This window comes from Amblyomma americanum, chromosome 1 (genome assembly GCF_052857255.1).
Source record: "Amblyomma americanum isolate KBUSLIRL-KWMA chromosome 1, ASM5285725v1, whole genome shotgun sequence".
Classification (NCBI taxonomy): domain Eukaryota; kingdom Metazoa; phylum Arthropoda; class Arachnida; order Ixodida; family Ixodidae; genus Amblyomma; species Amblyomma americanum.
The window spans coordinates 283,428,291-283,500,379 of NC_135497.1; the positions used below are offsets into that span (position 1 = coordinate 283,428,291).

The following is a 72,089-nucleotide window of genomic DNA, read 5'->3' on the forward strand; positions in this document are numbered from 1 at the left end:
GTTCGGCGCGGAAGTTATGCTGGCGTTCGTGGCATCGGGTTTGTCGAGGACGAGGTGCCGATTAACTACGACTGCAACTTGAGTCCCGCGCAATTCGGCAAGGCGCCTGGCAGCACTTCTTTGTGGTTTTCCGCTCCGCGCGTCCGTCTCACCGTATGTAGCAGAGCGATTCGTCTAATGGGCAAGGCGTCGCGCCGAACGGGCTATGGCGTTCCGTGGACTCTCTGGCAGAGCTGCAACACGCTGTCTCGTTCCACTCTATAAGGCGAAGCTTTAGCGTCCTCCAATTTATTGCTTCCAACTTTGCCACTGAAAATGTGTGCACGAGATCTTTATTGTAAGACAGCAAGCTTTGTATCACGATGCAGTCTTTGCTGCGTTTTTTTTGTTAGCTCCCACAACTGTGACATATCCAGCCTCGTACTTTAACGGTGCTTGCAAGTGGATCTCATCCTTCCTAAGTGTCACGAAGCGCTCTTAGTCATTTAGTGTTGATGTAAACCTTTTTTGCTTAGGAAAGGAAAGAAGCCTCTTGCTTCTCTGTGGATGGGCTTACGCGGTAAGACGCACATATGCGCCTTATCGTGGGGGGATTTGGGAGCTTTAGCTTCACAGAGCTTCTTATGAATCTGTAAGCATGAGGAGATATTGTGAACACGAGGCTGCAGAACACAAGCGCACCCACTGGGTAAGTTGGTGTCTTCCTTAAGAGGATGTTGAAGTTCCTGCTTCACAAATTTAACGATTCCTCAGGATGATAGTTGGTCTTGAAGTTCCACTCCATGCTTCAGCAGAACTTCAAGGTGCAGTTAGTTCTTTGCAGCATCACTGATGCAGTCTTCTAGCACGGTTAAAACTTGGTCGATCCGTCTCAAGTCAGAGATTTAAGAAGAAGCACAAGGCTTCCTTGTTTTTCTACACTCATTTCCCCAAAGCACACTCTCAAAGAAAGGTCTGAAGATACTGTCACTGCACAATGCGAGACTAGGGCATCTTGGTTTTTGAAGCGTAGAAAAAGTACGCGTTTTTCAGCAACCGCTATGGTCCAGAGATAACTCACAGTGAGTCCACTAACAGCTTATAATTGGTCTCGGAATGTGCTGATGACATTATTCTCTTCTTCAGATGTGTTAAGACTCAATCGGCAAGCGTATGCCTGCCTGCAGAGCTTCGCCCTCAAGTCGAGTGCGCTTTTCTTCTGGGATCTCACGAACTAACGTTTCTTGACAAGACAGGTAAGCTGGACAATTCGGAAAGACGCTGGGGCCACACCTGGATTCAATTTCTTCAGCGGCGGCTGCGTTTTTATGGAGGAAAAACGCTAAGGCGCCCGTGTGCTGTGCGATGTCAGCGCACGTTAAAGGTCCCCAGGTGGTCGAAATTATTCCGGAGCCCTCCACTACGGAACCTCTTCCTTTCTTCTTTCACTCCCTCCTTTATCCATTCCCTTGCGGCGCGGTTCAGGTGTCCAACGATATATGATACAGATACTGCGCCATTTGCTTTCCCCAAAAAACCAATTATATTATATAGCGTGAGCGGCACCTCGATTACCTGCCTAGTAATGTTGGTGCTCACAAAGCTGCAACGTAAGCACGCACAAAGCTGTGTAAGAGGGAGCAGCGATTGACACCAATATAATAACGCAGCAAGCAGCTAACACGGCCGGGTATATGACAGGGGCTGGTCACTTAAACCAGTTATTTACTACGGGAACTGCAATGACATCGCCGGTCACAAAGCAATTTTTTTTCTATAAGGGACTAATTTAGAATACAGAAAATTTTTGCTCCACACTCAAAACGCGCTGAATGATACCCGATTATTCGTAGCTATGCTGTCTTAACTATACGCTAGATATGGGCATTCGTACGCAACTCACCTAATGGTGACATGAACATTCTGGGTCAAAAAGTTTTCAAATTAAAAAAATTGTAAAATACTCTTATGGAAATATTGGAGGTAATGGTTCATTCTTTTGATACGTAGCAAAAAATCTTTCTTTTCGCATATTTCTACCGATCGCACTGAGCAGTTAAAACTGCCATAGAAAACAAATTGGGAACAATTTTGACGATAGCAAGAACGCTAATACAAAACAAAATACAGGATTGCCGCCGAGTGGTCTGTGGATATATTGCTTGTTATAGCGAAATCTTACATTATATGAATAAATTGCGTTCATTAACTGTTTCCAGCTCAAAACTGCTATTTTTATAATTGCTGGGTATTATAGCAGCACGAGCATCATGCAAGCAGACAAGAATGCCTTCTTACCACAGTGCACTTTGTTAGTGTGAAGTCTTTCCGCGGCATAGCCTTTGTCTACGCTGTATTTTGAGCCGGTTCCTGCGGGAATCTTCACACGCGTCTCTGGGCTCATTGGCGTGGTCAGAGCGACAGTTTGGGGCAGAGCAGCGACCAGGCATTGCAAACTACCTCGCTCGCAAACGTCTGTGCAGCACTGCTCAGAAACAAACAAACACAGCCCAAAATAACGCGCACTGACAATGTGAACCGCGACATGCCTCTGCATTCCGAAGTGGCGTTCCCTTTCGAGTTGTTCGCGTTGACACTAGCCTTCCATTTCGCGTTCATTGCGCTCGCCCCACCCATCTCTCCCTTGTTCTCACTCTCGTGACACGTGACTGTGGAGAGGGGGACATACGCAGGCCTTATAAGGAAGGGATAAGGAGTCAAGAGGGACATTTGACAGCGAGGAGACGCGGGTGTCTGCTTTTTGGGAGACCTGCGCGTTCCGACGTCTGGACTGTTCGCGCGACTTGTGCTTTATTTTGGAAACTCTCTTAATACTCATCTTTGCTGCTTTAGTAATGTAAAAGAAAGTGACTTGTAGCAATGACAGCAGTCCCAAGTGATTGGCAAATACAGTGAAAAGGGAACGGACTTATTCGACGACAAGAAGTGAATATATCGCCGAGGAACGCCCAAGTTGAAACCTCGGTAAGTTGCCCTCGACGATATTCTGCCACAGTGGCCTACATTCTCTTACTCTTTGGTCATCAAGGACACGGTATTAATGCCATGACCGCACAGCGCTGCCTGTCGTGTAAGTTCAACGATCTGGGACTGTTTTCTCGCACGGCGTCCCTTGGTGCCAGTAGCGTCCAGTTCCAAAAGCATCTGGCCATTTCTTTTCAACTTGCTTGGTGGAGCCGTTTCAAAAGATTAAATAGCGATAGCCAATTAACTGCAAAAAAAATACAATTAGAGAAGCTTACGCAATGGAAACAGCCAGCTATTATCTTATTATCGCGAAGAAATCAACGCAGTGATGACGCCCCGCATGACCGAACCACGATTGTGTGTGTGTTACGGGAGGTTTATAGTGAGCGCTTAATTGTGTGTGAAATAGTTAGACACGTGTGTGTGGAAAGGACGCCTGGACATAGCTTTCTTTGGGAGCTCCACCCTTCCAATGGAAGCTGCATCGAAGCACCCTACCAAGGGATGTCGCGCAGCGCGTTTGCGAGACGCTTACCGAAAGCATTCGTCCTTAGTGCCATCTCGCATTATGTTAGGATATAAAAGTTCCAAGGAAAGCATGTCGGTGCTTTTGAAGAGAAAAGTTTCGCTACGCCAGGTAAAGCAGACTTCGGGTAGGCAGCGAAGAAACTTTGAACGACCTTCAGCCCAACCAAGGATAGTTGTGTATGAGCACATGTGGTATGGTTATGGTGTCCAACCCTGCACTTCTTACCTTGGCCCATGACCATTAGTTGACCTTTAACATTGGCTGACCATTGGGTTGACCATTGACCCTAGGAAAAAAACGATGGAGTGATGTGAAGCCGCGTGATGAGTAACAATGTGTGCAGAAACCTTTCGCTGAATTCCAGGGTTAGCCAAGTTAAGCCACTGACAATTTTTTGGTTGGAACACAGACAGCTCTGATAAAAAAGGTGCATTAGTTCAGCTAATGCAGGATAAAAAAAAAACGACAGCTGCCCGAGTCCATTGTGTACATTGGCGTTGGCGTTGACAACGTTCTAGACGCCGATGATTTTGAGGAAAGGAAGTGCTCTTAACTGGCTCCCTGGGTCAGTGGACGCCTTAGCCGCGCTTTGAGGTACGTGGCGGTAATCACAAAGACCGAGAGAGATATGTGGGCTGCATGCATTAGCATTTACAATGTTATGGCAGATACGCGGCACAGCAGCAATAGGCCGCAGTGTTCATCAACCCTCGCGATCAACCATTAACTGCCACCTGCCAGGTTAGCAGGGAGGGCGCGCTGCCTGACATGTGCGCGGAACGCACTCCACGTTGCAGACGCCAAGCCGCGTTTAGTTTCCCGACGCACCACACTTTTCGCTCTCTATCCAGGTTCAGCAGTAGTTACATCACAGCTAAGTTTTCTGTGCAGAGTGCACGTAAGGGCAACTCCTGAAGTTTCGTGTCACCGGATTTTCAGAACGGGGCTTAAGAGCCCTTTCATGGGCTGAACGGTTTCCTCCGCGTCGGCCTCTATCTCGGCGTAGCCGGTAGAGCAAACGAGAAAGGCAGCGGTGGAATAAGGTACGGCGGTAGCAGACACCAAACGAGTAGAAGAGCGGAAGATGGTTTGGTCCTAGGTTTTATGCGGTTTAACGTCCCAAAGCAGATAAGGTTCAGCAGGCAGTTTTTCTCGTGGTATTATTTTTTTGTTAAAGTTTACGGTCGCTTAAAAGTTTAAAAACATTTAAATTCAGGTTTCCCATGTCTGAAACTTCGTAACGAAAGCAGCTTCTGTCTGGGAACCACACGAAAACAAATCTACCAAATTAACAAATCCGCCAACGCAAATACTGCACAAGTTGCTAAACTTGCTGACAAAGCGAAGCTACACATTTGTAAAACCGTGTCAGGATTCCGCGATTCATTCCAGTCTTTAACTTGAAATTCACGGCCTCTAACAAACTAACAATTTTATGCTATTTGCTATCAAAAATTGATGGCCTTGCTCTGTTAGGCCGCGATATACGTAGCGAAAGCGCGCAGACTTCTGCATCGAAAGAGTGCATTAACTGGATGCGCCTTTATTCATGGTTAAAGCTCGAGCCGTCGTCGTGGAGTGGTAGCGTCTCCGCATAAAACTTCAAAGGCCCTGGTTCGATTCCGAGCCTCGGCACAAGTTTTTTTTTTATTCAATGAGTGGGGGGGGGGTTTCAGTGGCTCCCATAGATGCCGCCACCGAATACGTTGGTTAGCGGTTAAGCGCAGGCTCTGTTAAGGCGCGTTTATACGAGGGCGTAACGGGCGCGCGCGCGCTGCACGGCGACGTCACGTCGGCCAATGCGAGAGCCTCTATAATCCAACTGCGCTTGGCCGCCGACGCGTTCGGCGGCTTCCGCGCTTTCTGACCGCACTGCGGAGACTTGGAGCACGAGACTATTTCGCGCCGAGTGCGGCCAGACCGCTTCGGCTCCGCGGCGATGCGCGCGTTGTGACGTGATGTGACTTATCGGAGCGTCGCCAGGGCGAAATCGAAAGTTCGCAGCCAGTAAAGCTTTCGCATTAAAACCTGGAAACCTGCATTGGCAGATTGAACACAAATCTGAGCACACAATGTTTAAGCGCATCATTTCCACGCATTTTCTGTTTTCGAATAGGACAACCAGGATGGGAGAAGGAAAATTGAAAATTGGTTTTTAGGAAAAGGAAATGGCACAGTATCTGTCTCACACCTCGGCGGACACCTGAACCGTGGCGTAAGGGAAGGAATAAAGGAGGGAATTAAAGAACAAAGGAAGCAAGAGGTGCCATAGTGGAGGGCTCCGGAATAATTTCGACCACCTGGGTATCTCTAACGGGCACTGACATCGCACAGCACACGGGAGCCTAAGCGTTTCGCACCCATCGAAACGCAGCCGCCGCGGTTCTATTCGAACCCGGGAAACCAATTTTCAATGTTTTTTCGTCGACTGGCCCAGGGAGCCAGTTATGATCCCCTTCCTTTGCTGAAAATCATAGTCTAGAACGTGGTCAACGCTAACGCCAATGAACACAATAAATGCCGACGGCCTATAGCTTTACTGCTGCGATTCTGCCACAACGTTGTTAATGCCAACGCATGCGGCGCACATTTGACGCTACTACTACGTAGCGCGACTGGGGTGTCTTATGCGTCTTTTCTGTGCTTTCGAAGCTTCCGCTCTTTATCGGTTTAAGCACAGCTGCGGCTCAGAGACGTCCCATGGTCCTCCTCGGTCGAAGCCCATCTGAAAAACAAGCCGAACAAGCTACGGAAGAGAGTAGTAAATCTTTCACTTTAGAAAGTTACCTGCGGTTTAACTACTCCTGAACCTTGTTAGAGAGCGAAAGCTGTGGTGCATCGGGCAAGTAGAAGCGGCTTGACGACTGCGTTGTTGAATGCATTCCACACACTGGATAGGCAGCGCACCCACCCTGCCCCCCTGACGACTGGCACTTGAAAATTGAATTCTTTTTTTTTTGGTGGGGGGGTATAAATGGTGCAGTGGTCTTTCTCAAAACTCGGCGGACACCTGAACCGCGTTGTAAGGAAGGGTATAGAGGAGGGAGTGAAAGAACAAAGGAAGAAAGAGGTGCCGTAGTGGAGGGCTCCGGAATAATTTCGATCACCTGGGGACCTTAATGGGCACTGACATCGCACAGCACACGGGCGCCTTAGCATTTCGCCTGCATCGAAACGCAGACACCGCGGTCGGGTTCGAACCCGGAAAACCAATTTAGATTTTTTTCCTCCATTGAACCAGGGAGCCAGTTATGATCCACTCTATTTCCTGAAAATCATCGGTCTAGAACGTTCTCAACGCCAAAGAACACAATGAACGCCCATGACCTGTAGTTTCCGTGCCCCGTTTCTGCCACAGCGCTTTCGGTGGTGCCAACGCATGCGGCGCTCATTTTACACTACCGCCACGTAGCGCGACAAGTGTCTTATGCGTCTTTCCTATGCTTTCGAAGTTGCCGCTGTTTATCGGTTTCAGCACAGCTCCGGCTCGCCGACGTGGCGTGGTTCTCCTCGGTTCAAGGTCATATAAAACACACGCCGAGCAAGCTACGGAAGAGAAGTAAAGCTTTCAATTTAAACAGCTGGCAAGGCTTGTGGTGAGGCCAGAATTGTGACCAGCGCAACGCCGCCTTCGGCGACATCCATCGCCTGCATAGGATGTGGCGTGGCGGACGCCGCGTCGGCGGTAGGCTTGCCGCGGCGTCTGCCGCTTGGTATTTTCAAAGAATCGCTCCGAGCGGGAAAACGCTCCGATTATCGAAATATGGGCGTTGGTTGAAAGCTGAGAACTTGTCGGGAACGATTTTGAAGATATTTTGGGGCGATGGGCAAAATTTCCAGCCTGTTGGGGCAGATTAGACGGAGCTCTATGAGAGGCGGTCTTGCCGAGGTCATGGAACGCCGGAGAGATTTGTGGGCGCATTAAATTTTGCAAGGGATAGTGACTGCGGATGGCACAGCACAGGGTTAATTTCAGACAGTTGTTCAAGTACTAATAAAAGCGCCTTTCAGCCAATGGCCTTCAGGGTCATAAGGGAGAGGCCTTTGTCCTACATTGGGCATAGACAGGCTGCTGCTGCTGCTTCTAATGGTTTACCCGACCGCGGCGGCTGCGTTTCGATGGAGGCGAAACGCTTAAGCTCCTGTGTGCTGTGCGATGTCAGTGCTCGTTAAAGATCCCCAGGTGGTCCAAATATTCCGGAGCCCTCCACTAGGGTACCTTCTTTCACTCCTTTATCCATTTCCTTACGGCGCGGTTCAGGCGTCCAACGATATATGTGACAGATACTACGCCAATTACTTTCCACAAAAACCAATTTTCATTTTTTTTGCTGATGGTTCCTTTCTTCTTTCTTTGCTTGAACAGAGAGAGAGCGGGGCAGAAACGCGCAGCGCAGTGTCGTCTGATAGGATCAGTCGGTGTCGTGTGGTCACGTGCATCGTTCGTGTGTGCGCCGTATTGGCTGTTCGCTCGTAGCTTCCGGCACGCGAGAGATGCTTGGGAGAGAGCGAAAGCTGGAAAAACCAATATAACAAGGCCACATTGGTTTTTTTTTCTTTCTGCAGTCTGTATTGCAGTACGCGTTGCAGTAGCTGTCTACAAAGAAGAAAGGCCACACCGTCGCAGAAAACGTTGCAGGAACCGTGCGTCAAGGAGCGTCTGTGGAGGACGTGGTTCGTCGCGTTGCTCGCTGGTAAGTGGCGGCTTTTGATTCGTACGCGTTCGGTGCTTTGGTCCTGCTTTTAGGAACGCGCTGCACCATGTACGCACAGAGTGTGGCGCGTTTCTGCCTGGGAAGGCATGCAAGCGCGGGAGGGAGTCGATCCATCCATCCAGCATAGTAAATTCTTTGCCTTCGCGTGAGCAGCGCGTCATAGTCAAAAGACCTTGCTAGGCAGCGTCACGGGAACCTAGCAGACCATTCGTTTTTTTTTTAGAAATGCGTTTTTGAGGCGCACATCGCTCTGTCGGTGTACGCGTCGTGACAGAGCTGTAGAGGTTGCTGAAGGACCTCCCTAATCGGCTGTACCCTACTCAGGTCTAGGGTGCCTCGATGCAAGCGGTGCGCTACACCGAGGCACCTTACTTATCTAAAGCTGCTCAATAAACTAGTTTATAAGCTAGTGTATTGAGGGGCTTTAACTTACTGGGGCCTGTAGGGCAGCGCCCTCTGGGTATCGTGTGATCGTCCGAGTGTACAAGTAAAGGCACTTGTCCGATTTCAGTGCATATTAAAGATCCCCACGTGGTCGAAATTTTTCCGGAGACCTCCACTACGGGACCTCTTTCTTCTTTTCAATTCTTTCACTCCTATTCAGAAATGTGTGCGTACTTTTATTCAGGAATGTGTGCGTACTTTGCCGTGTTTCGTTGCCACGTATACACAGCGGGCAGTGTCACTACCAGCCTCTATGCACTGGTTGCGCTACTCTATTAGTATGCACTCGCGATGCAGCAGCGGTGGCCTATGACGCCTGCGTCGCTTCAACTGAAGTCCTCTCCGTCTTGGCGCCTGCATTTATTTTCATGTTCGTTTTCTCCGTCTTGGCGCCTGCATTTATTTTCATGTTCGTTTTCTATTCGGTCGTGTCAAGCACACCAGGTGAGGCCTGTCACAGCCACCAGGTGAGGCCTGTCACAAGCACAGCCATTTAATGCATGTGACGAACTGTGAGATCATGATGATGATGATGATATTAGCGCAAACTATACTTGCACCGCCGCGCGGTTGCTTTTGACGGTGGATATCCAGAACGACTGACCACGCCGGAAGCGTTTCGTTAGCGTTCCGAAGTGTTTCCTGGCGCCTGACGGCTGTGGTGGCTAGGGCGCTCGGCTACTGAGCCGGAGTTCCGAGTTTCGACTCGGGCGTGGCGGCCGCTTTTCGATGCAGGCGGAACGCAGAAATAAATTAATGTGGATTAGCTCAGCTAATCCAGGATATACAGAACGAAAGATGTCGGCGCTCACTGTGTTCATTGGCGTCGGCGTTGACAATGTTCCAGACGGCGATGTCTTTGAGCAAAGGAAGGGCGCATAAGTGGGTCCCTGGATATCCGGACACCTCATTTGTGCTTTTATACATGTCGAGGCGGTGAGAGAGAGATGTGGCCTGAATGCATTAGCGCTTACAGCGTTGAGGCTGACATGCGGAACTCCATCAATAGCTAGGCCGTAGCGTTGATATGGTGGTCAATCTCTCGCGATCAACAATTAACTGCATGCAACCTCCCAGGGTGGCAGGGAGGGCGCGCTGCCTATCCAGTGTGCGGAATGCAACCAAAGCATGCTTTTGCAGTTGGACACCAACGCCACGTACTACATGAAAGCGAAATTGAGGTCTCCACTGTCCCACGGAGCCGGTTGTGCACCTTTCCTTTCGTGAAAATGAACGGCCTTTGCAAAGTTGTCAACGCCAAAGAACTCTATGAACGCTGTCGGCTCACTTGTTTTGTTCGGTTTTTGAGGAAAGGAAATGGCACAGTAACCGTCTCACATATCTCGGTGGACACCCGAACCACGCCGTAAAGGAAGGGATAAATGAGGGAGTGAAAGAAAGACATACGCCGGCTCTCTCGAAGCGCGGTGTTGACTAGCGTACTGAAGCTTTCCGCTTCAAAAGTTACCTGCGGTTTAGTTACTCCTGAACCCGGTTGGAGAGCGAAAACTGTAGTGCATCGGGCAAGTAGACGCGGCTTGGCGTCTGTGTTGTTGAGTACATTCCACACACTGGATAGGCAGCGCGCCCACCCTTGCCGCCCTGGCAGGTGGCAGTTGAAGTGAGTGAAAAACTTTATTGAGCTCTAGATTCGCTGGTCTTCTACGGTCTTCAGATGGCTTCGTCCATCTCCTTGTAGAACGGTCGGTTGTCTTTAGTCCAAGGCTCCACTGGATGCTGCTGCCATTTGTGCTCGCCGAATCAGACCCTCTTGGTCGACCGGGCGATCCCTGGAGAGCACTCCTTCCCATTGCTCTGCACTCGGATTTGATATAACGGGCACCACGTCTATTTACTGGCACGCCCACGCTATGTGATACAGCGCGGGTGTTACGTGGCACCAGGGGCATTTGTAATTGTATTGTGTGGGATACATTTTGCTGAGTACGTTTAGGTTCGGGTACGAGCCCGTTTGTAGCTACCTCCACGCGACAGACTCCTCTCTGCTAAGGGAGTTGTGCGGTGGTGGATAGCGCTTTCTGCAGCCCTTGTAGTCATTTAGTATCGCCGAATAGTCTTGGGGAACAGGTTCGGCCCCCTCGAGGTCGCCTATGTTAGATGCTCAGTAATAAGTGTACCCTCGAGCTATCCTGTCCGCCTCTTGGTTCCCTGCTACTCCGGTGTCTCCCGGCATCCATACTATCGTATGCCTAATTTGTTCTTCGTTTGGTTGTCGTGTTACGTTGTCTCCGAGGCGGAGTATGCGGAGCGCTCCGTGCCCTATTCTGCCGCGTAGGTAGTTGCGGCACGTCGTTTGTGAGTCTGTAAGGATTGTTAGAGACCGTTTAGACCACTAGCCCTCCGCTGCCGCTAGAGCGACGGCGTCTTCTTCAGCCTCGACTATCGTACAGTCTTGTAGTGATGCGCCGGTGATCTCGCGTAGGTTGGAATCAATCACTGTTGCTACCGCGTTGCTGTTTCTCTGTCCCGCTGCTCTGGCGTATGTGGCTGTGTCCACGTATACCGTCGTTTCTTGGGGTGCTAGTGTCTTTTGTAGGTATTCAGCCCTCGCCTCTCTGCGTGCTTTGTTTAGGTTGGGATCCATGTTCCTGATTATGGGTGCTACTTTTAGTGTGTTGCGATACTCGTCCGGAATTGTTTCGGTCCTCTGTATCTCGTGAAGTTGATCGGCGCAGCCTAGTTTCTTCAGGAGCTCCCTGCCAGATAAGGTCTGCTGTAGTCTGCGCAGTTGGGAGACTAGTTGCGCCTCTCTCAATTACTCGAAAGTGTTGTGTAGTCCTAAGGCTAGGAGCTTTTCGGTTCAGGTTTTGGGGGGTGGTCTATGCTTTGAAAATTGCAGTTGAAAATTCTAAGCAGTTGAATATTGTTTTTTTCTGGGATGAGGGAGGGAGAGGAAATGGCGCAGTATCTGTCTCGCATCTCGGCGGACACCTGAACCGCGTTGTAAGGGAAGGGATAAATGAGGAAATTAAAGAAGAAAGGAAGAAAGAGGTGCCGTAGTGGAGGGCTCCAGAATAATTTGGACCCCCTGGGGATCCTTAAGGTGCACTGACATCACACAGCACACGGGCGCCTTAGCGTTTCGCCTCCATCGAAAGAAACGCTTCCGCCTTGGTCGTGTTTGACCCTGGGTACTTGTGATCAGTAGCCGAGCGCCCTGCCCACAGGACCACTGCGGCTGGTACCAGTTAATGGTTGCTCGCGACAGATTGGCTACTCAATGAACGCTGCAGCCTGTTGCTGAAGTTCTGCGTGTCCACCACAACGTTGACAGCGCTAATGCATGAAGCCCTCATCTCTCTCTCTCATCGCCATGTACCTCAAAGCGCGATTCGTCCACTGACCCAGGGAGCCAATTATGAGTCCTTCCTTTTAAAATCATTGGCGTCTTCCCCTATCCTCTCTTATTTCCGCTTCTGCAGCTCAGAACTTCAGTATCGATGGCAGATGCCGGGGCTAGCAAAAATTTTATCCTTCCTTTTTATTATTATTTCAATAAACCACTACTACTTGGAGTCTAGAACATTGTGAACGGCAATGAGCACAATGAACACCGACGTCTTATAGCTTAATTGTCGCATTTCTGCCACAGCGTTGTCAACGTCAACGCGTGCAGCGCACCTCTGTCACTACCGCTACGTAGTTTTAAGCGCGATGAGGTGTCCACCGTCTGAACGGGGCCAGGTACCCAAAGTCTCCTTCTTCCGCGCAGATCTCGGAGAAGACGGCCCGACTTCATTCTCATGCATGGCCAAGCTCGCACTGACTAGAACAGCGCTGCGTTCCTGTTAGCCAGGCACACGGTGAGTCACGTGGTCAGGCGGTGAACAGCTGCGGAGAGCGCATGCGCCAAGCCAGCAGCGGTGCTAGCGTACGCGGCGGCGTCGTTGCGAAGGCTACGGCGCAGCTGCGGTAAAACGAATGCCAAACTGCAGCCCATGGTGAAACTCGGCTGAACTATCAGCATTGCAAAAGGCAGCATAGCGGTACAAGGAGACACCCTACATCCTGTGCACTATCTCTGAGTCACATTAAGGAACTCGCATGGGACTGCAGAAGAGGTTGGCAATTTCTATCTGTGCAGTTTTCAAGCATTCGTAACAGCGTCAGTAAGCATTTTTCCTGACAATCTGTTAATGAAAGCACACTAAATTGTTATCCAATGGCGCCTCATAGCATCACATAAGGCTTCTATAATTATGAAAATTGTTTTTTTGAGGAAAGGAAACGGCATGGTATCTGTCACATCTCGGTGGACACCTGAACGGCGTCGTAAAAAAGAATAAAGGAGGGACTGAGAGAAGAAAGGAAGAAAGATGTCGTAGTTGGGGCTCCAGAATGAAAATGAAAATAGTTTTTTGGGGAAAGGAAATGGCGCAGTATCTGTCTCAGATATTGGCGGAGACCTGAACCGCGCCGTAAGGGAAGGGATAAAGGAGGGGGTGAAAGAAGAAAGGAAGAAACAGGTGCCGTAGTGGAGGGCTCCGGAATAATTTCGACCACCTGGAGATTTTTAACGTGCACTGATATCGCACAGCACACGGGCGCCTTGACGTTTCGCCTCGAACGAAACCCAGCCGCCGAGGTCGAGTTCGAAACGGGGAACTCGGCACCACCTGGAGATCTCTAGCGTGGACTAAGATCGACTGAGATCGCACAGCACACGGGTACTTTTATGCGTTTTGCCTCCATCGAAACGCAAACGAAATGTTGGTTGTATACTGGACTCTATGAACATTTTCTTGGCAAACAGAGCTTGCATACACGAAGTACCTCCAGTACCCAAGAACATGTCCACCCACTCCCATTATTGCCGAAGGACATCCCAGAGTGAATTACATGAAGAAACGACAGGGAGGAGCGTTAGGGCAGTCGACGTAGACGGAGACCTATTTCCCTCTCCACATGAGAACACAGCGGTAGCTACCGTAGTAAAATTCAACTACCAACAACAACTCGTCACCCTTTTCATACAGAACTGTACCATACTAGAGGCACAAGTGACTGCGATAGCCCTGGCCATACAGCACGGTAATGCTACCGGCCGATCGTACCACATCGTGGCCGACTCACAAGCGGCTTGTCAGTTCCTCTTTGCAGGCAGAATACATTGCTCCCGCTATTCAAGTACAACCCCGAGTCAAATACATCCATCAAATATCAAATAACTTGGACCCCCGCATACTCAGGCTTGGAAGGAAATGAGGTCGTGGATGGCCTAGGTCGAGATTACACAAACTGAGCGGGCCTTAATCCGATCTCTCCCAACCATTCGCGAATCCAACCAATGTTCACAGCCTACAACACTAGACTCCACCATCAACGCCTGATGCGTCCATTTCTACCACCGCCTCAAAAACAACTGACTGCTGGAAGGGGGTCCTTTGAAAGGGAAAAGCCACTTCTCTCTTGAGTTGTATCCGACTGAGCTGTGTGACTAAAAAAGTCATTGAAGGTAAGAACCCGTAGCGGTCCTTCTATTCAAGCAGTAACAGATTGCTCATGCCCGCTTTTACCGGCCTCCGCCCCACCTTCAGCTCATTGTCAGCATATACCTGCCTATGTACGGGCATATAAATGATCAGTGCACGCTCTGTCATGAAATGTGTGAGCAAGCAGCACGCGCCTGTTCGCCTCGCACGCGGGAGGCAGAGATAGAGCAAACTTTATCGCAACAGACTTTTGCCTTTGAATAGCATGACAGGTGACCAGTGGCGTAGGTTAGACGAGACGCATCAGCCTTTGAGGGTGAACTTCTTAATTCCGAAGCACAGCGCTAGCTGCTATCTCCCGCGCAGGGCGGATCAGAAGAAACTGGTGGCCGGGAGGGAAACGAACAGGGTTACCACGTTTTTCTCGCGGGGGGGGGGGGGAGGAAATGAATGATGCATGGGTAAGGGAAGTGAGGGCGAAGAGTTCCCGAGCATCGCTTTGCCGTGTACTAAACGGTCGCCGGACCTGCGCACACTGATGCGACTAGCTTTGAACACCAAGAAAAGATCAAGTATTCGTTTTTATGAAGCATTCGCCAAGCTCACCTGCCCTAAGACTCCACAAAACTGGAGTTTTCCTTGTGTTATAGAACAAGAACGGTACACTTCGGAGTCTGACTTTTACAGTTCCTGCTCCAAACACAGCGGATGCCTGTCGCGAGAAAACTTTTTTGTGAAAACACAAGCCGTCACATTTGCTCTGGCGCAGACCGAAAACGGAAAGCCAGCGGGGGTGGACGCATTGGAAAACAACAATCCCGGACGTGTGAATTCGAAATGCAAGATCCAGAGATGACCGACTCGGATACCGTAACTACGGCTATGCATCACGAATCGGGGGCGGCGGATATGGAACCGCTTTCCGCCGAGGTGAGTACGACAGCGATTCCACCACGCGTCCGGGGACACTGCAATACGTATGGGGAGCGCACCACTCCGCCGAGCCCTCACTGCTTCCCCGATGTTATTAGGCGCGGAGGCGGTCGAGGGTAAAGAACGGCAAACTTTCAGAAGTGGTGGCACTAAATGTATCGCTTCCAGCCAAAAATTACCAGGGCACTTGTCTCTTTACACGGAGGAATGCGAAAGCATGGAACTTAATAGAACGGGGATTTTTTCCACGAGGCCAGTGCCCGATCTATTTATATTTGTTATGTTTGATTTTATTACTTTCTTTTTCATTTTTATTTTTCCTGTATTTGTATTGTTTGTTTATTTTACTTATCACGTCCAAGTGCTATGTCGACGTCCATGGCTATTGTGTTGTCGAAGTTTAATTAATTAGGTAATTGCAATCCATCAACCAAATATTTTCTATACCAAGATCTCATCACGCACTATCTAGCGCAGTCAAAGTTGTGCACATACATCTCCACAGAACGACGTAATCCTGCGGAGAATGTTTTCCTGACACGAAACACGCACGAAAACACGGGCTTTGTAAGGTAGAAGTGTAATTTTCATGTCTAATTAACTAATTAAAGTTCTTCTACCGAATTTTCTGCATAGCCTGACCTCATAACGCACTATATAACACAATTAAGCTTTTGCACATGTATCTTTTTAGAACCACACAATCGTTCGGAGAAGCTATGTCGACGTCTGTGGCGATTGTAACGTCGAAGTGTAATTTTGGCGTTTAACTAATCTTGCTACATCCACCAAACCTTTGCCACAGCGAAATCTCATCACATACTATCTAACACAACTAAACGTTTGCACATTTATCGTCACAGAACGACGTAATTATGCGGAGAATGTTTTGCTCACACGGAACTCGGGACATAGCCATCTAATGCTAACGCCTTAAAACAGCCAGTTTAACATGACACCTCGCTATGCAACTCACAGGTGGCACGTTTTAGAGTGAGAGTATTTCTCCTGGATATTATTCCATTCGAGCATCTGTAGCAGCTGAAGGATTTAGTTTTCATTGGCGGCATACCACGGACCCGACAGACGCGGATTCGATCCTGGCCGCAGCGGTCGCATTTCGATGGAGGCGAAATTCTAGGGGCCTCCTCCTCCTCCTCTAGGGAACGCCTCGCTTGCTTCTAGAGTCCGCCATTTAAACGACTTGGTCATATTTTTGTCATATTTCGCAGAGGTGTTCTAAATGATTGCTGTTTTCGTCGTCTATGATGGCTTGCAAGCATCCTGAGAGCTTCATGTTAGAGCGCCAGATTGTAGTCTTGCACCACGCGCGTCCTTCCTTCTTGTTCCATCCTCCACACTCCTCTCTTTTTTTAATGCAGTAGCATTAAAGTTATCATCACGCCATAACCCCGCTGACGACTAGCGTGACGAAGTTTTCTTATTGTTCGCTACGGTGATAACGGCACCTGATGTCGTGCGTCCACAAAGGACCATTCAAAGAGTGCCACCCACTGGAAGAAGATTCAAACCACTAAATGTTAAGTAGACTGTGGAGGATTGTGCGACAGCATTAGTGGGCTTGATTCTTGTGAAGAGCAGTTGGCCGTCCTGGTCGTGAAAAACTGGCATAAGTCTAGAGTAAGGTGATATTGAAAGAATGCGAAAGCATCCTTTGACCTTATGACATTTACCATAAAGACCCTTCACATAAAGGCCTTCAACCTAAAGTCTTTTACCCAGAAGGCCTTTACCCAGAATGCCTTCACCTTAAGTCTTTGACCTAAAGGACTTTACCAGATGCCTATGACGTCACTATCACTGTGAACATGTTTCAGTGCATATACTCATCGACTAATTGCTTTTTTCTTGTTTCGTACGACTTGATGTCGAAGGAACTCCAAAGCTATAGCCTTGCATACAGGGAGAAAAAATTAGGATACCTGTGCAGTACACCTTAAAGCGCCCCTGCCTCCAGGAGTTCACGTTTACTCCAGACGGGCCAAGCAAAATGACATGACGACAAGGCTACGTGTGGCCATACGCTCACGTGATCTCATGTGAGTCGTCCTGGTGGGCCTGGTTGCACCTTAAGAGATGCACAGGCCGGGGAGTGAGCCCTCTAGGCGACGTCATTATGTCACGTGATGTGTGGTAAGATAATTACATTGCCGAAATTAACGTGACATGCTCACGCTATCTACAGCGTCCGTCCACGTCTCTTGCAGCCTTGGCCCACATATGCAGCGTGCTTTCTGGCAGTAGAAGAGCGTTTTTTTCGGTTGCGACATATTACAATTTCCAGGCCATTCCGCTCTGAGACCTACCTCCGTGCAGTTGCGACAGCAGTAAGTTATTCTCGAGCCGATCTCCGTTTTTTTTTCAGTTTTAAAAGGAGTCTATTACAGAGAAGTACTCGTGCTGAGGAGAGTTCGCGAATACTTCGCTCATTTTCGGCTGCTCGGTGAGGCTTCATTAGTAGGCTTAATTTATAGCTCCGTTAGTAGAGTTTCTCTTTGCGGCTGATGTTTTGCCGAGGCTAGCGCATTGTGACCTGTCTTCGTCGTCCCTGGCACAGATCGAACAGGAGACCGAGGCGCTCTCCGTTGCCTACGTGTCCAGCATCATGCCGGACATGAGCACTGTAGTCCAAGCAGCGAACGACGTTCCGTCTTCTACTGGCCGCCAACACCGCTGCGACAAACCAAGCACGAAGAGACGCTGTGGTGAGTGAGAGCAGTGCGCCACTTGCGCTGTCCGGTGCACTCCTGTCGGCCGTTTAAAATCCCATTTAGGCAGTGTTACCGACCATACACATATCCGCATCAAGTCTCCAAGGTGAGCAATATGTAGTCTCTGGACCAATGTAGGTAAGGGACGTCGGCAGAACGGATTCGTTACCATGAAAACAGGATGGTAAAACCCCTCACCTTAGGTCCTCTTATGAAAACGATGTGTGTCTCGAACAGTGCCCGTAGCGGTCCCTTTATGTAGACGCGGAAAGCTTCCAAGCTCTGCCGGTAGTAACGGCTAACGGCTGCTAAAATTAGAGAAATTTAGAATAGCGCAGACGTATTAGCGGGGGCGTACATCGGAATATCAAATGTCTACTGTGCACTTGCACCCGCAGATGCTCTCCCCACCTAACCACATAGCTACCACTTCACGTGCATAGCATGCAGCTTGTAATCCGGTTTACCGAATTGCCTTTAACTTGGTAAGGACTGTACTCCCCCGGTAACACATGTACACGCAATCCTAAAACTATAGTGACGATTCTCACTCTGATGCTCGTCAAAATGCGCGCATGGGTGTGTGTGTTTGCATTTGAGCAGTTCGTGCTCGACCCCTCGCGAAATTGGTTGCTGTGCAGAGCAAACTTGGCCCACAGATACGGGATGCCGCAATGTCTTTGTCCTTCAATTAGAATCAGCGAAAAGAGCGAATGCTTACGGTTGTGAGGTTGTATATGTACTGACGCAGAGTCCTGTATGAGTGCGGACATGTATGCTTAGCTCATGCACACGCCAGAGTGGCCGCCATGCAAGTGCACAGTGTCATGGCGCTGATAAATGAATGCCCAGTTGACAAAAAACTTACCGAATCGTGCCCAAAATACGACAGTATGTTCTGTAGGTTTGTAGCAATAACAGATGATTTTTCTGTAGTATTGTACCATTATCCTGTAGCACTCCGGTAGTTATATCTGATACTATTCTGAAGTTCTTTCAAACAATGAACACGGTAAAAACACAGTACAGTGTACTGATGGGCGACTTCTATGCGAAAGTGGGCAAGAAGCAGGCTGGCGACGAGCCGGTAGGCGACTATGGGATAGGTTGTAGCAATGGCTGGGGACAGCTATTAGTAGAGTTCGCAGATAAAAATAATTTACGCATCATGAATACCTCTTTGCGCGAACGAGAGAACAGGAAGTGGATCTGGAAGAGCCCTAATGATGAGGCTAAAAACGAAATTGACTTCATACTATGCGCTCAACCTGATATCGTGCAGGATGTGGAAATCCTAGGAAAGGTGCGTTGTAGTGACCACAGAATGGTAAGGTCTCGAATTAGCTTAGACTTGAAGAAGGAACGAAATAAGCTAGTAAAGAGGAAGTCCATTAACGAGCTAGCGGCAAGAGCGAAAATAGAGGAATTCAGGATATCGCTGCAGAACAGATATTCAGCTTTAACTGAGGAAGACGATCTGAATGTTGATACAGTGAACGATAATCTCACAGATATCATTACGGAGTGCGCAGTAGAAGTAGGCGGTAGGACGGCTCGACGGGATACCGGCAAGCTATCTCAGGAGACGAAAGATCTGATTAAGAAACGTCAAAGCATGAGGGCGTCTAGCCCTACAGACCGAATAGAACTAGCAGAGCTATCGAAGTGAATAAATAAGTGTAAGGTAGCCGACATAAGGAAGTTTAATATGAAGAAAATCGAGCATGCTCTAAGGAACGGAGGTAGCCTAAAAGCGGTGAAGGGGAAACTAGGCACAGGTAAATAGGGATGTATGCGTTAAAAGATAAGGAGATCAATGTAATTAGCAATATGGATAATATAGTTAAAGCAACCGAGGAGTTCTGCACAAATCTATACAGTAGCCAATGCATTCAGGACGTTAATGATGGAGACAGTAGCGCACAGCAATGCGTCATCCCGCCAGTAAGGAAAGAAGAAATAAAGAAAGCCTTAGGAGCAATGCAAAGGGGAAAAGCAGCTGGTGAGAATCAGGCATCAACAGATCTGTTGAAAGACAGCGGGGAGACTTTTCAAGAAAAACTATCCATCCTGTATGCGCAATGCCTTATGACCTCGACCGTGCCAGAATTTTGGAAGAATGCAAATATAACCTTAATTCCTAAGAAAGGAGACGCCAAAGACTTGAAAAATTACAGACCGATCAGCTTACTGTCCGTTGCCTACAAGGTATTTAATAAGGTAACTGCTAATAGAGTAAGGGCAACCTTAGACTTTAATCAACAAAATGATCAGGCAGGCTTTCGTAAAGGATATTCCACAATGGATCACATGCACACTATCAATCAGATTATAGATAAATGCGCAGACTATAACCAACCCCTATATAGCCTTCATTGATTATGAGAAAGCATTTGACTCGGTGGAAACCTCGGCAGTCATACTGGCATTGCGGAATCAGGGTGTAGGTGAGCCTTATGTCAAAATACTGGAAGATATATATAGGAACTGTACAGTTACCGTAGTCCTCCATAAAGTCAGCAATGAAATTTCAATATGGAAAGGCGTCAGGCAAAGAGACTCGATCTCGCCGATGCTATTCACAGCCTGTTTACAGGAGGTATTCCAAGGCTTGAATTGGGAACAGCTCAGGATAAGAGTTAATGGAGAATACCTCAATATTCTGCGATTTGCTAATGAAATTGTCTTGCTGAGTCACTCAGGAGATGAACTGCAAATCATGTTCAATGAGTTAGACAGGGAGAGTAGAGTGCTCGGTCTAAAAATTACCACGCAGGAAACCAAAGTAACGTTCAACAGTCTAGCAAGAGAACAGCAGTTCACATTTGGCAGCGAAGGGCTGGAAGTGGTACAGGCTTCTACTTAGGGCAGGTAGTGACCACTGATCTGGATCATCTGATCTGCAGGGAAATAACTAGAAGGATAAGAATGGGGTGGAGTGCATATGGCAGATTCTCTCAGATCATGAATGGCAGGTTACCAATATCCCCCAAGAGGAAAGCGTACAACAGCTGTACCTTACCGGTACTCACCTAACGTAGAGGCTAACGGAAAAGATTCAGATTAAGTTACGGACAACATAGCGAGCCATGGAAAGGAAAATAGGTGTAACGTTAAGAGACCGGAAGTGGGCAGAGTTGATGAGGGAACAAACGCGTGTTAATGACATCCTAGTCGTAATCAAGAGGAAGAAATGGGCTAGGGTAGGGCATGTACTGCGAAGGCAAGATAACCGCTGGTCCTTAAGAGTAACGGAGTGGATTCCAAGAGAAGGCAAGCGTAGCAGGCGGTGGCAGAAGGCTGGGTGGGCGGATGGGATTAGGAATTTTGCAGGCATATGGTGGGCGCAGCTGGCAAAGGACAGGGTTAATTGGAGAGACATGGGGGAGGCCTTTGACCTGCAGTGGGTGTAGTCAGGCTGATGATGATGATGATGGTTATGATGATGATGATGATGATGAAGTTCTTTCCGGTACGACAAAGGACAGCACAATACTACTGAAAATTTCATTGTCACTAAAAAACATTTCTGTTGCTAAAGTTCACGGCCAAAATACTGCAGAAATCTGCTTTGATGGCAGACATTTTTCGGCTGTGTTTTTATACTGGTTGCGTCTTTTATCCGACCCACTTAACAAGCGCAGCGCAAAGCGTGCGCAGGTACAGTCTCCGCGACTTCACGCGGCATTGGAGTGAGGGTGCCGTCGTTCTTGCGTATTATTTACTTAATAATAATTAACAAATTGCCCTACTACCCTGTACTTTTCGTTGTTAGCACTGTGGTGGTTTTGGCCGGCCACTTTTAATGCACTAACGAATTTAGCCCTGCAGTCTGGGTATCGGGTTGTGTCTTCTAATAAGTGATAAGATTGTGGTCGTCTTTCTCGCTCTAACAGGAACCACTCTCCCTATATTCTGAGCATCTGACGCATGAGTCATTTGCCAAGTCGTCCCCTATGCTGACAAGGCGAATTTAAGGCCACTGGACAACCCTCCACGTGCACCTCCATATCCTGTACTAAATCCGATACATGTCCGCGGGAAACGTTACGACCACCGAGAGGTTTTGATAGAAGCAGCACATCATGTTTTCCTGCTTTTTAAAACATCGGGATCTCATCCACGCGTGACTGCGGATGGGCAGGAAAAATAGTTATAAATCATTATAAGTAATAAATCATTTATAAATCGTGTGAGGTCGAGCCGCTAGCAATATGTTTCCCACGTTGTGAGTACTTGAGCTGAGATAAAAAGGGTAATAAACGCTTTTCGATCACCGTTAAGAAGTTTAGCATCGTAACTTTTGCCACGAAGCAGCACAGATTAAAAAAAAGGTTTGCGTTGCCAAAACCAACACTGCTATTAATACAGGAGGGGGCGGAGGGGGGTGGGAGAAACACATACAGAACGCAAAGGCATGTGCTATAGTGCTACGCCACAGCGCTGGCTTTTGTCTTTATATCTGGACTGGAAAGATCAACAACAAAAAAATGACATCCAACACGAAGCCTCTAGATTAGCAAGTGATTGGAGGCGGATTTTAAAAACTATTTCATATTCACAGCCTTTTCCATCAAACTGAACTCTGAATTACTCCCTTTGTCACATTGGGCTTGGTCAATACTTGGCAGGAAGACAGGAGAGCGCGTATTGCTGGATGTCGCCTTGAGTTCTTTGAGCGCGGTTCTGTCATTGCCGGTGCTAAAAAAGTGATACTCGGGGGAAATGGCGCAGCTCAAAGGAATGGTAAAGGAGAAAACGGGCGCAATTTAGAAGAACTGTGCAGGAGACAAATGGCGTAGCTAAAAATAATGGTACTGCTGGGTGGCGCCACCATCATTCGTTGCGGTTGGCCGTCCGTCGCAGGAGCTGCCTTACAGTCGACCGTCAGGCGGCGGAAGCTACCGAGTATTGAGGACACATGCACGGTGGACATGGCGCCACCTGGTCATCTGGGAGAACTTCTGCCCATGGGCACCTGCCTTCGGAGGCCGTCAGGCTTCTTGGTGCAGCATATCGCTAACGCTATCCACAAGAGTCCGAGGCGAATGTTGCGCGTGTCACACATCTACGAGGCACTGAGGTGAGCCCCTCTTCGCACGCATGATCTAGAACGTATCTTGCCTGATCGCGAAGACCTTAGGTTGCACCACCCTCTCCTAAGTTTTTCAATGCTATTAACTAGCCAAAAATGACGAATCAAGACCTTTCCTGTCCCCCACTTCCGCACTTTCCCTTGCTAAATTTTGGTCTCTCCCGGCTCAGTATGGTCACGTGGGGTCCTGACGGACTGCGCCGCGTCACGGAGACTGTAGGAGGCAGCAGTGCGGGAGGACCCCACATGACGTGCACTTCAGGTTACATCGCATTTTGTCTCGCGTGTCAGCGGCTCTCTTCAAGATGTGCCCAGCTTTAAACGTCCTAAACTACCTGCGCTTCTCAAAACGAGTGATATGAGCAACACATCATGCAGCTCGATAACTGAAGTTACTCTGCATTGTCGCTCGTCATTTCAGTGTTATCTCTTACCTTTCTCCCGAATGCGCAGGAACAAGTTCCCTTTCTTCCGCTTCGTGGATGTGGACGCCCAGGCCACTTGGAAGGTGAGCGCGACTGGGAAAGAGATAAAGAAGAAGAGTGAATGAGATGGGCGTCTTCTTGACAAGACTACTTTTTGAGAATGTATTTAAAACCACCGACATACTGGTCTGCGTAGGACTTGAAGGGGAAAAAAGTACAGAAAAATATTGCACAAAAGATAGTTACAGGAAAGTATTCTGCTAACGGGAACTGCTATTCTAGCAGCCTCTATATTCTATCAGAAATACCTTCTTGTTATTCGTCTTGTTATCTTTCTATCCTTTTGAACTCATTGAGGTCACATAATCTCTTAATTACGTGGTGGTCTACATAGCTATGAGCTAAAGATGGTCATGTACCCAATGTGCGCTTACAAAGAAACCCAAGCAATTTATCATTATCTAGCTGAGGTTACCACTTTTGTTGTTCAACTGGTGATCTGCAGTGCTGACGAAAAACTGCTGCCGGGGAAGCCGGGCCTGCAAACCCTAGGATGCATTACTGCATACACAAAGCATTTTCTACTCTTGTCCTGGATGCGGGATGTAAGCATTGACTACAGTTCAGTTAACAGTCCACCTTTCTTAGTTTAAAACGACAGCAGCGAGAGGCTCGTTCCCTAGGTTTAGCGCCGTCGTAGTAGTAGTACTAGTACTGTCAGTAGTAGTTGCAGCCGACGCAACAGGAGGGTGGCAACTGACTCCACTGGGCGGTCCTAACCCATTGACGTGACGTGTGACAGCGTAGTTCCTCTCCCTCGTAACTCCTCTAACTGCTGTGACGACCTCCCGAAATGCATCATAAATTTCGTCTCGCATAACTATACATTGGTCCGACACCTCGAACATATCTGGCCATTTCTCAGATCGCGACGCTTCCTTTGTGACTATCAAGGACTGAGAGAGAAGCGCCACGAGAGCGAGTATGCCTGAAAAATGAAAAGAGAGGTCTATAACTCTACAGATATGCTTGGTCTTCTCAATTTCGTTTCTTCAGTACATTACGAAAACAGAATATCTCAACATATCACCCCGAATCTCGCATTATACAGTGGTAACACTCTTGACAGTTTTCGTGTATTATCATTAGAACTGCCATCAAATATTTACCGCCGTTGCAAGTTTAAAGCTTCGAGTCGGCAGAGGAGAGGGGGAAAGCGTTGAGTATATTTGGTTTTTGAGGAAATGGAAGGCACAGTAACTGTCTCACTCCTCGGTGGACAACTCAACTCCGCCATGAGGGAAGGCATGAAGGTGCTAGCGAATGAAGAAAGAGATAGATACAGGTGCCCTGGTGGAGGGCCTCGGAATAATTTCGACCATCTGAAGACCTTTAACGCGCACTTACATCGCACAGTACACGGATGCCTTTTGCAATCCCCCTCTAACGAAACGCGACCGCCGCAGCCAGGTTCGAAACCGGGTACCCCGGCTCAGCGGCGCAGCGTGCAAATCACAGCGCCCGATCACGGCGTCCAATCAGAGCCGGTCGGGAAACGATGAGCTCGCGGGTGAGGGGTATTGGGGGATCTTTTGGCTCGCCTTCGACGCCACGTCATTGGAACATGGTCCGTACAGTGCCAGCTCTTTACAATGACCGTTCGATGAAACGCTTTCGCGTATTCCACCAACGCCGTCGCTCGTTCGGAGCCGCGTTGTTAGCGATTTAAAGCGGGTACACCAGGGCGACTCCCGCAGACCCGATCACAACAGCCTTGAGTGAATTCAGCTAACACAAATCGGAGTATCCGGGTTCCAACCCAACCGCGGCGCCCGGGTTTCGGTGGAGGCGAAACGCAAAAGGCGCCCGTGTGCTGTGCGATGTCAGCGCATGTTAAAGATCCTCAGGTGGCCGAAATTATTCCGAACTCGTCCACAACGGCACCTCTTTCTTCCTTTCTTCTCTCACTCCTTCCTTCATTCCTTCCCTTACGGCGCGGTTACGGTGTCCAATGATATATGAGACAAATATTGTGCCGTTTTCTTTCACCAAAAACCAATTTTCATTTGCCGGCGATGTGGGACACCTATGAATGTATAGAAAGGCTTTCTGCATATATGGGAATTAATCCACTTTGCCATCGCATCATGTCCTTGCTGCCCAGAGAGAAGTCTAGGAGGCAGGTGGGACGCCTATGAATGTATAGAATGACTTTGTGCACATATGGGAATTAATCCAATTTGCTATCGCGTCATACCCTTAAGGCAGAGCTTAAGTGTGCCCTCCCGTTTTTTTTTTGCACTTTTGTAAATCTGTCGCGAGCAGCCAAGATTTTTTCTTTTAAATGTCCTTCACATTGCGGTGAACTATCGCAGAGTTCGGTGCGCCATGCCCTCTACCAGAACTGGTTTATCAAGGTGCCCTGCAGCAGAGCCAATAACAGCTTCTGGTCTCTCAACTACAGTGAAAGGTACGCATACATGTCTCTGTCACGCGCTGTGTGTGAAGGAACTCCCTCACAAGTTTATTTCCTTCTAACTGAAATCATGAAGCGGAAATGGGCATGCGCAGGACGCCCACTGCTGAGGACAGATAAGCAAGGGTTGCTTGGGGGAGTGCAGTGGCTTCTAATTAAAGGCAAACAAAGAAGTGCACAGCCTACGGTCCGGTGTACGGATGAAGTTAGGAATTCCGCGCTGAGAGGCTAACAGCCGCTCGCGCTGGATATCGTTAAATGGAGATATTGAGAGAGTAAACGAAGACAAATTTCTTGTATTAGTAACAAGTACTTGACCGACAATTTCAATACTACCTTATTCGAAATTTTAGCGCAGCTTTATTTTGCGACATATTCGGGCAAAATACTTGGATGGCAGTTACTATGACTAGCATGCCGTTGCTCGCACAAGGCCTCTTATCTACCGCATTGAACGAAACATCCTCAGTGGTAAATAGCGGCACGGTGCAGCCCTTGCCTTACGGCGTCCTCTCCCGCGTCTGCTGCTCCCTGCTAGGACGCGCTGCAACCTCATACCCGCCCAGACGAAGACTGGTGCTCTTGTCGAAACGTTGGCAAGCACCCTGAGGCTTTCGCCTCTCTTGTACACTTTGTGATTAATTCTGGACAAAGGCATTTGTGAACGGGACTCTATGAGCGCACTTTTTAATACATTGTATTGCCGCGAATATTTGCAGTGTTTGTTCGTTTTCAAATCTTCCGCCACATCACTTCATCGCTTTGTTTGCGACGCAAGACTCGACTAGATTTATCTCGATTGATCGCAGCCAGGCAGAGCTGATTCTACGTTGTTCCGGAATATTCTAGTAACTTTGCGCTCTTTATCTCGAAAGTTCGCTATCAGCTTTAAATTGAGCACGGCCGACAGCGGCCGGCATTCTGTTCGACGACCGCCGAGCACGCTTGTCGCTTCGCCGCCGCCGAGTGATTCAGTCCATTTTGGGTGCAAGTCAGCCCAATAAAGTTCATTTAGAAGACCCTTTCGTCCGTCTTCATCACTGCTTCGACTGCCGTCACCACTACGTGACATCTGGTGGAGGTGCTGGGTAGCCTTCCATGTTCCGGACGCCGCCTTCAAGTCGTGAAGCCAGCCCTGAGCACTTCGCATCCGAGGACGAGCCAGCCGACGTCTCCAGGGAGAGGACCCTGAGTTCGGGAAACTGCCGGATCACACCAGACAGCGAAAAGACGCGACTACGAGCACCGCAACCTCGCCGAAGATGTCGACACCGATCATACTGCAGCAGCCGCGGGTGCCGCCAACTTTCAATGGATCCCTAGGCGAAGACCCTGAAGAATGGTTGGATCAATTTTAGCGCGTGGCGTCATTCAACAAGTGGGATGATGCGGCAAAAATTGTACGCCTGTTCTTCTCACTGGATGGCTCCGCACGCACGTGGTACGAAAACTACGAGTCATCCCTTACGACATGGGAGCTATTCAAGAGAGAACTATTGAAGGTATTCACAAGTGTCTTGAGGAAAGAAAGAGCCGAACGACTCCTCGAGTCCAGGATCCAGCTTCCGAATGAGCCCGTCCGCGTTTACGTCGAGGAGATGAAGCGCCTATTTCGCCGCGCCGACCCCGGGATGGCCGAGGAAAAGAAAGTTGTTTTTAATGCGCGGCGTAAAGAACAACTCTTTGGCAGCCTCGTCCACCAGCCGCCAAAAACGGTCGAGGAATTCATGCAAGAAGCCTGGACGATTGAGAAGACCCTCGACGTCCGAGCTCGGCAGTACAACCGCCCTTCCTCTCCCTATGCAATCTTTTCAAACTCGCCGGCCACCACCGCCGACAGCTTGCGGGAAGTTACCCGCGAAATCGTCCGAGAGGAGCTACGCCGATTACTGCCATCCTCCCCACAGCCAAAAGCAGCAACTCTGATGGACGTGGTATGGGAAGAAGTGCAACAGGCACTTGGCACCGCGACGGACACAGAACCCCAGGCCATGACCTACGCCACTGCAGTAAGGACTGCCCAGCCCCAACGACAACCCCCACGTCCTCCCCGAGATGAGCCACTTGTCCCACAACGCCGCCTCCTAGTCCCCGCCCGCCCAGCCTATGACCGACGCTCAAGCCCCAGGAAATGCGACGCCTGGAGGACTTCCGACAACCGGCCATTGTGCTTCCATTGCGGTGAGGCCGGCCATATTCTTCGTCACTGCCCGTACCGACGTATCGGTCTTCGAGGATTTGCCATTAACGCCCCACGACCACGCTTCGGGCAACGTCCGCAGGAAATAGACGAGTACCTGCGTCGAGAAGAGTACACGGCGAACCGCTTTTCGCGCTCACCATCGCCGTCAACCTCGCGCTTTGCGCCGCCACGCCGCAGCTACGCAGCCGCGGTACGAGGAAGGTCTCCCAGCCCCCGTAGGGGAAACTAAAGGCAGCAACCTCTGGAGGTGAGGTTGCTCAAGAGTGAAACGCCGAAGATCCTCCACCGACCACGCCCCATGAAGACGCTGCACCCGCGACGCCGCATGAAGAACCGGCACTCGCTGCACCGACGCCGCACACAATGAGAACCCCGACCCCGACGCAGGCTGTCTTGAAAACGAAGCCGCCACCCAGAAGAGCTTCGACCACACGCTCCACCCGCGACTCGCATACGCAACGAAGCCGTGACCCGACGCCGAGAGCGACGTGCAATGCAAGAGCCAGGACCTCTGACTGAGAAGTGACTATCGACGGCCGGAAAGTTACCGCTCTAGTCGACACAGGAGCCGATTACTCGGTGATGAATGGAACATTCGCTGCGCAGCTGAGAAAAGTCACAACGGCTTGGGACGGCCCAAAAATTCGAACCGCAGGGGGCCACCTCATTACGCCATTAGGACGATGCACAGCGCGAGTGACTGTCAAAGGACATACCTATCCTGCGACCTTTGTTGTTATACCGCAATGCTCCCGCGAAGTGATCTTGGGTATAGATTTCCTTAATGAGCATCAGGCGATCATCGACCTGCGATCCAAGCTGATCACGCTTTCGACGGACGAAGCCATCGCTTCGATGAAAACTCGGGAAAATCACGTTGCCCTGAGTGTCCTGGAGGAAGAAGTGAGCGTCCCACCCCGATCAAGCGTTATCGTGACCGTAGGCGCCACGAAAGCCATTAACGCTGAAGCCATCATCGAGGGCAACATGCAGTTGCTCCTAGACCGAGGAATCAGCATCGCAAGAGGCATCGCACATTTGCGCAATGGCCAGGCCGAAGTACTGCTGACTAACTTCAGGGAAGAATACGGGCACATTAACAGAGGAACGACGATTGCTTTCTTCGACGAAATATCCGGCGTACGAGACTCCTTCGCCCTCTCCGACCCCTCCGCAGAAGATTCGCCTGAGAACTCGCCCACTTTCGACATCAACCCGGCCCTGCACTGGAACAAACAAGACCAGATCCGCAATCTGCTTCAAAGCTACAGTGTGTGTTTTTCGACATCGCCGAAGGTGCGACAGACGCCAATTGCCAAGCATCGCATTATAACGGATCAACACGTCCGACCTCTCCGTCAAAGCCCCTACCGTGTGTCACCGCGAGAACGACAAGTCATCCGGGACCAAGTCGAAGAAATGCTTCGCGACGACGTCATCCAGCCTTCAAACAGCCCATGGGCGGCACCGGTTGTTCTAGTTAGAAAGAAAGACGGCGCACTTCGATTCTGCGTGGATTACCGCCGCTTGAACAACATAACAAAGAAGGACGTCTACCCCCTACCCCGCATCGACGACACACTGGACCGCCTCTGCAACGCCAAATATTTCTCATTGATGGACCTCAAGAGCGGCTACTGGCAAATTGAGGTCGACGAAAGAGATCGCGAGAAGACAGCATTCATCTCTCCGGATGGGCTGTTTGAGTTCAAGGTGATGCCATTTGGTCTCTGTTCTGCACCAGCGACGTTTCAGCGAGTAATGGATACAGTGCTGGCAGGCCTGAAGTGGCAGATTTGTCTGGTATATTTAGATGACGTCGTTGTCTTCGCCTCGAACTTTGAAGAGCACCTCAAAAGACTTCTAACAGTACTAGACGCAATCAAGTCGTCTGGCCTAACCTTGAAAGCAGAGAAATGCCACTTTGCGTACGAAGAGCTGCTGTTTCTAGGCCACATCATGAGCAAGGAAGGAGTACGCCCAGACCCGCAGAAAACAGCTGCTATTCAACAGTTTCCACCGCCGGCCGATAAGAAAGCAATGCGCAGATTTCTCGGACTGTGCGCATACTACCGACGATTTGTGAAAAACGTTTCGCGCATCGCCGAGCCCCTGACCCAACTGCCGAAGGCAGACGTGCCGTTTAAATGGGAAGCGTCGCAAGCAGAAGCCTTCAAGGAACTTCAGCGTCGATTACAGTCCCCACCGATCCTTGCGCATTTTGATGAAAACGCCGATACTGAAGTTCATACCGACGCAAGTAGCGTGGGACTAGGCGCCGTCCTCGTTCAAAAAGCGACAGCCTGGAGAAAGTCATCGCATACGCTAGGCGTTCCCTTTCCATGGCCGAGGCTAATTATTCGACAACTGAGAAGGAGTGCCTTGCTATCATCTGGGCTACGTCAAGATTCCGCCCCTACCTCTACGGATGGCCGTTCAAGGTGGTCAGCGACCACCACGCGCTCTGCTGGCTTGCCAATTTGAAGGACCCCTCTGGCCGACTCGCTCGATGGAGTCTACGTCTCTAGGAGTTTGACGTCACCATCGTTTACAATTCCGAACGCAAGCACTCTGACGCCGATTGCCTCTCACGAGCCCCTGTAGATGCACCGCCGCCGGACGACGATGAGGACGCCTTCCTGGGACCCATCAGCCCCAGCTCTTTTGCTCAGCAGCAACGCTCGGACCCCGACCTAAAAGGCCTCATCGAGTACCTGGGAGGCAAGGTTTCTTCACCCCCCGCTTCATTCAAGCGAGGACTGTCTTCCTTCTGTGTGCAGAATGAGGCCCTTGTGAAGAACTTTACAGCGAGCAAAACAGCCTACCTCCTTGTTGTACCTACTTGTCTACACGAAGAAGTTCTACAGGCTTCACACGACGAGCTGACAGCTGGACGTCTCGGGTTTACTCTCACCCTCCTCCGCATTCAAGACAAGTATTACTGGCCCCGACTGCCTGCCGAAGTCGCACACTATGTGAAAACCTGCCGAGATTGTCAGCGACGAAAGACTCCTCCCACACGACCAGCAGGGTTTCTGAGCCCCATTGAACCTTGCTCAAGGCCCTTTCAGCAGATTGGCATGGACTTGCTTGGGCCTTTTCCAGCGTTATCATCATAGCGACTGACTACCTGACCCGCTACGCTGAGGCGAAAGCCCTACCTAACGGAACAGCAACAGAAGTCGCCAAATTTTTCGTGGAGTGCATTCTTCTTCGACACGGCGCCCCCGATGTGCTCATCACGGACAGAGGAACAGCATTTACGGCGGAACTAACGCAAGCCATCCTGCGCTACAGCCAAACCAGCCACCGGAGGACAACTGCATACCATCCGCAGACCAACGGACTGACCGAGCGCCTGAACAAAACCATCGCCGATATGCTCGCTATGTATGTCGATGCCGAACACAAAACCTGGGATGTCATCCTGCCTTACTTCGTCTTCGCCTACAACACCGCAGTGCAGGAGACCACCCAGATGACGCCTTTTAGGCTCGTCCATGGCAGGGAGGCCACGACCACGCTAGACGCCATGTTGCCCAACGTTACAGAAGAAGAGAACGTCGACGTTGCCGCCTACCTTCAACGCGCAGAAGCAGCTCGAAGGCTTGCCCGATTACGGATCAAATATCAGCAGCGGTCCGACGCCAGACGCTACAACCTACGAAGACGCAACGCGGAATGCAAGCCAGGAGACCAAGTCTGGGTGTGGACGCCCATTCGCCGCCGTGGATTGAGTGAAAAGCTTTTGCGCCGCTATTTCGGCCCGTACAAGGTTCTTTGTCGGCTGGGTGAACTGGATTATGAAATCATCCCTGACGCAATGACTGCATCCCAGCGACGCCGCGTACGACCTGAAGTTGTCCATGTAGTCCGTCTGAAGCCGTATTATGCGCGCTAAAGGCAGCTGCATTTCCATGCTCTATTTTCGCAAGATCCGTTTTTTTCCTCACTAGTCGCATTATTTGTTTTAATGCATCGGGTCGATGCTTCTTTGAGAGGGGAGTAATGCCGCGAATATTTGCAGTGTTTATTCGTTTTTCAAATCTCCCGCCACATCACTTTATCGCTTTGTTTGCGACGCAAGACGCAACTAGATTTATCTCGATTGATCGCAGCCAGGCAGAGCTGATTCTACGTTGTTCAGGAATGTTCTAGTAACTTTGCGCTCTTAATTTCGAAAGTTCGCTATCAGCTTTGAATTGAGCACGGCCGACAGCGGCCGGCATTCTGCTCGACGACCGCCGAGCACGCTTGTCGGTTCGCCGCCGCCGAGTGATTCAGTCCATTTTGGGTGCAAGTCTGCCCCATGAACAATTCTTTTAGAAGACCCTTTCGTCCGTCTTCATCGCTGCTTCGACTGCCGTCACCACTACGTGACAGTATGATTGCACTATAACAATCAATATAACTGGAGATCTCCTGTCATCAGGCTTGATTTGCAGGCACAGGAACTCAAAAGAGTTCCTCGTTGGTTCTTTACATCAATTTTAACTGCTTACTGTAATCAATGGAAACTCTGTAAAAAGAAGATTTTGCTACATATCTGGAGAATTGGCCAGTTACCTTCAATATGTCTATAGCAGTGCCTTACAGCTCTCCTATAGTAAAAAAAAAATTCCAAGAATGTTGGACATGAATTCTGTCATTGCTTCAAGTAAGAACGCTGAAGGCACACAGAACGAGTCTTTGTCTGGAGCGGGCCACAAGGCGAGTGGCCTGCACATTCAGAGTAACGCGCGCCCGTTTCCACGGGAAACAGCGTGTCTGCCATTAAAGGCCCCCATCGACAACCCCATAGACGTTCTGTATTTGCTGGTTGACGGTTCGACAGAAGATTCAAGGTTGACCCAAGTTGAAAGTAGCAGTTTAGTGGTAGATCGTACATTGATTTGAGTTTAATCAGCCACGCTCGTGAGCGAAAATCAAGAAGCCCGCAGTCCTAATTGCGCCAGGAACCGCCTCACTTGGGCAAGGCAGTGCAACGTTTTCAATGGACCCTCCAATTTATGCCGGCGGTAACAGAACGGTTCCTGACATATCTGCTTGATACCGCATCCCCCACAGTTGCTTTTGCTGCTGCGTTAGTGTGTTTCCCATGGTTTCATTTGTGATATGCTTCTTGTCTGTTGTTCTGTGTGTTCCCCGTTGGAACTCCGCGTTTTCTTGTTAATGTTAAATAAACTTCTTGTAACCAGTTGCTGTTGAGCAGGCTGTTTCAGCCAGGTGGTAAGTATGACGGCTATCTGTAAACTCAATTAGGAAGCCACTGCGCAAAATTAGCGCGACCTCTTTCAGCCTCCGCCGTATCCTTCATCTTCACTTTCCATCTTAAGCTTCTACCTTTCTCTCTTCCGCTGCTACCTTTCCGCATTCTTCGCTGAGCTCATCGCTTTACTGTAGCTGCCGGTTACGCCGACGACATCGACGACGAGGCGCAAGCCAGAAGCGGGCCCCTAAAAGCTACTCTCTAAAAATATATGTTTCAGGAACCTCATGCACACTTCATCGCCACACAAACCCCCGTGGTCGTAGCATACTCTTTATAGGCTGTCTTCTCTCCATCTGTGCAAATAAATATGCATGACTGCCTAGCCAGGCTAAGGGGGCAGCTTTTGTTCCTAGCCCATTCGTTTCTAGCACATAGGAAGCCGGAAATCCTTGAGAGGAGAGGAAAATATTCAATATGCCCTTGGATAATCCTTGTCTGCCTTTGCAAGATTCTTAAAAGTACCTCGCTGTTTATGGCGCTTTCATTCCACCCCGATGAGTGTGGCTCCCTTCAGGAGGCAAAGCCAGCCTTTGGTCGTTCCATGATCAGTGACGTGTGTAATTGAGTCATATTTTGACGAAGGTAACGAGGCAACGGGGTTTGTTTGCAAGCCATGTTGCGGAGTACTTATGTCATCCCTTTAGCCATAAATCTATGTAATGTAAGGAGAACCCTTTTCCTGACCTCCTTAGAACGTTTCGTCTTTAAGGGCACCGTAAGAGCTCGGCGGTATGCCCGAGAAGCAAACCCCGTTTGCATGTTACTTTTGCCAAATACAGTATAATGGCGGGATGCTCTAGTTCGCTCACGGTAACCGCGGCCAGGAGACTGTGCTTGACTGTGATACAAGCACACAACAAACAAGAACAATTACACGTTCTTTCCAAGCCTGTTATTCGAGTTACATGAACGACCGCTTCAGCTCATGCATGCCCGAAACCAAAATCCGCCGTGGTACGTGGTGTCCCTCAAGGGTGGCTACCAGTGAGGCTAGACGTTTCATTGCTATGGTTAGCAGGTGTGATTGAGGCATTTGTGGTGTCCACTAACGGACATTGTCGCCGTAGAGAAGCTTCGAGGGGGAGCGCGATGACGCCTGCAGGCGGCGACCACGTAGGTATAGGCTTGTACACAATCTTGGTTAACGTACGTCAAGCGGACAAACGGATGTCATTGTAGCCACCGAGGTACCCGGCGAAACACAACTTGTCTCCAATGTAAACGTCCGCGCTTTCGTTTCTATCCAGAATGACATCCGCAAATGAGAGCATTTCCTGAATGGTAGCAGACCGCAGCGCGTTTACGGGTTCCGTCCAAGAAAGCCTCAGAGACCGCTTAGCGCTGCAGCGACATTTCCCTGGCCTTTTAACGTCGCTCGTTTCAAGTGCTCCCCTCGGTCTTCGCAAGTGCATTTCTGCGCGCTATATAGCTTCAGCAGGAGAGTCTGTCGGATGCGAGAAGGGCACCTTAGATTAACGGCGCCTCGAATCTTTGTTGAGACGCGGTGGCTAAAATACGACAGGACCTGTCATCTCGTCCCCGGGTTTCTTTGGGTCCGAACTCCTCATAACCTTTTTTTTTCTCGTGCTGGTTCCCTAAATACAGACCTCGCGATTGGATCATGCCCGAGAAAGAAGAGCAGGGCCAACCACTTGAGACAACAGAGGCATTGACTTTGGCTAGCGACCTGGGGCTGGTGCCGTCCACAGCGAGGACACCGCCGAACGTGGAGTCACCAAGGGACATCAGAATGTCGTCGGTGCCCACGGCGGGGGCGTCGCAGCTGCCAGTGGTCTCATCGCTGAGCCAGGAAGAATCGACTACTTCAAACTCGCCTCAGACGGTAGGTACTGCTGCCGCGGTCGACGCAGGCAAAGCCGAAGTCGTCTCCCTCGAGTTTTAATCCACTCTCACCGACGCCACAGCACAGGGACACCGGTGTCTCGAGCTCGGCTCCAGCTCGTACAGAGCCGACACCGGTGGGCATGTGCACTGGCCTCAAAGACACTGCGACGGTCAAATATCCAGGTCCGTTACCGGTGCAGGTACGTACTATCGGCACCCTGAAAACCGCTTCACTCTTCCACTGTGCGCAAGCCAGAATCACGCGACTCGTTTGCAGAAGCAGACGCACGCGGCCGCCTCGTGGCTTCAGTTCGTTCATTTGCATATCATTCGGTACCACATGGTCGAACGTGATGCCTGGCTCTCCTTGAAAAACGTGTGCACGTTTCCTCATTCAGCATGCCCATCATAATTCGGTTGTGGTCATAAATTGCTGGTTTCGCACTTGAAGCGCTGCAAGAGGGTGGTTTAAGCTCGAAAAACGTGCTTTTATTCTCGGAGTGCCTAAGGCAGCCTTGGTCATAGGGCTGAATTTGGTATATAATATTCACTCATAATGGTGGTTCTCGGCTGAACAGCCAGGAAAACTCTCGTGTTTCATCCAAGTGAGAACCTGTCCTTCATTAAAATAGGCTTCAGAGTTACCTCCTGGATTTCCATCGACAAGGCACTGCGCACGGCGTCTGTTCACATCTTTCCGGGATGGTTGACCCCCGTTTGAAAGGGGGTCAACCATGCGTGCATCCATTTCGGCCACCTTTTTTAACTTCCCCACCGAGTGCCATCGTCTGTTCACTGCGTGCAGGAACCAGCGCCAAGGCCCAGCAGCGCCCCACCGCGGCTCGGCACGGCCACGTCTCAACAGACGGCGCTTCCGTTGGGTGTCGGTCGTTCAAGAGAACAGCACCAGCTGCAGGCAGGCGCGCAGCCACAGCCGCAGCTGCAACCGCAGTGGCAGTTCGTGGCATGGCCGCATCGCAACGCGGGAAGTTTCTACGTACTGCACGTACCATCGTTGCAGGACTGTGCTCAGCAAGATACGCAGCCATCACACGGACGCCGATGTAAGCACCCGTACAATGCCCCCTTTCTGTGTGGACGTATCTGTGGCAAAACTATGCCACGAATTTTAATTATTCGGCTTGAAGGCTGTGGAAAGCATGTGATGAGGTGTCATATCGTCGTGCCCTATAATGTGGCGCACCAAAATTGTTACAATATATGACCTATGGGTATACAATAAAAAGAACACTAAGGAGTACATATGTGAGATGAACGCCAGCGCGCGCGAAGTGAAAAGGATGAGAAACTCAGTGTGTGCGTGCTTCCGAGCATGCCAGTCACCTTAGTGTCACATCGTTATTGAGGCAGTCCAGTCTTACGTAGATGTCAGGAAAGAAAATGTATTCAAAGGAGCCCTTTATGTTGACACTGTTACTGTCCAAAAACAAAGCTTACCTCATGGCGCAAGCTGTTGAGAGGGAATACGCAGTATGTTGCTCTGTACGTCATTAATGCTAAAGCATATTTTGGCTGTATCGGCGAGGTCATGTCATCAAAACGCTTCCGCATACGTTGTGGCGGTCTCAGAATAGGTAGGATCAAATGAATGGTTGTAATCGAAAGAGCACGATGTGAGGATGATGAGAAAAAAAATATGTCGATAGGATTAATAGTTGGAGCCGCAAATGTCGAAAAACCGTCGAATTACCGCGGACGTAGATATAGTGAGTGGACGGGAAAACTACAGTGGATGGCAAAATGATGGGAAAATAGGCGAAGGAGTTGAATTAAAGTTACAAACGAACTGAAATGTGTTCCATGAGTGATAATTAAGCAAAAACGTTTGAGTGATATAGAGTAATTAGTTAAGTGTTAGGAGCAAATTGCGTTAGGCTGGACGGTGATATAGTAGGCGGACGGGAAAGCAGATCTGGCACCAAATTTGAAAACGAATGTGTGATTGGAGTAAAAAAAGATGTAAATACAGTAAATGTGATTAATTAACAAGAGTAAAAAGGAAGAAAATTGGTAATATAATTGCATGCAATAATCGTAGCCAATGAGGACGTTTAATTGATAGCGATAAACTGAAAATAATCTCTTAACTAATAAGTTCCTTAATGCTAATATGGATGTGTCGACTCGGGATTTGTACCTTGCTCTAAACTTGCTGCGAGAAACAGCTGTATCGTTCGTGTTTCGCAACATGTCCTTGAATCTGCGTAATCGTCCGACTGTTGTTGTAGATGATTAAATTTAGAGTGCCGAGGAGGCGTCAATGCTTTCGCGTTCTCCCGCTGCGGGTCGCCGCACTATCTCGAAAGTCTAGTAGAAAACTAGTATGCAATTTTTACTACGCTAGTAAAATATAAAGCATCTTGAGCCCCTAAACTTGGCTTGTTATCGCAACCTTTTTCGCATTGAAAAAATTTTGTGGTTGTTTTTGCTTTTGATTTGTATACATTGCATTGACCCCACAATGTCTCTATCTTGACTATGCCTCGCTCTTCCGCACCGCAGGGCCAGGTGACAACTAAAGCCTCAGCAGGGACCTACACGCCAGAGTCATGAATGTACTTTCCGAAGACAACTTTTATTCGTGTCGTCCCTACGGCACTCAACCTCCGCCAAGACCGCAAACCATAATTCACTCGGCACGGCATATGCCAGAATTGCGATGGACACCGACGGACGCCAGCTTCGTACAGCTGTTGCCTCAAAGAGGACCGCCGCTGAGTCGGCAGGAACCTCTGTCACAACGGGAGAGACCGGCTCACAACAGGCCCTTACAAAAAATTTAGTAACATTCTTTAGAAAGTCTTTAGACAAATGTTAAAACGGCCTATCGACTTTGAATAGAAAGTCTTTTAAATGTGTTTATAATTTGTATTAATCCCCTATTAACCTTCTTGCGACGATTGGCCACCGCTATCCAAATGAGTCAAGTACATAGAAAGTCTTTATACTTCCTATCATCCCCTTATCGAGAGTTTCTACATACTTTCTATCGACCACTTACCGACAAAGTCTACCAGCACCCTATCAACGGTCTTCCGACAATTGGCCACCGTTATTCAAAAGACTCAAGTACGAAGAAAGTATAATTGCCACCCATCAACTTATCAATGTCTGGAAATGTGTGTGTTACTTACACTGTATGCCATTTTGATAAACATTGTTTTATCACTTCAAAATCATTTTGTGAACTCCGTATCCTAGACTGTTAAGAAATAACAGAAGCAAAACACAAATTATTACATTATTTCTTGCACACAAGCACTAACATACATAAGCACTGCAAGATATGCATCATACATCAAAATATTTTACGGAGAACAATAGGGGAACTGAATACTCCCTTTGACACAGCAGTTCTAGTCCCCTCAGTTCCCTCTTGCTAACAATGATTGATACACAGAAACTGTCTAGCGATCTTATATCCTTTATGCAAAGCCCGCATCCACCACTAATAAATGTTATTGTCTATAGGCCTTAGAGGTATAAATGGCTTCATCTTAAGAATATGAAATCTCACCATATATATATATATATATATATATATATATATATATATATATATATATATATATATATATATATATATATATATAAAGGCAGCCAACAGCCACCGAAACCAAGGTGCATAGGGGAATGTTTTATAAGTTTTAATTTCTAATGCCAATCAATTGTTTCTTTTTTAAAGAAAATTATTTATAAACCAGCAGAAAAAACAACCATGCCGCCGGTGGGATCCGAACCCACGACCTCCGAATATCGCGTCCGGTGCGCTTACCAACTGAGCTACGGCGACGGCTGTCCAATCTGCTGCTTTCGTGGGTATTTATGTTTTGCGTGTAAGCGAACCTTGAGAGTGTTCACCAGAACATAAATACCCACTAAAGCAGCAGATTGGACAGCCGTCGCCGTAGCTCAGTTGGTAAGAGCACCGGACGCGATATTCGGAGGTCGTGGGTTCGGATCCCACCGGCGGCATGGTTGTTGTTTCTGCTCGTTTATAAGTAATTTTCTTTAAAAAGAAACAATTGATTGGCATTAGAAATTAAAAAATATATATAAAACATTCCCCTATGCACCTTGGTTTCGGTGACTGTTGGCTTAATAATAATAATCAATCAATCAATCAATCAATCTTTATTTTCGGTGCCCAGGAACAACCCAAAGGTCTTGGTGCTGGTACACCATTCACACGCACAAAATGTAAATTTATTTCACTACAAAGGAAGACACTCAGGGGAGGTAATGCAGCAGTCAAGGCGATAGAAAAAAAAATAATAATAATAATAATAATAATAATAATAATTGGTTTTTGGGGAAAGGAAATGGCGCAGTATCTGTCTCATATATCGTTGGACACCTGAACCGCGCCGTACTGGAAGGGATAAAGCAGGGAGTGAAAGAAGAAAGGAAGAAAGAGGTGCCGTAGTGGAGGGCTCCGGAATAATTTCGACCACCTGGGGATCTTTAACGTGCACTGACATCGCACACTGTTGGCTTCCTTAATATGTTTGTCAAACGAGCCCCTCATTTCATTTGCCATATATATATATATATATATATATATATATATATATATATATATATATATATATATATATATATATATATATATATATATCGAAGGTGATTTCTTGGCAACTGATTGATCAATGGAAGAAAATGTCAGCAAGCATAACAGGATTTAAATCACGACATTTTCGTAGAATCAGCCTTTTTCGAGTGTATACAGCATTTCAAACAAAAGCTGTGTGCTACGAATGCTGTAATACACTTGAAAAAGGCAGGTCCTCCAGTTGAGATGTCATGGATTAAATCCTGTTATTTTTCTTAAATACGAGATGTTTCAGGGAAGACTAAGCAATTCTCAAAACAATAGGTTTTTTGAGGTAAAAATATGGCTTTTTCAACACAGTATTACCAGTGTTGGGGGGAACCAGAAAACTGGCGCAGCGTCTTTAGTAGTTAGCTGGTTAACTAATTTTTAAGAGTGATTCCACGAGAGATCAAACTTCGAATTTTTGTATATTCTTGATTGTGTTATGCACTGTACACACATTATTCAGCAGGCCAAGAGTGAATTTAGTTTCACGAAAAATGCAAATATATCAGGAGAAAAAACTATAAATGACGTCATGGCTGAGGCAGCGTTTTTACAGAGCTCAATTTCGCGAATTTGCTTGATGTAGGAATAAAAAATATGAAAGCCAGGATGGATATATTTTGCTTGCTAAAAGTACGGTAAGGAAGAGTATGTCAGGCTTATTTCTACCATTGTGAAGAAGTTGTCGCTTACTAGAAAAAATTTTGAAAAGACAAGTCTCAAATGAGCCAATTTTCAAGATTTTTTTTCCTCTGCAAATATAAAGCACATCTTCAAATTTGCATATAAGCATCAGGTGCAAAACAGTGCACTGACTTTCATTTTTGTATAATACAGAGAAGTGGAAGAAGTATCAATTGCCCTAATTCCGGCATTTTTGAATAAAATAGTGGTTTCAAAACCATCTCCAATTTTTCTTATAACAGCTGAAACCAATCTCTCGAAGGAGGCGAAAAATAATATTAAAGAACATATTCCATTAATTTGTTTCTAACACTGACATCCAAGCTAAAACTTGTAGCTTTTTGAGCAGCAGCAGGAGCGCCTAACTCCAAGTTGTTACCTGCACTCGACGATAGCGTTGCTACCAAATCCTGGTTACGTCACAGATCAGTGTTTGTCTACAAAATGTAATTAGGTATGCTCTATCTAGATGGAAAATGTTTCGGCCTTGGGATTTGGGGAAATTTACAGCAGCGGGGGGTGCGTTTGCTGCTTCCCCACCCTCAATTAGGCACTCCTGCGGATGCTCAAAATGCTACAAGTTTGAGCTTGGATATCATTGTTAGAAACAAAATAATGCAAGAAGTTCTTTCGTATTCTTTTTCGCCTCCTCCTAGAGACTTCTTTCAGGAGTTTTCAAAAAAATTGAAGATGGTTTTTTTTCTTTGATTTGTAAAACCACTACTAGAGTCAAAAATGTCAGTTAAGGCAATACTTCATGCACTTCGCGGTACTATATAAAAATGAAAGTCGATACGCTTTCTTAGCCCCACGATGTTTATCCAATTTGCAAATTTGAAGATGCGCTTTATATCTGCAGAGAAAAAATTCTTGAAAAGAGCCACGCTTAAGACATGTTTTCAATTTTTTTCCAGTAAGCGACAACTTCCTCAAAATGGCGGAAATAAGCCCAACATATTTCTTCTCATCTGTACATTTAGCATGAAAAATACATCATGGCTTTCTTATCTAGATGCTTACGTCATTGCAACTTTGCAAAATTGAGCTGTGCTTGAAAACGCTGCCTTCGCCACGTCCTTTATTTTATTTTACACATTTTCTCCTGAAATATTAGCATTTTCAAAAAGCGTAATTCACTGTGGGGCTATGTAAAAATGTGTGCATAAAATATAAAATACTCAAAAAAATTAAAATAATGAAATATTTAGAGTTTGATCTCTCATAGAATCACCCAAAAACAAACTTTTTAACTGTTAAAGTTAGATGTGTATCTGCAATAAAGAAATTTGCAGCCAATCATTAGTAATAGCCATATCAGTTTTTAGAATTTTGAAAACGCAATTACCTTTGTGCTGTGGCTCGACATATTTTGGCTTTTTTGTCTGTATAATGCAATGGAGCAGTTGCTTTGCCTGCATGCTTTCAAAACCGCATGTATTTTTGCATGATGCAGTCAAAATTTGATGAGCCACAGTGGTGAGGGTAATCGCGTTTTGTAAATTCTAAACACTGATATGGCTACTACTAACGACAGGCTACAAATTCTAATTGCAACCAGTTACTTACCTGGGATAGTTAAAAGTTCATTATCAGAAATTTGTTAACCAGCTTATTAAATACAATTCACTAGTTTTCCACCGTCTGCCAACACTGGTAATACTAAGCTGCAAAAGCCATATTTGAACCCAAAAAGCATATTTTTAAAAATTGCTTCGTTCTCTCTGAAACACGTTGTGTGTATACTATTACTGCTCACTTTCCTGTACAACAGAGAGGTGGAATAATTTCTTCTGGAGCATGAAGGTTCCATTAGCCACATAACAAACCTTTGGAAAAACTCTGTGCATGCACACACATATATACACTGCGAAGCACTGTTGCTTAAACAGTAAGAAATCAAGGTTGTTTTCCTTCTAGCTTCCTGACGTGCCAGTCAATTCAGAACAGTCGAGGCAGCCAAATAAACTCGTGAAAAAATGAAAGATGTGAAGCACCCTGTAGCGAGCTTGAAGTGCAGCAACTTAGGCCTGCAGACATGCGATTAGCTCCATGTAACTAGATGTGGAGTTTTTACCTTTGACAAGCATCAAACCTACATGCTTTTTCAACAATTGACAGCACTACAATATGCACATTTAGACTCATATTTCTAAGGATGTGATTGTTTACCTCTCTAAATAGCTAAAAAATCTCGCACAATGAAACAGTACTTACACTGTCTTAAGACTTACATTCAAGGCTGCAAACATTAACGAATAAAAGACCTGCTAAATATTATGCTAGATGTCCACAACGATGTAGATATCAAGCTTTGAGGCGATTTTAAAAACCATACATTAGCACAAGGATACTGAAGTGACCTGGTTAGTCAGCTATTTGGTGCGCCATCCTGTCACTTGTCCGCAATATCAGCCCTCCCCCTTGTCGTTACTGGTCTGCATTACCAGAAGGAAGAGGTAGAGTCCTAGCAATGAGATGTGCGCATCAACAGCGCCAATAGGTAGCTTCCTCCATGGCGGAATGCAGCGGCAAAAGAACTGCATAAGAAACAGATTCGAGGTATACAGTTATATTGAATTCTTTCATAATCAAACCTTGGAAAGGCAACAATCAGCTAAATGTGCACTCAAACGTAGCACTCAGAGCGGGTTTGATAAAGTTGCTGAGTAAGAGCACAAGCAGCAGACACAACAATAGAAATAAATGCAATGCTTCCTTGAACAAGAAAAAGCCATAACATGCTGTTGTGCTCAACTCTACCCCCCCATTTGAAGACTGATATACACAGGAACCGACATTAGCATGTTGTGCCTAATTTGGCTACTATAAAGAGATATTTATTCATTCCAGTCATTTGAAGATAACGCACACCATCAAATGTGAAAATTATTTCATGTTTCTTGGCTGGTATATACCAAACTTCAGGCCGCTTTTGCTCTCAAAAGCGGTACCTGAAAAACACTGCAATATAACTTGCATACCTTTGTGTCTCTTTGAGTAGCTAGGAGAAAGTAACTCAACTTTACATGCTGTTCAGTTTATTTACCTGTCTGTAGATAATGCATCACCATTTGGTGCTATAGCAGGTGTGGGGGGTAAAATGGATGAACAAAATAGAACAAATAGTACGCAGATAAGCAAGGTTGTCGGAGTGCCAGAGTGGCCCTTTAAAACAAAACATAAAGGCACACACTGTGTGAAGCACAATGCTTGTAAGTAACGCCACACAGACCTACGAGTGCGAAAAGCCTCAGCAAAGTGCCCCTAAGGGAGCAGCTGGACTGACATTTCTTTACCTGTCCCGCAGCACATCACTCCAGTGCTGGGCATGCTCAATACAAGGGAAACAAGTAAACAAAAATTGTGTTCCAAAGAAGATAAAAATGAGCACCCAGGTAATTAGGCAATTACATGCCACTAATTGCAGCAATGCCTCTTGAAATGAATGAAATAATTTGCACAGCTTATAGCAAAACTTGATGGCTCAGGAGGGGGACAACGACAAATGCGTCGGTTCAAGTAAAACAAGGGGCATGGTTAAGGTCATGGAAATAGTTGTTGATGTAAGTTCAGCTAGTCTAGTACAACCAGTAATTGAATGTTGGTATGAATAAAGACAAGAATGAACAAATATTCAAGATTACAAATGCATTTGAACTGTACAGTGCAGTCAGTTGTGACAAATGGAGTGTGAAAGAACAATAACCTTAGCAACACTCATGACATATTGAACAAATGCCTTTCTTCTGTACAGCTTCAATATAAGCTTCACAGGGTTTCACGTAATGCAAGGATAATCTCGTATCGTACGAATTATTCATGCTAGCCACACCTGTGCTTCTAAGGCACAGTGTTCCACTTGAACGCTAATATTCAGTAATGTATTGCCCCTTTTGCTATGTCTTCCAGTTATCACACTACTACTTCGCTTCAAACTTGCCGTGCCTTGAAACAGGTAGGTACTGGTGAAGTAAAGCTACGATGAAATTGAATTGCTGCTTTTAGGCTACTGTAGAAAGGTCATGAAGCACATATATTTTATTTTATTTGTTCTATACAATGGTCAAGATTCCCAAGCAGAAGAATGAGCACAAAAACTGTAAACAAAGCATTACACACTACAACACAATGCGTTTGATTAGCGAAATCCTCTCATGGTGGCCGCAATACCGTTTTCCTTTCTTCTTAATGCTCTTTCAAAAGGTAAAAAGAAACAAATGAAAGACAGAGAGATATCCCGGACCAAAAGACTTTCATCAGGCTACAAGCAAAGACAAGAAAAAAACAACTGTCTGTGATACCCATACATACCTATTCTTTTACAGGTGACATGCTTGATATCCGGTAGAAATGGCTGATAGGCAGCACCAGCAGGTCGATGATGCCATTAACCTCAGGTTGAGGTAGTGTTGGCTCAATGATGGATGAAAGGAGGTGCAATAGCAGCGTGATGATACCAGTGGGATAGCTGTACAGTCCTTCACTGCGGACGCATTTGAAGAAAGGTTGAATTAGAGAGATGCTTTTGTAAATGTAATCAAAGAAGCAACATCCCATTACAGCATCTAGCGGTTCAGTCCAATGTGTTAAGGAGTGGAGGCTAATGATTAATTACATATGCATCCATTAACCTGCATAAAAATGGTTTACAAAGGCAGTCATATTTTCCTTAGAGCTATTATTCGCGAATCACGTTATACTGTTATCGCTTCAGGCTGAAAATGGGGAATGACATTCAGTATATTGAAAGCAATTCAAATAAAACGACAACATACCTTCCAGTGTGCCATTACCTTATGTGCACTGCAATGAAATGGTTCTGCTATTTTTAAACGTAGTTTTGTTGACCAAAGGTATTAAGAAACGCAGCACTTCATACGACTGCGACAAGTGTTCCTTCATACTAACAAAACTTTTTCAGCAGTCACTTGACCAGGGTTCGCTACCTGCCGCATGGAAGGTGGGGAAGGTGATTCCACTCCACAAATCAGGTAACAACCATTCTCCACTAAACTACCGGCCAATTTCTCTCACCAGCATTCCTTGTAAACTTCTCGAACACATCTTGTTTTCTCACCTGGCTAACTTTCTAGAATCGAACTCTTTCTTCTCGCGATTTCAACACGGATTCCGAAAATCATATTCATGCGAAACCCAACTTGTATCCTTTACTAATAAGTTGCATGTTATCCTTGATCGTAACTCACTAACTGACTGCGTGTTCACAGATTTCGCGAAAGCGTTTGATAAAGTGTGTCATAACGTACTACTATACAAATTGCAGCAACTTAACCTGGACCCAAAGATTCTAACCTGGCTTGAAGCTTTTCTTACGAACCGTCAACAGTTTGTTTCTGTTAATGATCTCACCTTAGATCCGAGTGTGGTTCACTCCGGTGTTCCGCAAGGTTCTGTGCTCGGTCCGCTTCTTTTCCTTATTTACATTAACGACCTACCCTCCTGCATTTCATCTCACATTCACCTATTCGCCGATGACTGCGTAATATTCAGGGAATTAACATGCGATAGCGACATACTAATGCTACAATCCGACCTCAACTCTATCTCAACCTGGTGTAAATCTTGGCTAATGAACCTTAATGTTCACAAGTGCAAATTCATGCGTGTGTCTCGAGTGACTAATAACTTGCCCTCTTATCACCTTAACGGTTTGTCTCTAGACTCCGTACACTCTTATAAATACCTCGGTGTTCACATAACTAATGACCTTACCTGGACTGTTCATGTCACACAAGTCGTTAACAACGCCAACAAAACACTTGGATACCTTCGTCGTAACTTTGCTAAAGCACCATCACCGCTGAAGCTTTTACTGTACAAAACACTAGTTTAACCTAAACTCAAACACTAGTTTAACCTAAACTCGAATACACTGCATCGCTATGGGATCCTTATCACCAGAACTTAACGCACTCACTTGAGATGGTCCAAAATACAGCTGCTCGATTCATTCTCTCTAAATACAACAGAACTGCAAGCATAACCAGCATGAAATCTAGTCTCGGTCTGCCATCCCTTGCGTCCCGTCGTCCAGCACTTCGTCTTCGCCTTTTTTCATAAACTTTTTCACCATTCTTATCTACGCGAAGAACTTATTCACCCCCACAGTACGTGTCATCACGCATGGATCACGCCCACAAGGTTGGAATACCATTCTGCAGAACGAAAACCAACTTTCATTCCTTTTTACCCCGGACATCCGACGAGTGGAATCACCTTCCCGCGCCACTGGCACTAATCGATGACCACCGTTTATTTCAAGATGCCTTAGGTAACACTGTATAACTAGCAACCTTCTGTGATATTGTGCTCATATTTCTATGTTTTACTACATTGTATAACCACTTCCCTCTATAATGCCGTATGGCCCTGAAGGCATTTCAAATAAAAAAAAAGTTCTGCCAACCATTGGACTTTGCCGCCGCCGCGCGACCTCCTCTCCTCCTTCTCGCCGCTTCCCTGAGGGTCGGCTCTTCGCCCGATTTCCTGCCCGACGATTGGTCTCCCTGCCGTTGCCCTTGGAAACGCTGGGCTCCGGCGTTTTGCTTGTTTTTCTTTTTCCGTCGCGCCATTTTTCTCCTAGGCTCGGCGTGCGAATATTACGCTCTGTGCTTTTGTTGCAACGTGGAAGCGCTATACCGTGCTGTTGCGCGTACAGCTGCAGCAAGCGGCCTGTCAGATGGTTATGCGGTATTCATGACACCATATATATATCCACGTTACGGGATTAACCACGACGTCATAAAAAATTGTTGACGCCGTTGGTTGGAAGGCATCCTTCGAGGGTTGTTTGCTGCCCCGTTTTTAGGTTATTTTGCATGCGAGGCCAGAACGGAACGAATCTCCAAAGCATCCGCGCATTGCATCTTCTCTGCAAATAGCGACTGGGCTCAAAACGTGCTAGTTGTTGAACCTGCAGCGCCGTCTTTATAACAACAAATCTGCAATTTTTAACACAGTAGCTTTCAGCGTAAGATCCCATTGTCCGTCAGCGTTCGGTTGCATGAAACTGCTGTATACATGTACAAAGTGACGTTGATTTGAGCTATATCATACACCACTGTTGTATTTCCTTGAGCATGTTTTTTCTCAACTGTCATCAATACTGCATAGTACATTTCTGCGCTAGCGTAGATGCTTAATATCATGTGATTGTCCCGTATGTTACGTTTATCTTGTCAATCAACGTTCTTGTGCGTGCGCGATAATAAATCATCCTGCTGACCATGCTCTCATTTTCTTTAATGATACATTTTTTGTGATGCCTAATCAACATACCAGCTTCATATCCTCTGCTACTTAGTGAAACGAAATTTCGGTGTCAAGTATAAAATTACATTATCGAGAGGCGTGTATCTTTCCTAGAGATATAGAATGCCTTCTCTCATAGTTATACCGAGTATATTCTTAAGCTTCCTTGACACCAGTGCCTAATATTGTTCCATGAAATGCGGTCGATGACTGGTTGTCCGCGCTCCTTGATCGCATTGAAAGTGCGCAACTGTTTTATTCAGTGAACAGACTAGAATGCAGACTAGAACATCTTCTCTGCATCTTCTCTGCAAGTAGCGACTGGGCTCAAAACGTGCTAGTTCTTGAACCTGCAGCGCCGTCTTTATAACAACAAATCTGCAATTTTTAACACAGTAGCTTTCAGCGTAAGATCCCATTGTCCGTCAGCGTTCGGTTGCATGAAACTGCTGTATACATGTACAAAGTGACGTTGATTTGAGCTATATCATACACCACTGTTGTATTTCCTTGAGCATGTTTTTTCTCAACTGTCATCAATACTGCATAGTACATTTCTGCGCTAGCGTAGATGCTTAATATCATGTGATTGTCCCGTATGTTACGTTTATCTTGTCAATCAACGTTCTTGTGCGTGCGCGATAATAAATCATCCTGCTGACCATGCTCTCATTTTCTTTAATGATACATTTTTTGTGATGCCTAATCAACATACCAGCTTCATATCCTCTGCTACTTAGTGAAACGAAATTTCGGTGTCAAGTATAAAATTACATTATCGAGAGGCGTGTATCTTTCCTAGAGATATAGAATGCCTTCTCTCATAGTTATACCGAGTATATTCTTAAGCTTCCTTGACACCAGTGCCTAATATTGTTCCATGAAATGCGGTCGATGACTGGTTGTCCGCGCTCCTTGATCGCATTGAAAGTGCGCAACTGTTTTATTCAGTGAACAGACTAGAATGCAGACTAGAACAGACCAGAAAGCCACTTTCACACTGATGAGACAAACCTATGGACGGAATATGCACTCATGACTAATGTATTCTAAGCAGGTGCATGCTAAATAAGACCTACTGAACGCTAGTATGCCCAAGCAAAGAAAAACATTTCGAAGCAGTTCGTGTTAAGCCTAGTTAGAGTGTTATCTCTGTTGTTGTGAGGTTTTTCTTTTAGTTTGGCTAGCATAATGCGTTTACACTTGCATATAGTTTTCCATCTATGGAGCAAAGTTTGGATTTAACTGCAGTTAAATAATTAGCCCTGATTAATTCGTGTCGTTAACTAGCACAGCTCATTTGCACTGTACCTAAGCTCTCGAAAGTATATGACTCGATGCTGCAATGCAAATGGTGGTTTTGATTGCACTTAGCTCATTAATGCTAATTAATAGAGATCGCTAACTAATTCAGAGCATTTGCATTCATCCTAAGGTTTTCAACGGTATAGGACTTAATCGTCTACCTCAAAGTTTGGTTTCATACAAAATTAATTATTAACGCAAATTAATGCGGATCGCTAACTAGCACCGCGTCATTACATTGGCCTAAGCTTTCCAACGGTATATGACGATGCTGCAGCACGAATTTGGGTTTTAACTGCAATTTACTAAATATCAATTAATTTGGCCCAGTAACTGGTGAAAATAAGTGTATAAGTAACCAACGATCCAAACTCACGGTTTATCACGTGATATATACTATTCTTAGACAGATAGCTTGACAGTAGCGTAATAGACTAAGTCCCGCTTCGACCTTCTCTGATCTTGAAGTTCAAAGCACTTCCCTGGGTCGTTTTCCGAAGTTTTACCGCGGTGACAGAGTTCACACCCTAAAAAAAACACAAAGTCAGACGCAGTACTAGATCAGGTGCACAAAGTCAAACACCTTGTCATGTGACTTAAAAAGCGTCTGCAGTACCGAACTCGCCTGAAAGCTTTGTTTACATCGGTATTCCCCATTCAAAGAGTTCTAAGAAGAAACCAATCTCTTCATGAAAGTACTTTGGGCATTCTCAATGCTTTTCTCGCAATTTTTCAAATATTTTGCGCACTCCTGGAGAGCAGACCTGGCCCACAAACACGCGCTTCACTCACTGCTGCGGCCGGCCGGCGGGCGCGAAGGAGAAAATGCGTGTCGTGCGAAGAGCTTGCAGCGGCCGCGCGAGGAGAATCGAGGAGGAAAGCGCGGCGCGGAGGAGTGTGTCACTACTTCAAATTATCAAGGGGTTTTAGTTGCGCCAACGTTTGGCTTGCGGCGTGTGCGTCGGTGGCTGTTTTTTTTCCTGTTGCCACGGCTTTTTTTGCGTGTTTGTGTCGTTTTAGTTTTCATTTAATTTGGTTTCGTGTTTGTGAATGTGCGACTGCTTCGTGAATTTCGTTAAAAGTCAGCCGTTTGCCGTAACGGAGTGAGAAGCGAGTGATTTGGACGCTGCAAGAATTCGTCGATTTCCACGTCCTGCTGCTGCCGTCCAGCCGTTTTTTGCCACCAAGAGCTGCACTCATCGACCTGTTTTCCCTTTTAACTTCAACTGCGTTGAAATTCAGCCACTATGCCTACCTGCTGCTTCGTGCCTGGTTGTACGAGCGGCTACCGAAGCAACACAGAAAAGAGGAACTTTTTTGCTCCACCATCGGACCCGCTGCTTCGTGAGAGCTGGGGCAGAGCGATCCCCCGCGCTGACAAGCTACTCAGCAAAACATGCAAAGCGTGCGACGTTCATTTCCAGCCGTCAGACATCGTCAAAACATTCGAGCACAACATCAACGGTGAGGTTGTGCTCGAATGGTGCCATTCCCACGCTGTTTCCCAATTTGCCCAGTTACCTGTATTCTGCAGCCAAAAGGCGGCGAACACTGAAGAAGAGAGGCGAAACTGCTTGATAGGAGTGCACAGCTGGCTTGTCAGGTCACTCACAAAGAATCACAAGAGCTGCCGGGTGATTTCGATAGCACTGACATTGCAAACATCATCGAGAATGGTGCGTCGCTGCAACTGCCTCGAAACTGGCAATTTTCAGTTGTGGTGGAGGAACCTGGTGATCGTCAGCAAGCAGTTTTCTACGAAGCAGGAATGAAAACAGGTGTGTTCTCCATCGTCAAAAGCGTTGTGGTAAGGTAGAACCTTACATACATTATTTCAGGGAATGGAAAACTACTACAAAGATCGCTTGTCGATGTGCAGATGCGCTCGCTTATAGACAGACGTGGAAGCGATAGTGCAAATTGTGAAAATTGTGAGGAATTTACTGCTGAAGTGATCCATTCTTATTTAGTCACTCGTATGCACTTCTTTGCAAGAGCAAAGTGCCAAGAGAATGACTCTGCAGTGAAGGCACAAAGAGAGAGGAAAAAGGCAAAGCTTTTCTAAGAATCCTCAAAGCCTGTTCTTTTCAGCAAATGTGTTAATTAAGCGTTTTTGTTTTTGAATATCATTCACCCAGTTCTTGTTGTCGTGTTTCTTGGTACATTGCGTACATTATGTACATTGGTGTTGTAAAGTGTGGATAAGGCTGCACAGTAAAGACTACAGAACGAAGGTGGGCTGCGGAGGTCGTCAGCTGCAAAACATTCCATTTCGCCGACTTGCACCTCTCCTTGAGCGCCTTGAAGTTGCGCGGGCTTGCGGTCAGTGCAAAGGGAAGGCGAATGGTGCACGGTATCAGTATGAAATTTTCGTTGCGCATTTCTTCATGTAAGCGGGAATGGATGCATCAAGCGCTGCATTTGGAAGTAACATAGTTTGAGGCGCACTACTAGCCACAAGAGCGTGACTTTAATGACTGTAGGAAAGAAAACGGGCGCAGTCAAGTACGCCATCCTACGCAGGCGCGACGCGCTTAATGAGCGGCACGGCTTTTAGCGACGATAAAACGCTAACCTACCGCGGCTTTGAAGTCGCATGACAGTTGTTCTGCAATAGGCGACTATTCGTATCGTCCCATGTTCGTACATAACCGCTCCTTCAATATGAACCGCGCTGGCAAACGCACCGAGCGCACTCCACTACGACGAAGGCTGGAACGCGTGAATGTGGACGACAGAAAAGCTCGAACTTTTCGCCGCATGATAAAATTTCCGCAAATCGAAATGGTTAGCGAACAAAAGTAAGTTGTACAAGCGATCTAGCAGCGCCCTGCACGGGCAAAACATTGGGTACTAGCAGACGACGCTTGCTTCCATAGCGCAACCTTCGACCGCAGCGCCGCGGTGGCAGGAACCGCGGCGGACCGGCTCCTGCCAATGGGCGCGGCGGAGAGTTTCGAAACTCAAGTATATCTATAAACGTTGACGAAGACTGCGTTACAGCGTACTCAAAGAAGTAGTGCAGCACACGGCCGATAGTGCGCATGGGGCGCTCAACCCCGCAACCGGGGAATCAAAAGGCGACACTAAAGTCGCGTAACGTTAAACGCTTTAAAAGAAAACTGGTAACGTTATTTTTGCCACATGCGTGATGCAATAAACGACGCAAAATTTTGTTTGAATTACGAAAGCAGTTGATGGTTAGGGATGTAGTAAAAAAAATGCGACTACTCGCAACCAGCTGTTCCTGGCGGCGCTGCGAACGAAAGCTTTCGAAAGCGATGCGCGAGGTAGCTGCAGGCGACGCAGCTGGGCTCAGGCGGAGAACCGCTGTCGCTGCACGGCGGCACTATCTATCTGATTCTAAGGCTTCAGCTATTTCGCCGTAACTTCGTCGGAGAATCAGGAATGATGATGTTGGCCAGCTACACTGGTTTCGGTTTTTAATTTTCGCATATTGTGTGGCTTGCTGTACTCTGCACAGCTTGAAAATGAACATTCGTTTTGAGGAAAGCAAATGGCTCAGTGACAGTCTCGCTTATCTCGCTGGTCACCCGAACCGCGCCATAAGGAAGGGATAAAGAAGGGCGTGAAAAAAGAAAGGAAGAAAGAAATGCCGTAGCTCAGGGCTCTGCAATAGCACACGGGAGCCTTTTTCGTTTCGCCTCCATCGAAACGCGACCGCCACGGTCATGCCTCATGCCATTTAGTGTACGTGTGTGTACCCTGAGAACGCGAGCGTCCGCGCGCTGCCCTAGAGCGACATGCAAAACAGTGCAAGCCCGCGCTGCCGCATCGCCTCTGTTTGGAGCGCGCGTGCATCGTCATTGAGCGCCTTGCACGCTTTTTGCTCGAGCGAGGCCCCCTGGCAGTCTCGCTACCGTAGTCTTTAGTGCGCTACCTTAATTACTTCCTCCGCCTTTCGTGGTCTCCGGCTCTGCATCACGTCCGCCCCACAATATGCAGTATTTTTGCTATTCGAAGGAGTGCGTATAATCATGAATCAAGGGAAAGGAAGGCAGTATTTAAGTAACGCTGCTTACCACGTTGGAAGTGCGAGCAGGGAAACAAAGTAAACCAAAACGCGCACACGCACGCGCTTACACACACACACACATACACACACACACACACACACACACACACACACACACACACGCACGCACGCACGCACACACGCGCACGCACGCACGCGCACATACACACACACACACACACACACACACACACACACACACACACACACACACACATATATATATATATATATATATATATATATATATATATATATATATATATATATATAAGTTAAAGGAAATGAGGGGCCCGTTTGACAAATTTATGAAGGGAGCCAACAGTCACCGAAACCAAGGTGCATAGGGGAACGTTAATTTTTTTTTTAATGTGTTATGTTTATCAGTAAGATAATAATTCTTAGATTAATAAATTGCTTAAAGAAAATTACTTATAAAGCAGCAGAAAAAACAACCATGCCGCCGGTGGGATCCGAACCCACGACCTCCGAATATCGCGTCCGGTGCTCTTACCAACTGAGCTACGGCGACGGCTGTCCAATCTGCTGCTCTCGTGGGTATTTATGTTTAGTGGGTGTAAGCGAGCCTTGAGAGTGTTCACCAGCGCCACCCTCGACCATAGCGGCGGACGTAGCACGTCCTGTAATACCGCGAGCGTGACGTAGAACGTCATCTAACGGCGAGGGCGGAAACTGTGCGAGAGCCCTCTTATGCTACCTTTGGCATTAAGACTGCCAGAACCGAGACCCTCGTTAAGCTATCAGCAGACAAGTTAAAGGAAATGAGGGGCCCGTTTGACAAATTTATGAAGGGAGCCAACAGTCACCGAAACCAAGGTGCATAGGGGAACGTTAATTTTTTTTTAATGTGTTATGTTTATCAGTAAGATAATAATTCTTAGATTAATAAATTGCTTAAAGAAAATTACTTATAAAGCAGCAGAAAAAACAACCATGCCGCCGGTGGGATCCGAACCCACGACCTCCGAATATCGCGTCCGGTGCTCTTACCAACTGAGCTACGGCGACGGCTGTCCAATCTGCTGCTCTCGTGGGTATTTATGTTTAGTGGGTGTAAGCGAGCCTTGAGAGTGTTCACCAGCGCCACCCTCGACCATAGCGGCGGACGTAGCACGTCCTGTAATACCGCGAGCGTGACGTAGAACGTCATCTAACGGCGAGGGCGGAAACTGTGCGAGAGCCCTCTTATGCTACCTTTGGCATTAAGACTGCCAGAACCGAGACCCTCGTTAAGCTATCAGCAGACAAGTTAAAGGAAATGAGGGGCCCGTTTGACAAATTTATGAAGGGAGCCAACAGTCACCGAAACCAAGGTGAATAGGGGAACGTTAATTTTTTTTTTTAATGTGTTATGTTTATCAGTAAGATAATAATTCTTAGATTAATAAATTGCTTAAAGAAAATTACTTATAAAGCAGCAGAAAAAACAACCATGCCGCCGGTGGGCTCCCTTCATAAATATATATATATATATATATATATATATATATATATATATATATATATATATATATATATATTCTTAGTGTGAAGCCTTGGAGTGACTCGAGTAAGCTCAATCAGCTTAGTTCGTAGGAGCGTCGAGCCATGTATAGCCAATGGGAAGAGGACGTCACGCCCGCTGCTGCCGAGCAGAGAGTGTGTGAAGGTGAAGAGCGATCGAGAACCGCGTTTGTGTGCATATGCAGATGCCAGTAAGGAGAGGCGAAGAATGAACACATGTTTCGCACGTCTGCTTGGTTTAAACTTTAAAACTCCACAGTTATTTCTCGGGCTCCTTAGAGTCATTGCAGTACGGGAAAATAGAAAATACAATTCTCACCGCATTTTCCCTGCCACATATCTTCGTACCGTGTCTGCGTTGAAGGAGATGCTACTGGAACTGCAGAAGACGCACTGCGACGGTGCTTTAGCTGTGCTCAAAGCGGTTCCTGCTCACATTCTAGATTATGGAACCGAAGCTCTTACAGCTTTTTCGATAATAGGAGCTCCTCTGTCGCTTTGAAACGCAAAAAGCGTCCGTGTGCTGTTTTATTTCAGTGCACATTAAAGACCCCCAGGCGGTCGAAATTACTCCGGAAACCTCCACTACGGCACCTCTTTCTTCCTTTCCTCTTTCACTTCCTCCTTTACCCCTCCCAGTAGGGCGGGTTCGGGTGTACACCGAGATATATGTGCCAGTTACTGCGTCATCCCCTTTCCTGAAAAGCAATTTTTTTCTAGTATACTTCTATTGACAGCAGTGCATAGAAAGCAGTAAGAAAATTGTATCAACTTCATATCAACAAATATTAATAGAATACGCTCGGCTAAGAAACTGTGACTGCTAATATTTCTTTCGTGTCCAAGGTTGCTTTAGTTGCTTTGTCCTGTTAAGCTGCAGTACATAATTTAGGTATTTCTTCGCATGATAAAAACTCTCTCGGTTTCTAGTCTATTTCTACTGACAACAGTACATAGAAAGCAGTAAGAAAAGTGTACCAACTTCCTATCAACAAAGGCTAATAGAATATGCTAAGCTAACAGAATGTGATTGCTAATCTTAATTTCGTGTTAAGGTTGCTTTAATAGCTTTGAAGTGATCGGCTATAGTACATGATTATTTTAGGTTTTTATTCGCATGACTAAACCTGTTTTTTCGGTTTCTAGTATATTTTTTCTCACAACCGGGCATTGAAAGCAATAAGAAAAAATTATTAAAATAGAATATCTTCAGTTTTGAAAACACATTTCTGTATCCTGACTTGATTCCGAATGAATTTGCTGCGACAAACGCTGGACGCTCTTCGATATAGGAAAATTGTTGACTAGCTGCAACAGATTTCACTGGCACGGCCGCTCGATGGAGGCGCGCTGGGTGCGCCTCCATCGAGAGGCCGTGTCACTGGGCACTCAAGTGAGATGTCACGGTTATGCGAACAAGAGTTTTAATCACATTGAGCCCCATGCAGTTTGTCCCTCATTTCTCTCGATGTGTCGAACTGCACCTGTATTTTATAGTAACTTTCTATTGACAGCAGTATATACAGGGAAGTAACGTTCTACTACCTTTTATTAACAAAGGTGCATAGAATGTAAAAATTATTTTCTAGTAGCTTTCTACTGACAGGAGTACATACAAAGAAGTAACTTTCTACCAACTTTCTATCAACAATTGTTGACAGAATGTAAATGTAACTACAAGGTTACCAATGCACATAGACAGTTCATACAAATTCTACAGAAAGTTCATAGCTATTTTTGTAAGGGGGAACTGTCGTCACAACAGGATCGACAGTCACTACTGCAGGAGGAACTGCTGCACGAACAGCCACTGCTGCGCTTGTCGGCCCCAACAGCAGGGAGTGCCACGGGTAGTGTTGAAAGTGATTCGCCTGAATGGCAGGCCGTATGTAGTGCGGAATGCGAGGCGCTCCGCGGACGACCCTCGCGCGGTCATCATCGAGTGCTATGCAGCGCTGGAGCGGCCGACTAATACTGTAGTTACACGGCCTACTTAACCGCGATTAAGTTTGATTCAGTTAATATTAACCACAGTTGTGCGCTGTTAGACGGAGAGCCTAACCGCAGTTATGCCACTAACCATGGTTATCGGTAAGTGAGGTTGGCTACCTCAATCAAGCGGCTAACTGACAAAATGGCTGCCACCATGTCGGCTGAGCTCGCGATGCCCGCTGCCACATCAAGTGAACAGAAGCTTGTGAAATGGTCTGTTGCCACAAAATAAGCACTGATACGCATCTGGGAGGACAATCTCTCGGCTCTGTGGTCAAATACGCGCAATGCGAAAATATACAGTGCCATGGCGGACTCCCTGAACGCAGGCCTGCCAGCAGGCAAAGGGCCGTAATCAGCAAAACAGATTAGGCAGAAGCTGGAAAATCTCAATAAGCACTACCGGTAAGTACGAAAGCCATTTCATATAATGGTGTAGTTTAAAGTTATTTTAGTGTTTTTTAATGCTGGTATCCGGTGCGCTGCACGTGCGCACTAACATTCGCCGTGCTGCACGGTGCTTCGTCCGGCATGACAGCTACTTTGCTGCAGAATACATTAGTCTTTTTTTCTGGCTGACCTGTGATATGCTCGAATCGTTACTGCGCTGTACTCGGCTCGTTTGAACTGACCACTTGCATGTCTACTAATGGTAACCGCGTCAAGCGCAGTGTTTTTCGGCAGCGTCTCCTGAATTGACTCCTATATCGTCCAAAGTGATGTGCGCCAGCAGCACGCAGGTCTGTTTCGTTCTTAATGCTCTTTGGAGCACATAGCATCGCATGCATTCACCTGGCAGTGCGAACGTCGCTGACGTAGTTTGCACGCGCCGATAACCGATGACGATAACCGGGGTTAATGGTGAGTGTTCGCGCAACAATTGAAGGTCCTGCCTCGAGCTAGCTTAGCTTGCTACGTTTTTCGCAGCCTGTCGGCGTTCGCGCGGTATTAGTAAATACTCGGAGGCTGTATAGAACTGGCATTCACTTTATCTTTTCCGTCCAAAATTAACGGTAGAAACGGCAAGGTAATCTCGATGTGAAATCAGGTACCTGCGCTAGCACGGTTGACACTTGAGATGTACTACTTTATCTGCTGAATGTGCTCACCAGCATGCTTGTCCTCCGATTCTGCACCGTTTCAGTCTAAACAAAAACAGGCGGGATATGTACTTCTTCCATGTGGGTAGCCGGTTCTCTCTTGTTTTAATTTGTCTTTAAACGAAACTCTACCTGCCTATAAATTTTCTGATGCAAAGTTTCATGGAATAAAACTACCTTTGTTTCTAGGAAGCTGAGGAGATCTGGCTCAAGCACTGGATCAAAAGGCATTGAATGGCCATTTTACTGGCTGAATCACTCTCTTCTTGGAGCGCTGCCAGTGAATGACAGTAGCCTGGTGCAGGAAAGTGTGGAGGTAATCTAGTTTCACTGGTTCAGAAAAACTAAATATTACAGTGCCTGCAAGCATGTATATTTTCTTCACAAGTATTGTAATCCACCATGACTAGCAACGCTGCAAGAAGGAAATGGTTTTTTTGCCTCGGCAAGATGACGTGTTATAGCCATCACAGCTAGGTAGTTCGAAAACACTACACAACACAAAGCAAGTGACTAAAACTTCGAAAAGACATGTCTCATTCACTTTGTTTTATTACAGACAATAGAATAAACTCATCTTAATATATATGCACTTTGCTCCAAAGCAGGCAGTGAGAAGAGAACATGAAAGAATTTGAACATGTTCAAGAGCCAACAAGCAAAGAAAACCTGTGTAAAACGACAAGGTGAACAAGATGAGGTGATGCATAGGTTTGTGAAGTGTTTCCAATAAGGTGCACATGATTTGATCGTGTTTGTCATCACACATAACACAATTACAACACACTTCACTATGCGCTGTGAGAAATATTTGCTGTCAGACTGTACTGATACTCTCCAAGACGAACAAATTGCGGTACAAGAAATGTCTTGCATAATGGGACTGCACAACACTATCTGCACCCCGGTTAATCCAAAATCTTCCCTTGTGTCCATTGTTTGCAGCAGCTGGCCGCAGTTGAAGGAATAGGGTGAGAGTATTTGTAATTTTCTAAAACATGTGGCAACCGTATTATATTACTGCATAGGTTTTAAGTATAATGTCAAATATTTCACAAAAGGAAGAATCCACACTGCATTTCCCATCATAAAATGGCTTCTGAGTTGGAAGTCGTCTTTTCTACCTTTTTTATCCTCGTCATTTCTCTGAGCTTTCTTGATAAGTTATCAAAAATCTGTATTTTGGGCCTTGCCTAGCAGCTAGGTTTCATATCCTGCAGCTATGTGGCATACATCTTTATAGTTTTTAACTTTTGCTTGGTATTCGCTGGTGCCAGAGGGTCCTGAAGATGGAGCTGGAAAGGTTCTCGCAACCTTTACACTTGATGCTGACCATGATACAGCTGGAGACACCATGGCCCAGAGAATCATGGCCCAGCCCAGAGAAAGCAGCGACAGCACCACAAGGCGCCGAAAAAGACCTCCGAGCTCGCCTTTGCAGGAGCTACTGACAATGCAGCAGCAAGCCGACGACCGGACAGCCGAGACCGCCAGATAAAGTACCGAGCTGAGAAAGCAGCTCTTGGAACTGCAGAAGGAAAGCAACGACATTCAAAGAGGAATGCTTGATGTCATAAAATCGTACTTCACACCAAATAAAAATCAGGAATGAAATAATCTGTCCCCTCTGAAATAAGTGATGTTTTACCAACTGCGACAGACAGTGCAGCATGGTCAAATGCTTAAGCCGAATCTTTTTTAACTACCGTCTAATTTGTCCACATCAATAATGATCAAATCAAATCAAATCAAAGTTTATTTCCCATCTAGCACTACAGATGGAGGAATCGTAGAAAAAAGCTGCCCTTGGGCAGCTTGACGAGTCTACAGGGAAGGCAACACAAGAGTTTATACAATTTTTAAAAAAAGACAAGCACACCAAGGAAGCACCGGAGAATACACGAAACAGCAATATGTATACATAATGAAACTTAAACAATGTTATTCAAAAACAAATTATGTAGTTCACGACGTGAAAAAGAAAACAAATCGAGGTTAATGTGGATATACCTATTTAGAAGAGATGGAAGTGTGTACTGAAGGCATTCCCTACCAAGGTTTAGCCGAGGTGTTGGCACTGTCCATTCTTCGCCACGTCTTGTTGGATAGACTGGTTCTTTTTTCCTTAGTTCTGCTAAATTTTTAAGATTTGTTACATTCTTCTTGATTTCTGTTTTAAAAGTAACACTGAGGCGATATTTATAAAGATTATGTGCTTTAATAACTCTGGAATGACAAAGGAAATCTGCACTTGGATGTCGGAACGGTAAATTATATGCATTTCGGAGATATCTTTTTTGCATTAAATGAATACGTTCAAGGTTAGTGAATGTTGTAGTGCCCCACACCAACTGGCAATAGTTTAAATGCGAGTTGAATATTGAATTGTATACCAGCATCTTAGTTTTGTGGGAAGTATGTATTTTAGACGGCCTATAACACCAGTGATTTGAGCTATTTTTTTCAAGATATAATTGACATGATAATCCCATGACACACTGGCAGAAAATATGACCCCAAGGCATTTAAACTGCTCAACAATTTCTACAGCCCGCGAGTTTAATATAATATTATCGTGCGGTGGGATAACTTTATTTTTCGGCCTAAATATGACCGCTTTGGTCTTGCTCTCGTTTATTTGCATCAGGTTAACTGCAGACCAGACCTTAAGGGCATTCATTGTGGCATTACATTGTTTGATAAGTTAGTTAGTTATATTGATTTTAATGGCGCAAAAGCAACTATGGCTATGATGCGCCAAACACAAGGTTAGGTTCTTGTTAAATGTTACACTTTTTATACCTAGAGTTTGTTTAAAACATTGGCTTCATTAAGAAACTTAAAAATACTTGAAAGATCAACCAGTGCTTGATCACCTAAAAGTAACTTGGGGTGCAATGGGATGTATTCATTGTAGAGTGTTGTAAAATATTTTTTTCTTAGTTGTTCCAGTTTTCTGCATGAAATTAAAATGTGGTTGACAGTGAGTACATCGCCGCACATTTCGCAGAGAGGTTTGTCTTGTTTTGTCAGTAAAAAGTTGTGTGTAAGGTGTGTGTGCCCAATGCGTAGCCGACATAAAATAACTTCAGTAAAACGTTCTTGATGTCTACATGATTTCCATTCTCCTAAAACGGGTTTTATAGAATGCAGTTTGTTGTTTGCCTGTTCATCCCATGCAGCCTGCCACTTAATTCTGAGTTTACTGTGCACTAATTTCAAAAAATCCCTGTGTGGTATGTTATCTTGTTTTATTTGATCAATTCGAGCTTGTGCTGCGCATGCATCTGCTCTCTCATTACCTACAATTCCAACATGGCTGGGCACCCAGCAGAATATAATGTTATGATTTTGTTTTTTTTATTTTAATTATGTTATGTATGATGTTTCCTATAATGTACTATAATTGGGTTCAGCGGCGTTTCTACAGTGCAGCGCTTTGAGCATACTCAGTGAATCGGTGTAAATGACGCTATTTTTAATGTTTTCTTTTACTATTTGGTCTACGGCTACAAAGACTGCATAACTCTCGGCAGTAAAAACCGATGCATACTGTGGCAGTCGTATCATTTTTTCATTTTTGTCTTGAATTACTGCACTTCCAACATGATTTTCTGTTTTTGACCCATCAGTGTAAAATTCAGTGAAGGTGTCATATTTTTCTTGTAGTTCAAAGAATTCTTGTAGTATGAGCTGATGTGGCATTTCCTTTTTATGTAAGTGTGTGCGCACTGAAGGCAGGCTGTACCAAGGTGGTAAATTTTCATATTTTTGTGCAATATTCGGCAGGGCATCCAGTACTCCTAACTCTTCACATTTATCTTCAAAGCGCATTATTAGTGGCCGGATGGATTGTGGTTTATTGTTAAATAATCTTTTGGATGGGCACTTGGTAACAATGGGATGGCAGAGATGTTTAGGAAGAGTACGGGTTTTTAGGATGTATGCGCATGTCAGTGTGACTCTTCTATCCTCTAGTGCAGGCTCATTAGCTTCAATGTAAAGACTGTTTACCGGGGATGTTCTATATGCTCCAGTTGCTAGTCGCAGACCAAGATTATGAACTGGGTCCAGTCTTTTCAAGTAGGATGCTCTTGCTGAACCGTATACTATGCACCCATAGTCCAGCTTGGAGCGTACCAGAGAGCGATAGATGTGTAATAGGCATGTTCTATCGGACCCCCACCGTTTTCGCGAGAGCACCTTTAATACATTGAGGGCTTGGGATGCTTTCTTTTTAAGGTTGTTAATGTGTGTTAGAAATGTGAGTTTCTTGTCAAAAGTGAGTCCTAAAAATTTATGTTCTGGTTTAATTGGTAGTGTGGCTTGATTCAAGTATAGGTTGGGATTGAATTGTAGGCCTCGTCGCTATGAGCACAGAACAGCTACTGTTTTTTGAGGAGAGAACTTGAACCCATTTATCTCTGCCCAAGCAGCTAGTTTATTTAGTGTGATTTGTATTTGTCTCTCACAGGACGATATGCTGGAGGAAGTGCATGCTATCTGTAGGTCATCTACATAAACCGAATACATTATGGACTTGGGTATTACTTTGGCTAACGAATTCATTTTTACTACGAAGAGTGTCGTGCTTAGAATGCAACCTTGGGGTACGCCATTCTCTTGGGTGAAAGTCATGGAGAGAGTTGTTCCTAGGCGGACCCTAAATGTGCGGTTAGCCAGGAAGTCGTTCAAGCAGTTCAGCATCCTGCCTCGGATACCTAGCTCTGCTAGGTCGCGGAGGATGCCGAACTTCCACGTGGTATCGTATGCCTTCTCCATGTCGAAGAAGACCCCGATACACTGCTGCTTGTGGATGAACGCCTCCCGTATGGTGTTCTCTAGGCGGACAACGTGATCGGTGGTTGAGCATGCTTTTCTGAATCCACATTGATGAACATCTAATAGTTGCCGAGATTCGAGTACAAAGGTGAGTCTAATGTTTATTACACTTTCAAAAGATTTAGCAATGCAGCTGGTGAGGGCTATTGGTCTGTAATTGTCAGGACTTGTTGGTGATTTTCCGGGTTTCAGAAAAGGTACTATTACTGCTTTCTTCCACTCCTCAGGTATTCTGCCAGTCATCCATATTTTATTGAAGAATTTTAACAGTGCCTGTACGGCTGTATCAGAGAGATGGGCAAGCATAATGTAATGCACATTGTCTGGGCCTGGTGCTGTCTTTTTACCGGAAGATAATACACTATTTAATTCCTGGAGCGTAATGGGCTGGTTGTAGTCTTCCTGCATGCCTGTTCCGAATGAAAGTTTTTGTTTTTCAGTTATAGCTTTGTGTTTCTGGAATGTGTTTGTGTAGTGGGATGACCTTGAGACTTCAGCAAAGTGCTCGCCTAATAAATTGGCCTGTTCTTCCAACGATGTTTGTGTACCGGGTGTTGTCAAAAGTGGAAGTGTGAAGGAAGTACGGTCACCAGTGAATTTACGGACTTTGTCCCACATTTTCTTTGATGGTATTGAACTATTTATAGAGGACACATATTTCTGCCAGGAGGTTTTCTCAGCATTCTTGCGCACGTACCGCGCTCTCGCCTTGGCCCTCTTAAAAGTGAGTAAGTTCTCTGCAGTGGGGTACCGACGCAGGGTGCCCCATGCTTTATTTTGCTGTTTTTTTGCAAATGTACATTCTTGTGTCCACCATACTTTGTTTCTTCTTTACGAGTCCTGTTGTTTGTGGTATAGCGAGTGTTGCAGCAGATATTATGCATGTAGTAAACCTGTCATTAATTTAATCTATGCTGAGATCTTCAGAAAATTTTTTATCTAGAGTGGCACTTTCTGTAAAAAGTGACCAGTCGGCGAGGTGAAGTTTCCAGCGCCGTGGTCTTGTGGGGATGACTGCAGTAGACGATGAGAGGCTGATGATAATAGGTAGGTAATCACTTCCCAGAGGGTCATTTAAAACATCCCATTTAAAATCGGTAAAAAGCGATGGTGATGCGAAAGCTAAATCGAGAAAGCTCATTTTTGCCGAGCTTGGGCAACAATAAGTTGATTTTCCTGTATTTAAAAGACAGATGTTATTTGAGAGGATAAAATCTTCGATTGTTTGCCCCCTAGAGTCGCAGCGCTCGCTTCCCCAAAAAGGGGAGTGAGCGTTAAAATCCCCAACTACCAGATATGGCTCTGGAAGTTCATCTATCAATTCTTCTAGATCATGGACTGTTAATGTAAAATGTGGAGGAATGTATACAGAACAGATTGTTAGTGTTTTATAGCTGACGATGCTGACTGCAACCGCCTCTAGTTTTGTATTGAGCTTTATTTCTCGAGCAGGGACGGCGCTTTGGACGACAATTGCGACGCCTCCCGAGAGTCGATTTGCCTGCTCGCGATCGCGTCTAAAAGTTTGACAATGTTTCAGGATATGCACATGTTGTGGACCACGATTGGTCTCCTGAAGACATAAAACTATGGGTAACATTGACCCTAAAATATGTGTTATGTCACTATAATTCCGCATAAGTCCTCTGCAATTCTATTGAAATAAAAAAGCCATGCTTGTGTTTTTAAAAGAAAATGAAAGGAGATTTACTTATGTGGTGGGCCCGTTATGAGGGGCCTGTCTTTTTTTCGCTCAACAGAGCTGTTCCGCCGCTGTAATGGAGGCGGAGTGGGTGTTGTATCCATCACCTCAACAGAGGTGCTGGAGGACCGCGCAGCCGCGGTTGTGTTAGTTTCAGGCCTCTCCCGACGGGGGGAGGTCCTGCGGGATGCCGACCCATGGACCGGCGGTCCCTGCTTTGGCAGTGACAGGGCAGCTTTCGCTGACCCTGCCTGGGGCGTGGATGGCCCTGCCATAGGGTTGGTGGGAGCGGCCTTGGCAGGTGCCGGAGTGCTGTGTGGTGCTACGCCCCTGCGCACCACATCAGCGAAGTTTTGTTTTGCTGTGAAGGAGAATGTGTTTGTAAGCGCAAAACGCCGTCTCGCTTCTTTCAAAGAAATGTTTTCTTTGGTCTTTATAGTGATAATTTCTTTTTCTTTCTTCCAGGCCGGACACGCCCTGGAGTATGCAGCATGTTCTCCTTCACAGTTTGCACAGCACAGGGCTGCGTCACATACATCAGACTGGTGATCGTTAGAGGCACATTTTGCGCAAGTTTTACGACCGCGGCAGCTCTGTGAGCCGTGGCCGAACCTTTGGCAGTTGAAACACCTGCGAGGGTTTGGTATGTATGGTCGTACATTGATTTTCAAATATCCCACGTCGATTGTGTCGGGCAGGGTGCTGGTGTTGAACGTCAGGATCATGTGTTTTGTGTCTATTTCCTTGTTGTCCTTCCGGATTTTGATTCGGTGGACATCTATGACGTCTTGGTCGATGAGCCCTTCGAGCATTTCTTTTTCAGTTATGTGAAGAAAATCATTTTCCGATATTACGCCTCGGGCAGTGTTTAGTGAGCGATGAGGAGTCACGGAGACCGGGATTTCCCCTATGGACGTTAGGTTGGAGAGCTTAGAATGTTGGACATTGTCACACAGTTCGAGCAATAAGTCGCCGCTGGCCATTTTTGACAGCTTATAGCTAATGCCTAGGGTTTCAGTCAAGCACTTTGACACAAGGAAGGGGGATATTATTCTTGCCTGTTTATCTTGTTGTGCACTGTGGATCACATGATATTTGGGGAAAGTTACTTTTCTTTTTTGAAAGAAGTTGTCTGCCTCGTTCCGCCCTCTTTTGAGAGAGCGATCAGGTTTTGAAAGTTGGGGAGCCATAAAAAAACTTTGTTTTTCGGTCATGGTGCCAGCCACCCACCACGGAGTCCAACAAGGGGACGGGACAGGAACTTGAACGCAAGTCCTGCCCACGCCAGCTGTACACCTCAACTATAACCAAATATGACGCAACTCAGGGTAGTTGGTCACACAAGGTTAACCCTCGCCGCCAGGAAAAAAGGAAAAACCAAGAAGTCAGTAGGATATAGGAGAGTTGTGAGACAGAGATACAAAAGTTAAAGAAGAGGAGGATAGGAAAAGGCGACTGCCGATTCCCCCCGGTCGGGTCAGGCCGGAGGTGCCGTCTGCAGGAAGCTGGGGCCAAAGTGGTGTGTTGCTTCCGCCAAGGGGCCTTAAGGGTCCAAACGCTCGGCATCGGCTCAACCACCAGGATCCCCTTTTCCCCGGACACGGCGATGGCACGCACGGCGAGGCGCGGGTGCTCGGGTCCGTGGTGATGCACAGTTCACCATCATCCCCTTGCGGGGATGTCCCTGCGGATGCTCGGGAACCCGCGGTGTCGCCGCTCACCGTCGCGACGCCTGCAAGCTGCAGGCGCCCCCCTGCGGGGAACATTGTTTGATAAGTTCATGAACATTTTCACCCGAAAAAAATACGCTCGTATCGTCAGCATAGATGAAAAACTTTGTATTATCGCTAATGTTGACAATATCGTTTAGGTAAATATTGAAGAGTAGAGGCCCTAGCGTACTGCCTTGGGGGACACCGCAGAAGAGCGGCTTCGGTTCAGACCGTATACCATTTATGTACACCACTTGCTGTCTAAACGACAAATAAGAACTTAACAATGAGAGTGCTTTTCCTCGGATACCATAGTAGTGTAATTTGTTTAGTAAGATTTTATGTTTTACCAGGTCAAAAGCCTTTGAGAAGTCCACAAATACACCAATGACAATAGCTTTGTTTTCAAGTTGCTTTATTATATATTCCTTTTGTTGGAGTAATGCAAGTTCAGTTGATTTGCTTTTGCAGAAGCCAAACTGAAATGGTGTTAGCAAGTTAAATTTATGGATGAAATTTGACATTCTTAGATGGAGCATTTTCTCAAATGCTTTTGAAAACACTGGCAAAATAGAGATTGGTCTGTAGTTGGCGAGGGCGTTGCGATCTCCTTTTTTGTAAAGAACAACAACTTTTGCTAATTGCATTTTTTCCGGAAAAACTGCAGTTTCGAAACAGATGTTAAAGATGTGAGCAAGTATGGGAGCAATTATGTCAACTACATGCTTGACTGGCCGTATTTGGATATCATCAATATCACAGCTACTGCTATTGTTAAGATTTGTTATCACCGACACTACTTCGTCTACTGTGACTGGATGCAGAAAAATTGTTTCATCATTCTGAAGTCGAACATATTTGCAAGCGTCAGATCCGGCAGCACGTGTTACAGCACAGGTAGCCAAGCTCGTTAAAAAAGTATTGAATACATTAGCCAGTTCAATGCCAGAAACTTCCTTTCCATCAATATTTAATTTTGTTAATGCAGTGCGGGAACTGTCCCGCTGCAGAAGTGTATTTAATCTCGACCATAGTACACCATTTCGAGCATTCTTAACATCTAGAAGTGACACGTGATAGGCTGTTCGTGCAGACCTTAGTTTTTTAGTCAATTTGTTCCTATATTTCTTAAATACCGCAAGGTCCTCAACCTTCCGGCTGCTGAAAAATTTTCTATACAGCTTGTCTTTCATTTTTATTTCTCTGCGAAGCTCTGGCGTTACCCATGGCTTGCGGATTCTGCGACTTTTCACACGTGTTACAAGAGGAAAGCAGTCGTGATATATCTGTTTAAAGCAATCGACAAATGTATTATAGGCAACATTTGCATCACGAAGTTCAGCTATCTTACTCCAATATACTTTCATGAGCGCATCCCTAAAGGATTTCAATGATGATTCTGTAAAAGCTTGGTATGTGATTGATGTGGACTTACTTCCTATTGTACTAGCGTTCTCAATGCAAGCAAACACAGGAAGATGGTCACTAACACAACACGATAAAACACCAGAAAAAGCATTCAGCTGCATAGAGGTAGTAATAATTAAATCGAGAACAGAACGGCCTTCGCTTGTGACTCTGGTTGGTGTATTGATCAGGTTAACAAAGCCATTAGACATAATAGTCATATTAAAATCTCTAGCAGATGGGTTTGGATTACCCATGTCAATATTAAAGTCACCACAAGCTATTAAGGTTTTCTTATTGTGATACTGAACAACAAAAGCCAGGAACATGTCATAAAACTGTAAAAATGATGCAATATTACCGTTAGGAGGGCGGTAACACACAGAAACCACAGCACTTTGTGTAGAAACTGAAACAATTTCATAATCTGGGGTAATTAAAGTGTATGCTTCAAGTAATTCGCCTTCAACGTCATCCTGAAACAATAATGCAACACCACCGCCGCGAACATGTCTGTTTGCATAATATGTCGTATAATTCTTCAACCTGAAGACATCACAGTCACTTGTGCTCCACGTCTCGGTTAACATTATTGCAGAGAATTCAAAGGAAAAACTAGCGAAAAATTCTTCCAGGCAGAATACTTTGTTTTTCACAGACCTAGTATTCAGGTGAATACATTTGAAAGAGGTCGCCGGAAAATCTGACACCACTTGATCCACATCACTGGGAAAATAATGGCGAGTATCATCCATCACTTTTTTTTCAGCAAATTAGAGCGAACAATGCGTCAGTTACAGGCTGTCAAGGTCAGCTTTGGTCTTAATAACGATGGCAACTGCACCGCTGGTCTTTCGAACCAGAACTTTTCCGTTCACATACCAGACAAAAGCATAGCCTTTTTCCTTTGCCTTATTCTTCGCGTCCCTAAGAAGTTCTGTGTGGTAGCGAGTTAGGTTTTCTTGAATGAAAACGTTTGATTCACTGTCTTTCAGCGCGTTCCTTTTCTGAAGCCAAGTGTCCTTTGTCTGCTGCTTGGTAAGCCGGATAATAATTCCGGGGATTTTATCTCTCCTGGCTGGCAGGCGGTGAGCTGATGCGACGTCAGCGTCAGTGAGCTGAGGGACTTGAAGCGTATCGGCAATCTGATTCAGAGATGATAACAGGTTTTCGCCCGCGACAACAGGGACACCATGTACATCCAGATTAAGCCGCCTACTGCGAAATTCTAGGTCATTGATTTGTTGCTCAAGATCAACTTGTACTGTAGCACGAGCTAAGTCCTTCTCTTCCAATTCTGCCACCCGCTCTCTGAGTACCTTTATTTCTGCGTCCTGTCTTCTTATCTTCTGCTCAAATTCATCGAACTTTCCTGACATGAACTGAACAGATTTTTCCATGTCACTGATTTTTTCAACAAGTGCAGGCAAGCTTTCGAGTTTTTGATTAATGGCCATGAGAACATCGGTTTCAACTTCGCTTTGAACGCGTGTCGCAGCGCTTCTGCATGTTGGGCATCTCCAATTAGCCTTGGCGGTTTCGGTTTTTCCCTTAACGGATTTCTCGGTTACGCCAGCGCACTTGCCAAAGTGGTACTCGCTCGAGCATTCTGAGCATTGCACTGACCCCGATCCTTCATCCAAGTCAATGGGCAACTGGCATGAGAGGCAATTATAAGACATAGCTGAAAATCACAGCAGCAACAACAACAAATCAAGGAAAGTACAATTGCAGGGTGACACTATGGCAGCGGCAGCAGCAGCAACATTGTTGGCTAATTGTTGATAAAATAATAGGAGTGCTTTGTACACCAACCTGTAAAAAGCAGGATTCCTCGATGAGCAGGTGTTCCCACGAGCTGCCGCCGCTGCCAAATGACCACCGAGCAGGAAGACGCCCAGTTATATCAGTTCCCGCAGTGTGCTAGCTGCGCATGCGCTGGCAGAGTTCGTTGAAATGGCGATGCGAGGTAATCAGGGCTTCGGGGCTTGCAGCGTGGCACTACTGGCAGGGCTTTGTGCAGAGCCGGCACCACGTCCAAAGGTTCCTACGAGGGCTTGTGTCAGCAGAGAAACAGCACGTAACCTGTAAAAAGCAGGATTCCTCGATTAACAGGTGTTCCCACGAGCTGCCGCCGCTGCCAAATGACCACCGAGTAGGAAGACGCCCAGTTATATCAGTTCCCGCAGTGTGCTAACTGCGCATGCGCTGGCAGAGTTCGTTGAAATGGCGATGCGAGGTAATCAGGGCTTCGGGGCTTGCAGCGTGGCACTGCTGGCAGGGCTTTGTGCAGAGCCGGCACCACGTCCAAAGGTTCCTACGAGGGCTTGTGTCAGCAGAGAAACAGCACGTAACCTGTAAAAAGCAGGATTCCTCGATGAGCAGCTGTTCCCACGAGCTGCCGCCGCTGCTCACTTAAATATTGTAAACTTAAGAATGCTTATCACTGTCCTTTTATCCTGCAAACATTAAACAAGCCTTTGCCCAACATAGAACAAAATATTTTGTGGCCAACATTGTTAATAATATATACATGCTATACGACAAGCTATGAAAATTATAAAATGGGTAGGCAACTGAACAAGATCCAAGTCGTAAACCTTTACAACCCTACAATGCCATTTTGCACAACATGACACAATGGAAGCACTGAATAAAACATACACATACATGCTGCTAGCACTAGGCTGAGGCTACATCTCAGTACTTTATGCGGTGTAATGAATAGGTACACTATGAAGTGGGCAGGTGCTTTGATTGATGGGTGTACCGTCACAATGCCATGATAAACTCTGCTGCAAAAGACGCTACTTTTCATCATGCTATACAGCTTGAGAAAGCACACATGAAGGTCCAGTGGGCGGGGCGTCCTCTGTGAAGGCTGGCTTCAAGCGGTCGATTGAAATGGTGTCAATGCGTCCATGAATGTCGACGATGAAGAACATCGATGTTCTTTCGAGTACATAGAAGGGGCAGTCCTAGGGGCGCTGAAGCGGCTTGCGGACAGAGTCTCGGCGAACAAAGATGTGCGTGCAAGTGTCACGTAATCGGTAGGGTTGGAACTTGTCAACGAACCGGTATATTCGAAAAATTCACCAGGAAGACGCAGGGGTGAGCCGAAGACAAGTTCTGCCGGAGTGCAACGACGATCTTGTTTCAGCGTAGCACGGAGGCTGAGCAGAACCAGTGGTAAGGAGGCGGTGCAGTGGGTGGTGTCGAGTTGGGCTTTGAGGGATGTTTTTAGCGAACGATGGAAACGTTCGATCATGCCGATCATGCTGCTGCTACACATGCAAGACCGTTCACTGTGAAGCAAGGTGCTTTGCCAGGGCATTTCTCACTGCCACCCGAAGGCTCCTCTTGCCTGCTTGTGCAGGAAGGCTGTGGTCATCGTCCATCCTCTAGTCGGACTGCATCCAGCCAGTTGGCGTTGAATCTGTCAGTCATTTCCTCACAAATATTGTGTGGTACGCAGCAGCAGCGAATGACTTTGTTCACATTGCCAATGTCGCATTCAAGGCCCTTAAGCAGTATGCGAAAACGTGCCTTCACCCGCCCGAAGGCATTTTCTACCACACACCTGGAACTTGAAAGATGAACGTTAAATGGCTGCGTAGCAGAATCAGTAGTGCCAAAATGCGGGTATGGCTTCATGATGTTTTTTTGGAGTGGGAAGGCTTGATCAGCCAGCAGCCGAGGTGAAACGTGTACTCCTTCGATGGTTTTGGCTTCCATCTTAAACAATTCCCTGCTTAGAATATTTGGCAGTTTCGATTCCTCAAACACACTTGCGTCATGGTTCCTCCCAGGAGATCCACTGTTTGTGTAAAGGAATTTGTACCTGTGGTCAGCAATAGCCAAAAGTATTACACTATACCACCCATTATAGTTATGTAGTCCACTGCATGCTCGGAAAGTGGACAGACCGATGTGGCAGCCGTCTAGTGCTCCAACAGCTTGAGGGAAGCCTGCAACTGCAGAAAACTGCTACAGGTGTTCGGCCAGTTCGTGCGTCCTCGGCATTCTCACGTACCGAGGTTCGAGAAGTCGCACAACAACATAGCAGAACTCCTAAACGATGATGTTAACTGAGGAGCGACTGACTCCAAAGACGTTTGGTACAGTTCTTTCTTCCGCGGAAGTCGCAAGACGATATAAGGCAATTGCCACACGTTTATGCAGCGGTATTGCTTTCCGTATATTTGTGTCCAGCCTCCTCATGCAGTCACACATATTTAAAATGTATTAAATGTGCCTCTTGTCATTCGAAAGTTCTCCCTAAACCGAGCCTCTGGCAAGTGCGGAAGCGTTGCTTCGTACCATGAACTTCGCGTGGATACGCCCACAGACTCCGCTCGCGAGAGCACAGCGTTGCAGCCAGAGCTTGGAGGCGCCGGCACGTATGTCCGGCTCGTTCTTGCTCGGCTTGCTTGTCTTCAAGTTCGCCAAGAATGGCGAACTGTCGCAGACGTAGCTGCTGCATTTCCATTTGATAAGCGGCGAACAAAACGAGGAACTTGCTCTCTCCCTCGCCGCCCAACATAGGCTTGCTCTGAGCCATTTCCCGCCGACGCACAGCACTGTCAACACGTTTCATGAACTAAAATACACTTCAAACACGAAGAAAAGGATGGAATAGAATTGAAAATATACTTAAAACAGCAAAGTGAACTTATTATGACACGAGAAACAATCTGAAATTGAGTAAAATGCAAACAGCGAGAAGAAAACGGAATAGCTCAAAGTGCCGAGGCGAAGGCAAGCAGCGAGGGAGGATTGCCTTGGCTCTAGAATCCGCTACGG

At 46.5% G+C, this 72,089-nt stretch overlaps 1 protein-coding gene across 1 annotated transcript; it reads left to right on the forward strand.

Moving 5' to 3' along the window:
- Window positions 1–15,017: 15,017 nt before the first annotated feature.
- Window positions 15,018–35,170, forward strand: LOC144118501 (uncharacterized). The gene is made up of 6 exons (XM_077651426.1): window positions 15,018–15,038; window positions 17,620–17,767; window positions 22,640–22,856; window positions 23,322–23,376; window positions 25,669–25,763; window positions 34,850–35,170. The coding sequence occupies exons 1-6, from the start codon at window positions 15,018–15,020 to the stop codon at window positions 35,145–35,147; spliced, it is 834 nt and encodes a 277-aa protein (XP_077507552.1). The 3' UTR covers window positions 35,148–35,170.
- The last annotated feature ends 36,919 nt before the right edge of the window (window positions 35,171–72,089 follow it).

What these genes read in the sequence shown, in the direction of transcription:
- LOC144118501 (XM_077651426.1), top strand. Translation starts at nt 15,018, where the DNA reads ATGGAACCGCTTTCCGCCGAG. An exon ending in ACGCCCAGGCCACTTGGAAG is followed by an intron (nt 23,377 to 25,668) that starts GTGAGCGCGACT and finishes GAACTATCGCAG; the next exon opens with AGTTCGGTGCGCCATGCCCT. An exon ending in TCTCTCAACTACAGTGAAAG is followed by an intron (nt 25,764 to 34,849) that starts GTACGCATACAT and finishes CCCTAAATACAG; the next exon opens with ACCTCGCGATTGGATCATGC.